This window comes from Phycodurus eques, chromosome 7 (assembly GCF_024500275.1).
Source record: "Phycodurus eques isolate BA_2022a chromosome 7, UOR_Pequ_1.1, whole genome shotgun sequence".
NCBI lineage: Eukaryota > Metazoa > Chordata > Actinopteri > Syngnathiformes > Syngnathidae > Phycodurus > Phycodurus eques.
In genome coordinates this window covers 4,812,364-4,884,452 of record NC_084531.1, presented here as the reverse complement: position 1 = coordinate 4,884,452, position 72,089 = coordinate 4,812,364, and the positions used below count along the sequence as shown (strand labels likewise).

General features: G+C 41.4%; 1 protein-coding gene across 4 annotated transcripts; it reads left to right on the top strand.

Annotated features, from left to right (window-relative positions):
- Positions 1-11,631: 11,631 nt before the first annotated feature.
- On the top strand, positions 11,632-69,053 carry LOC133405228 (endothelin-converting enzyme-like 1). Of its 4 annotated transcripts, none has more exons than XM_061682025.1 (18): positions 11,632-11,731; positions 18,712-19,891; positions 20,935-21,003; positions 21,832-21,942; positions 22,015-22,107; positions 24,103-24,227; positions 44,082-44,304; positions 46,013-46,111; positions 46,555-46,629; positions 48,031-48,134; positions 48,882-48,940; positions 57,255-57,306; positions 59,506-59,573; positions 59,796-59,920; positions 64,020-64,085; positions 67,354-67,449; positions 67,581-67,657; positions 67,779-69,053. In XM_061682025.1, the coding sequence occupies exons 2-18, from the start codon at positions 19,034-19,036 to the stop codon at positions 67,876-67,878; spliced, it is 2,400 nt and encodes a 799-aa protein (XP_061538009.1). In that variant the 5' UTR covers positions 11,632-11,731; positions 18,712-19,033; the 3' UTR covers positions 67,879-69,053. The 4 variants fall into 4 exon arrangements, 3 of the variants coding, with proteins under 3 accessions (XP_061538009.1, XP_061538008.1, XP_061538010.1); XM_061682024.1 differs by having other exon boundaries at positions 11,632-11,785; XM_061682026.1 differs by lacking the exon at positions 11,632-11,731 and adding an exon at positions 11,840-11,983.
- The last annotated feature ends 3,036 nt before the right edge of the window (positions 69,054-72,089 follow it).

The following is a 72,089-nucleotide window of genomic DNA, read 5'->3' as shown; positions in this document are numbered from 1 at the left end:
GACAGACCATGATCTCTCCGTGGAACATGATGTTCGGAGATTACATTCTGAGCTGCAGTGAACGCAGGGAGCAGTTGGAGGAACAGTTAGAAAGGTGGAGGCATGCACTGGAAAGGAGAGGAATGAAGATTAGCCCAATTAAAACAGAATATATGTGCATGAATGAGAGGGGTGGAGGGGGAAGAGTGAGAGATAGCAAGGGTGGAGGACTTTAAATACTTGGGGTCAACCGTCCAGAGCAATGGTGAGTGTTGTCAAGAAGTGAAAAAACGGGTCCGAGCAGGTTGGAACGGGTGGAGGAAGGTGTCAGGTGCCAGAAGACAGAAGGTGACAGAAGAGTCTCTGCTTGGATAAAGGGCAAAGTTTATAAAACAGTGGTGAGGCCAGCCATGATGTATGGATTAGAGACAGTGGCACTGAAGAGACTGAAGAGGTTGGATAAAATTAGAAATGAGCTCATCACAAGGTTAGATGTTTTGGAGACAAAAGACAGAGAGAGCAGACTTCGATGGTTTGAACACATTCAGAGGAGAGAGAGTTAGTATATTGGTAGGATGATGAGAATGGAGCTACCAGGCAAGAGAGCTAGAGGAAGACCAAATAGAAGGTTGATAGATGTCGTGAGGGAAGTTGATGTTTGAGAGGAGGACGCAGGAAATAGGCTTTCATGGAAAAGGATTACACGCTGTGGCGACTCCTAACGGGACAAGCCAAAAGGTAAAGAAAAAGATGAAGATAGAGCGCTGATTTCTACCCCATCAAACATCTTTGGGATGAGTGAGAATTAGAAAAGCTGCAGTCCATCTTTTGTGATAAATATGGAGACAGTAAGGACCTGTCGTCTGTACTTTTCACCAGCTGCAGCAACTGAGAATTGTGCTTAGATTGTGCACATATTGGGAGGAACTTAGAATAACAAATGTCTATAGTAGACCCAAGCATGACACTATGAAATTGAGCCAGCATTCTCTATACCAGGATGCTAAAACTCAAGCCCCTGAATGAAATTACAATTTAAACAATTTTTTTCAACTGTCATATAGTACGTATTTGAATAAATGAGACAATACAGTGTATTATTACAAATGTTCTGATATTTTGACACATTGTAAATGCTCTTGGTTAAGCAAGCATGCAGACAAACAAGGATGTGCACTAAGATGGAGACAGCTAGTAAATGGAAAATCAGCCAGCTTTTTATTGCATACTTTTTGATGCAAAAAATAAATACATAAATGCAGATAAGGAAAAATACAATTGCAGATGTTCAGACTGGAAACATGTACAATCCCAGTGTTAATCAATATAAATCAGGAGAAATATTCTGATTGTTTAAATTAATATTAGTACACTGGAACACATGATGCAAATACATTCCCGAAAATTTTAATAACCTAATAATCCACCAAAAAATAGTTACTACGAATACATATTTCCCAATAATGCAAAGTTGACTCCTTAAAAGTACAGAACAAAAACGCACATGGATCATTAACGTTGCCCCGAAGTGAGGTAATGGTGGAAGAATATGAATGGATCTTCCCATTAGTCAGTCTGAGTGGGAGAGGGTGGATGCATGGGGTGGGGTCAGGCTCACGTGGTGAGAAAAACAAAAGAAAAAAATGATGTTGTCCACCTTCCTTAGACAAGCCATATCCATCCATCATGAGTCCGCCTACACCCGCACGCAATCTGCAGGCAAGTTCATCCTGTTCTTTTTCACCCACCCATATAGAAGCTGGTCTAAATCAGTGATCGTTCTGACACATGCTCAGCAGCTACAGCATTCAGTACACCTGCACAATGTAATGAGATTAATACCAGCATGTATCAAAAAGTACAAATATTTGTTGTTGCTGGGTTATTGTTTTTGACAATGTTGAAGAGGTATACACTTATCATACTAAGATGTGTTGCTCTTGATATTGGTGTATTTTGGTTACCTTGTTTAGAGTAAACATCCAACCAAATATCAGTTTTCTACCATTTCTCTTGTTCAGGGTCATGGGTGACCTGGACCGTATCCCAGATTACTTTGGGCCATAGGTGGGGTACAAACCTGGACTAGTGGACAGTCAATCACAGGGCAGCCAGAGTACCTGAGAAAACCCACATTAAATTATTTTGACTGTGAGGCAGCCACAGTGACCACTTGTACCACTGTGGTGCAGAAACGCAATTAAAACCGCTAAATATAAACTGATAGCAAATTGGCTCTTGATAAAGTTAAAAGTGTCTCTTTCGTTCCCATGGTGACTCCAGATAATTGACTAGTGCAGACGAATGGTTAGACCCTCAAAGTAGTGAGGATCAGGGCTTAAATCTTGGCTTCAGCCTTCCTGTGTGAAGTTTGCATGTTTTCCCAGTGCTCGCGTGGGATTTCTCCAGGTACTCTGACTTCCTCCCACATTAAAAAAAATAATAATAAAATATTTTAAAAAACATGATACAACTTCCTCCCACATTAAAAAAAAATAATAATAAAACATTTAAAAAAGAATTATACAACCCCAATTCCAATGAAGTTGGGATTTTGTGTTAAACATAAATAAAAACAGAATACGATTTGCAAATCATGTTCAAACTAAATTTAACTGAATACACTACAAAGACGGTGACACGGTGGCCAACTGGTTAGAGCGTCAGCCTCACAGTTCTGAGGACTGGGGTTCAATCCCCGGCCCCGCCTGTGTGGAGTTTCTCTGGGCACTCCAGTTTCCTCCCACATCCCAAAAACATGCATGAATTGGATTGGAAACTCTAAATTGCCCGTAGGTGTGAATGTGAGTGCTAATGGTTGTTTGTTTGTATGTGCCCTGCAATTGGCTGGCAACCAGTTCAGTGTGTACCCCGCCTCCTGCCCGTTGATAGCTGGGATAGGCTTGACTATTTTCTCACGCACTTGTTCACAAAGAGCGGAACCTCGCCCCATCTTTGCTTGTGAATGATTGAGCAATTCAGGGAAGCTCCTTTTATACCCAATCATGGCACCCACCTGTTCCCAATTAGCCTGTTCACCAGTGGGATGTTCCAAACAGGTATCTGATGAGCATTCCTCAACTTTCTCAGTCTTTTTTGCCACCTGTCCCAGCTTTTTTTGGAACGTGTTGCAGCCATAAAATTCTAAGTTAATGATTATTTGCTAAAAACAATAAACTGTATCAGTTTGAACATTAAATATCTTGTCTTTGTAGTGTATTCAATGAAATATAGGTTGTAAATGATTTTCAAATCATTGTATTCTGTTTTTATTTAGGTTTAACACGTCCCAAGGCGGCACGGTGGCCGACTGGTTAGAGCGTCAGCCTCACAGTTCTGAGGACCCGGGTGTGTGGAGTTTGCATGTTCTCTCCGTGCCTGCGTGGGTTTTCTCCGGGCACTCCGGTTTCCTCCCACATCCCAAAAACATGCATTAATTGGAGACTCTAAATTGCCCGTAGGTGTGACTGTGAGTGCGAATGGTTGTTTGTTTGTATGTGTCCTGCGATTGACTGGCAACCAGTTCAGGGTGTACCCCGCCTCTCGCCCGATGACAGCTGGGATACGCCCGCGACCCTAGTGAGGAGAAGCGGCTCAGAAAATGGATGGATGGACAACGTCCCAACTTCATGGGAATTGGGGATGTACATTTATTGACTCAATGACGCGGCACAGTGGACGACTGGTTAGCACATCTGCCTCACAGTTCTGATGACCTGGGTTCAAATCTGGCCTCGCCTGTGTGGAGATTGCATGTTCTCCCCGTGCCTGCCCGGGTTTTCTGCGGGTACTCCGGTTTCCTCACACATCCCAAAAACATGCATGGGAGGTTAATTGAGGATTGTAAATTACCCGTAGGTGTGAATGTGAGTGCGAATGGTTGTTTGTTTCTATGTGCCCGGGCGGCCAGTTAAGTCCCAGCTATCTCCCGCCTTTCGCCTGGAGATAGCTGGGATGTTGGCACCATTAAACAACTGTGCAGGCAATTTGAAAGTCTCATTTTACCCGTCATAAAAAGAAGTTAACTGTTTAACTGTCAAACATTAAAAAAAAAAAAAAAATTGTGTTCTCAACCCAGCTATGATGATGACGAGTACAGACGCAGTGAGCATTCAGTTTGGATTACTGCTTGTCCTCTCATTTAAAGAGCTAAGGAATTTATTTTTGTAAAAAAAAAAAAAAAAAATTGTGGTAGTACAAAAGTATCGGATGCTAAGCATAAAAGTAAAATTTAAAACCAATTTTAAAAAAAATTAGATGCTCACTGAGCTGATCAAGACTAGATTTGCTGAGGACTGTCATGCCTTTCACGACTGCCGTTCAAATGAATGATTTTTGTGCTACGATTATCTTCAAACTCTTAATTGTATGACGTCAGGGGAATTTTACTTGGTCCTACTCTACTGGCTTGGCTTCTTCTTAACTCAGTTCCTTTCACAACTGGAGGCGGAGTTCTGGAGCGAAGCAAACGCATTGTTCCTTACAGCTGAAAGGACCTTGATCCATTCTTGATTAACCCTGATTACAAGATGACATGTTTAGAGCCCAATAAAATTAGTCTGTGTATTTGGAGAGGATTACCCAGATGTGTTTGTTTCCCCACCAGTACTCTTGTTTGTATAACCTGTGTGCATAGCAGCCAGAGATGGTGAGAGGGCTTTTTTCCCATCCCCTTGGCAGCAGGTGTGTAAATAACACTCTAATGCAAATCTGTTTGAATGAAAGTGCTGAGGGCCCCAAGCACCACTCCTCGTCACACTCCCTCGCCTTCGTTAAGTTGGACTCTAGCATTGATCCCAGCTCATCTGCTCATGATCACTGTCCCTGGTTCGACGGGTTCTTTCCCTCCCCTCTGGTCTCCTAGGGCATTCGTTATAATTCTGAGCCTGTAGGCCGCAATTGTTTTGGGATATAATTGTGCCAAGTGTTCTGCTTATGTGCAGGCTGACAGCTGAACCCAAATGAAATGCTTCACTGAGCCAGATTATAGGCCAGAGTGACTCGTTGCTCCCACTGTTACCTGTTAGTAAGATGACTTTTGGGGAAAATGCGACATACTTCTCTGTAGCTAAAGGGAAATTGTCTTAGGACGCAATGAAACAACCCCAGCAACGACATTTTTTGTCTAGGTGCATGTAGTAAATGGAAAGGTGTGCAAAACATGTTTGTGTGTGTGTGTGTGTGTGTGTGTGTGCGTGTGTGTGATCATTTGGCTCCACCTTGATCATTTACATGTATAATCGCAACTTTGAGAAGTGTAAACCTTTCCATTCCCTTCCATCGCTCCATTTTCTATACTGCTTATCTGGTTTTAGGTGACACATGGACTCGAGTCTATCTCAGCTGACCAAGGGCAAGAGGCAGGGTACAGCCTGGACTGATCATATGTCAGTCACCGGCCTGAATTGAGTCATCCTGTGTAAAGGTCGCAACTGGACTCAACCGTAAAGAGACCCACTTAAGTCATTTTCATGTTTTGTTTCTAAACTCATTAAATATGTCTGAAGATATGTGCTGAAAGCATGTGTAAAGACTGAGAACAATATCGTACTTTTTCAATCCACTACATTTCATTTGATAAGTACAGTTCAGTTGTATTTAATGTTAAAGTACAATACATTCACATTTAATCTTTTAGAACGGTTTCTTTCCATACATTTTGGTACAATCTTTATTAAACTTTCATATGTAATATTGTTTAACTGAATCCTTATTCAAGGACAGTTTTTCATTTTCCTATATTTAAGCACAGTGTTTAATGTTCAAACTGTTATGGTGGCTTACAATCCATCCATTCATTCTCAATACCGCTTATCCTGTTCAGGGTCACGGGGCGCTGGAGCCTCTCCCAGCTGACTTCGGGCGAAAGGCAGACTACACCTTGAACTGGTCGCCAGTCAGTCGCAGGGTGTGGCTTACAATAATATTAAATAAATAGGCTTCATTTGTATGAACATTTTGGCCCACTACGCTACTGTATTTTACTGTTGTCATGATGGAGGTACTTGGTGAGCCAAGTATTTTTTGAGGTGTAAAAAGTTGAAGAACCACTGCTCTAGACTTGCTTCCTACATAATTGTTCTCCATGTGACACTTAAAGTGCACCCGATTGATGCACTTACAATTTGAAAATGGGAAAAAAAAAGGAAAACAATCAGAAAAAAATCACCAGGGGGGAGGTATCCCCCAAAAAGATTTGTCCCCCACCTATCACACTAAAGTTACGCCACTGCATTCCCCTGTGTATAAATAGTCAGCGGCCCTGTTCGGATTCTCCATTTTGCTTAAAACTTTACTTTCCGATTCTATCCGAGCGAGATGAACCGGAAATACTTGGAGGACAGGTCGTTCGAATTGTACAAAATGCTTAGGAAAGGTGCCTCGATGTCCCCTTTAACCAACCTTTAGCACAGTTTACTCCTGAGCATCCTTTACACAGGGAAGGAAATGTATTACCCACAATCCTTTAGTACAGCAGCAATATTTAAAGCAACAGACCAGGACAAGGTTTACAGACTACAAGAAGACACTTGAGTGTCACGTTAGAGACTTTAAATATAATTAAATAAAACTTTTATTGTAATTTAAAAAATAGTACAGAACGGTATATATAAACAAAAATGCATCAAGGATACAGTCCTAGTAAACAATAGCAATGTGAACATAAAATTTGCCCCCATATCTGTAACTCAAATATTATATCCGTACCCAAAAAAAAGCGATAAACACAATATATTGTAAAATACAGAAACTTTCCAGTGAGAGAGAAAAAGGACAAAAGAAAAAGATAAAGACTTTTTTTCTCGAATACTTATTCAGAAAACAGAACATACAAACACAATCCCCAGGGGGTGACATACAATCAGTGGCAAACAGGCAGATGATTGTTTCACAAAAATGGCTTTCACAGTGTCTAATGGTACTAATATGTTGTTTGACTTTATTTGAGTATACCTGTGTGTATATTTTTTTAATCGTTTGTAGAAATATTTTACATGGGTAGAATCTGTGGATTATTTTAAAAGACACCTTTTACATTTTATTAAGTAAACACTGTTCAGTTAAACCTGCAAGCTCGAGACTTTACTACCATCGCACAATGACGTCAGTTATGAGTTGAGCCGAATTCATTTGGAACAGCGTTGCCCTTTCCTATGTTCGAAAGGGCCGTGGCCCAATGGTTAAGATCATCGACTGCCGTGTGTTCACTCTGATGGGTAAAATGCTGATGACAAATTCCGTGTGCATGCATGCAAGTTCATGACAGTAAAGATGATTCTTCTTCTTCTTTTTTTCATATCTCCTTGACCCAGTGGCGTATTCCCACAAAGACTGATTTCTATTTCCAAGCATCCATGCTTGTTTGTTTTTGCTTCCACTTTTGCTTTAGTTCCCACTTTTCGCTCCTAGCTTTTCCAGCTTTACTGTGATTTCTTTCTTTTTTTTTTCTTTTTTTTTTTGTTACTCCAGATATAGACTAGGTATGCTGATAGAACCTTTCCACCGTTAAATCTATGTGACTGACTGGCAAGTGGTTACACCCCCTGATGCTACTGTGTCTCCGCCGTCGCCCCCACACGGTGAACCGTAAGGGGTCTGGCGCAACGGCGTTAGGCTTACAGTTGCCGGTTGCAGGGCGAGGAGGAGAAGGAGGGTGGAAAGAAATCATCGAGGGGAACCATGGTGCACACACTGCTTGGGCTGCATTAGGTCAGAGGTGGGTAGAGTAGCCAAATATTGCACTCAAGTTAGAGAAATGTTACTCTAAAGCAATATGACTCAAGTTAAAGTAAAAAAATAGTCCTTCAAATATTTACTTGAGTAAGAGTGCGGAGGTACTCAGTGAAAAAATCAACTCAGGTAAAGAGTAAGTGATGAGTAACTTAAAAATTAGAGCATGAACTTCAAATAAAATAAAAATTAATAACTTATGGGAGTCCACACACACCGGCCACCATTTCAATTTGTAAGTGCAGAGAAACCAACACATGCATTGTTCTCGACAGAAAACGCCATCCATTTTCTACCGCTTATCCGAGGTCGGGTCGTGGGGGCAGTAGCCTTAGTAGGGGCGCCCAGACTTCCCTCTCCCCAGCCACTTCATCCAGCTCTTCCGAGGGGATCTCGAGGCATTCCCAGGCCAGCCGAAAGAAATAATCTCTCCAGCGTGTCCTGGGTCGTCCCCGATGTCCTCCCGATGAAACGTGGCCAGAACACCTCACCGGGGAGTCGTCCGGGAGGCCTCCGAATCAGATGCCCCAGCCACCTCATCTGGCTCCTCTGTGATGTATTATTTCTAGTACTGGATCTCATTCATTGGTCGAGCAGAGTGGTCATCACCCAAGAATTGTAGTAGTGGTACAGCAGTAGTAGTAGATTCCGCCCTCCTAGGTAAGCAGAGAGGTGCAAAAGCATACTGAGTTTGCATGTGAGTCCGAACATGCCGTAGTCTATAATGCAATTGTAAAGTCATAATTATTAGCAAATATTTGGCTGAAAAACACTTCTAGGCCACAAAATAAAACTATCAAATAAAACCAATGAGTATCACGTGACGAATGATGACGTATTCTTACGTCGCTGCGTAAACTAGACCGTTGTGCACCGTTTGTAACCCTGAAATGTTGAATGTTACATCGACATTACCATCTCCAACTACCCTCTAAAAGATTAACATTTTAAGAAGTAAAAATGATATATTTGCGTTTCCTCTCAACAGTGGTAATAAAATAGCCAGTTAGTCAATAAAGTGATTTGCAGTAGAACATTTTGGTTTGACTGGTTTACGACTTGTTGCTTATAAATGATTCTGTCTCTGCCTTGTGTGTGGTGGTTAGATGGCGATGATCCAGGTTGGGCTGTAGCAAAAAAAAAAAACTGTTTTTCAAATATTTTTCAAAGGGCAGAAGAGTGGTGAGCACATCTGCTTCACAGTTCTGAGGTTCAGGGTTACAATCACAGCTTTGGCCTTCCTGTGTGCAATTTGCATGTTGTCCTCGTGCGTGGGTTTTCTCCAGTTACTCTGGCTTCCTCCCACATTCCCATTCATGTGAGGTTCACAAAACGGTATGTCGATAGGGCTGTGCTTTGTTAGGAACCTCCTGATTCAATTTGATTTAGATTTTTTAGGTTGCAATTCCGTTTTATTTGATATTGATTTAATGTGCCAATATCGATTCAGTAGGAAGCGGTAATACACAAATAATTAAGAGTAAATTTTGACCATTTTTAAACATTTATTTTCGATGACATGTAAACATATGTCGGATGTCACATGTAATTTTTTTAAAGCAGTAAAACACTTGAAAATAAGCATTTGCACATACCTGACTGTATTTGCGCATGCGGAGTACAGGGGTGCCGCCAGAATTTTTTGGGTGGGGTGATTGAAATCAATCGTCGACGGAGGTTGGCATGGCCATAAAAAAATTGTCAACGGGTGGCGTTGCGGCTGGCTGGCTGTCCATTTGGAATGAAACGCATAACTGACGCTAGGATCTATGTGACTGACTGACGAGTGAGGTGGCCAAAAGGCTGTAGCCACCTCTGTGCAGCCCCTGAAAAAGTAAAACAACATGACAACTCTGTATGAACACTGACAAACTTAATGTTTATTTCCACTTAGAAATTGTAATAAAAACAAAAAATATGCACAATAATAACTGATTTGCGCATATGGGGTACAAAAGTGAACACATGATGACAGCTCTGTGTTGAAAGTGCATCTACACTTAAACAAACAAATTTCTTTTTCTATGACGGTTCGGATTACTATTATTATTTGTAGGGTTTTTAAGTAATACCTAATTAGGTAGCATGTTTGTGGCATTGTGACAATGGCTAGTACTTTCTTCGTCAAACCCCGTTCATTTATTGTCTAGCGTCTTGCGAGCAGCTCCAGCCTGCCTCAATCGTGTTCAACACACGTAAGTCCAACTTGTAGTCTTCTAAAGGTACAGATGAGTACATATTTGGGTTTAAATTAACGAGTAAAGGAACCCCCAACTATACGCATTGTCACTACACGCTCATTCCACCCTCACATCACAAGTCAGTCTCCTTTGCCAATGTTCGTCTGTCCTTTGCTTTGATTTTCTTCCTGCATTGTTTCTCTTGTAGATCCCCATGTTAGATCTCATTAAATTTTCTATAAAAATTCACTACCTGCATTAGTTATGTGTGTTTGGGTTCGAGGAAAAAACCTCTGGCTGTCTAGAACTCTTATCTAATTCATGTAGCAACCTTCAAATTACAAGATTGGTTTGTCGTCGCTTTGTCCTGAAGTTTTATACATCTAAAAAGTGACGTGGTGTCCCTTTACTCGATAAAATAGTTGATTTTAACGATTATACTTAAAATTACGCTAAACTGGAAGTAACGCAGGTCTCTCTTCCGGCTTATTCTTTTGTCCAAAATTAATTACATTTTTATTTAACTCATACGCTACACGTAGTAGTCAGTCACTCTTTCTGCAGAGTTCAACGACCCCAAAACGGCTGTCTTAGCTCTGTGTACACCATGTGACGGCAACTTCTGACGTTTTTTTGGTGTTGGTATTGCTGACGGTGGTTTAAGTGTCTTTCCTCCATTTCCTCTGTTCTGGATTCAATGAGGAATCCAACATGGGCCCAAACATCAGACGGCTGCTTGCTTTAGACATGGTTTCCTTGTTGTTGTTCGAGTGCAGCTTTGGTCCATACAACGCAAATCATAACCCGGTCTCCACTGGCCAGGAGATTCATAGGATTTGCTGAATCGATATTGAATTGCTGGGGGGAGTTTTGCAATGCATTGATGAATTCATATTTGTTCCTAACCCTAGTCTACGATATGTGCCCTGTGATTGGATGGCAACCAGTCCAGAGTGTAACCTGCCTCGCACCCAAAGTCATCTGGGATAGGCTCCAGCTCTCCCCCGACCCTGATGAGAATAAGCGGTACAGTATATGGATGGATGGAAATATTTAACTCCTGGTCCATGACCTCTCTTTCGTGATACGTGAAAGAATCCCTTCCTAAGTCGAGTTCGGTTGTATTTAACGTTTGAGTACAATACATCTTTAAAAACTGGTCATTTTGAACCATTTACTTAGGTACAGTTCTAATTTACTAGAACTGTTAAGTGCAAAACATGTTAATTAAATCATTTTCAAGTAGTTTTTTTTCCCTATATGAAAGTGCAGTGTTAATGTTTAAACTCCATCATGTTACAGTGGCTTAAAATAATCAACTGTGTACTTGTATGAATAAAACCTCTGTCTCAATTTTAATAAACACTTGAGCCTACTACGCTATTTGTATACAGCATTAATATTGGTCATGATGGTGGTACTTGAAGAACTAAGAACATTTTAAGGACCCATTAAGATGGAGAACCACTGCATTAGACAATCCAATGAAAATATTACCCTAGTCATGCTGACTTAAAAACTGTACAATAAATGTGAAATACGCACAAAAAAGAAGGGAGCAGTTATTGAAGCCTCGACATATGGACACTTGAATAATCAATGTGTGCCAAGACGGTCTCTCTCTCTCTCTCTCTCTCTCTCTCTCTCTCTCTCTCGCTCTCTCTCCCTCTGTCCTTCTCTCTCCTTTCCCCTTTGTCCCTCCCTCTCCCCCCACCCTCATACTAGTTGGGAGCTAGAGCGGCTGTAATAAGCGGTGCACATCCCGGTGTGTGCGCCAAGGGAAGCGTATCTTCTACTTGGACTTCGACTGGAGGGGATCGCAATTATCTTCCCTCACACGGGTAAGGCACTTTTAGCCTTCCACCAGCTCTTTTGATTTAGACTACTCTCCACGGGTAAGTTTCTGCTACTCCCGAGCATAGACCTCACGTATAACATACCATACTCCTGACAGGTGTTTTTTTTCTTTCTTTTTAAAAATTATTATTTTTATTTAATTTCACTTAATGACGTGCCTCAATTAGGAAGTGTAACTTTGAAGCCGAACAACCCCCAAGGTGCTGTTCATCACTTTACCCACACATGGCCCCATGGTAAGCCCTTTGAATGACAGTGATACTTTAATATAGGACGCACTCGTTAAAGTGTTTTTCGGTGGGCACTTAACAATTGAATAACGTTGTTTGTAAGTTTTTTTTTCCATAATGCTTCGCATCTTTGTCGTCTAATCAAAGACACCATCGCGTGGGTTTTTGCGCCCCCAGAAGTGGTTGCATTTTTACACACACCCGTACAGTACCCATTTGCGTCACACAAAGTTACTTCTTAAAGTATACGAAAGTTCAGGTTCAACTTACAGCTGAAATGAATATGTATTCTCCAACTCAAAGCCATCTTATAAGGTAAGACATTTTGAAGCATTCACACAGTTATTGTATTTTAATATATTCATCATCTAAATTAATATAAATCGTAAACTTCTTTGATTCAGTGTTCCCCATGTGTGTGCGCGTATGTAGGCTTATGCGGGAAGCATCAACTACATGTGTGAGGTATCGTGGTAGATTATAAATGTACAGTATGCATGTGAGGCAATTGGTAAAATTTCATGATCACTTTTTTGCATTGTTTTGTTGTTGTTGTTGTTGTCGCTGTTGTTTTTGTTTAAAAAAAAAAGCCTAAATGAATTTACTGTTACTAAAAGTCCAATGTCCAAGGCTGATGTCCAAACCTGCAGCTATAACACTCAACATTGCTCTCTAATGCAGCCTCTGGCAGCTGCTGATAAGAGTTGACTGCATGTTTTGAAACTATTTTAATCTCGGGATAGTAATTTAATACATCGAGAACTTCTAAACTAAGAAAAGATAGAAGTACAGTTTATTTTTGGTCACCACTTTAAGTTCCGAACACTGTGTTAAAGGTAAGTTATATTTTATCCATAATTGTGGTTTTAAAAGAGAGTAGCACCGGTGCATAGTTCCTCTGCTGCAGGCAGCAGTTACTTTTACAGAAATTGTTCTGAAAATCAATATAACATACTCAATGCCAAAAAACAAGCAGACAAACTGTGTGACTCGCCGGTTACGGCAGTGATGTAGAAGAGAGTAATGTTAAGGCAAAAGAAGGCTTTGTGTTCTTTAACGACACACACAATGCAATGCCTCATATTAAACAGACGTATTATACATACAGTATCTTGCTCAAAATATCCCAAGAGTTAGCGTGCACTTAACATTTTTCAGATTTTTTTTTTTTTCACAGTCTTCTTGAGAGCAGCCGGTTTTGGGGGGGGTCATCATCCCGTGTCATGCAAATGAGTCACTGCTGTACCCCCCTCCACTGCGGGGAGTGCCCGGCAGACATTACATTACCAGAGTTGTTTTGGACCCCAAATCAAAATTTTACTCATGAAGAAAAATAATTGAACCCAAACTTAAAATGGTGTTCAAACCGTAATGTCATCAACTCGTAGTTATGCCAGTTATCGCAGCATACACGGGAAGTCCGCTACCTGTTTTCCTGGTTAGGTCACGTGAAGTTCGCCACACATGCAGGAGCGCAGTTGTGATTTTCATTTTGGTCAACGGCCAAACATGGTGGCCCTCTGAGATGCGTTATTAGGACTCCCACATATTTTACAGGCAGGACACGCCCTGTTGCGACATGATTGGCTCCTGCGTCGTGGGAAGTAGATGTAACAAGATGACCATTCCAAATATGTATCACATTTGTATGAAATAAAAACAAAGAAGTTTGGTATGGTTAGGTTTAGGGCTAGGGTTGGGGGTTAAAGGTCAGAGGACAAAGATGTTAAGAATGTTCTTGATAACTCTAGAACCCCTTTATAAACCATATCTGCCATTTTGAAGTGACTATATAGCAGATATACAGCAGTTAAATCCATAAATATGATTCAGAATGCGCCTTCTGCTTTTTCCATCTAGCGCCTTCCGGTCTTCGGCTCTATCTGGCGCTGTGACGTAACACTAGCCAAACAGCCTGTTCATTTGGCATCATGTGCTATAGTTCTATGCTGTAGTTTCTGTCCTTGTATGTTTGCTGTCATATGATTTAGCGATTTCACAATGGCTTATTGTGTGGCATTTGGTTGTACAAATGGTTCAGGCAGTGGCAAGAGGTTTTTTGGGGGATTTCCAAGTGAAAAAGGAATACGTTACGAGTGAAGAGGGAAAGTTAATCGACAGGGGAAGAAACGTGGTCAGCTATGTGTGCCTAGCAAGCGTTCCAAACTCTGTGCTGATCACTTCGAACTGGCGTGTTTTGAGAAACACTTAGCAGAAAGCATTGGACACACAAGTGTAGTTAGGCAGAGGCTGAAACTAGTGCCAACTATCTGTCCTACGGCCATCGGGACCTCAACCGCCAGCAAGAGAAGTAAATCTCGCCGCCGTGGCAAAGGGGCACAGACAAGATGTGAGGATTTCCATGTATATACTTACGACTCTCTTGTGGTTATTATGCCCTGTGTAGTAGGGAAAAAAAGACTCACGCAGTACTAGAAAATATGTGGGAATCCCAATGATGCCCTTGAGATGGATGAATATTTATGAATTAATCTGTTGATATCTTATTTCACAAAAGCAATATTAATCTGAATACCGCCTTAAGACTTTTGGGGGACATACAACATATTCTTGCAAAAAAAAAAAAAAAAAAAAAAAAAAGTAGTTCCCCTTTAAGTAAGAGAGTAGTAAAGAGTGCAAGTTCAGAATGTAATTTGTACCATGCTTGAGCACATTTGACACCGATTGTTTGGTTTCTCTGAATTGTAGAAGTGCTATGTGCTGGGTTCAAGTACAGTACACTTTCCTGGCCCCTGCCCGATTGGAAGAGGTGGTCTTGGGCTCGGCACGATTGCTCATCCACTCAAGCTGGACTTTTTGTATAATCAAAGCTTGTGTAATGCAACAGAAAAGCAGCGGCACTCAATATAATACACAAAGTCTGGAAAGTTGCAATAATAAAAGTTAAAAGTGTTTCATTAAGAAATGATGGCACAGGGCAGTGGCTTATCACACTGACGTTAGGGAGTCATTACAATAGATTTGGCCAAGTGTAATTGCATGTGACAGTTCAAGTGCCTGCCTATTGATCCGACTTAGCATAAGGTAACACCCCTCTGATAAAAACCTGTCACTTTGGCTGCTTGTTGGCATTTTGGAGCGAAAAACATAAATACTGAAGGACCAACTTTATGCATATGTGGATGATGTACGTACTGTATGCAGAAGTGTGTCACATTCATTCATGAATGGCAAATCACAAGGCTGTCATTGTATGTGCTCTCATCTCTAAACATCTCCTGTCTAATGTCCTATGCAGAATGCGAGGGCATCTAATTGGGACCAGCTGGCGGGTGCTTGGAATTAAATGGAATTAGTATCACAGGTGCCAATATTCCTGCAGTTGAACAGTTTGTCATGAATTTGACGAAGAGTTTTCTGCAGAAACTTTCTTAACAGACACACTCCCATGCCCCCATAAAGTGAAGGTCCATACAGATTCCATTGTATTTTCACTCAAGGAGAAGTTACTTCGTTACCAAGCCGCCAAATTAAATTTGCCAATTAGAGTAGTAGTGTGGCACATGGCATTGCCAAACACAAATACTCTCCACTCCCATGTTGACAAATTAGCTGGTAACACTGATGGCTGACCTGAATCGGTTCTAACACTGCAGCTATGCTTATCTTTTGTTTTCAACACGATGGTGCTCCCATGTAATCCGGCACTGAACTCCGACCATCCTCAGACAGACTTGCTGCAAATACATAGGTGGGAAACTCTGTGTGGGGGCAGTTATTATGTAAATTCGATGGTATGAGATATTGCAGTTCGGCAAAATTCAGAACAGCTCGGTCACAGACACATTTTCAGAAATAGGAAGACAATCAAAGACGTACTCGGGTGTTTAATTTTGACAGGTGGTGGGTGGGCATTCACTCCAGAGACCCAGTCTAAGTAAATAATAAGCAATAAACAATAAGTAAATTTTCTTGTGGGCACTTTAAGACTTCAACATAACATTCACTAACATCAAGAACTGTTAGTATATGAGGCTCATTCAAAAGAAAATGTTCCCCCTTCAGTTGATGAGTTCCCACTTGTTTTAAGAGAATACTTTTAAAGGTGTATACAGATGTTAGTATGTACAGCTTGATTAAAGATTAAAATTGACTGGGCAAAAGTACGTCTCGTGAGATGCATGCTTTCCACATGTGTCTCGTGTCCATGCAATTGCTGTGTGTGTGTGTGTGTGCGTGTGTGTACACTTCAGCATAAGTTACCCTCAGATATCAGAGGCTGTCATGATCAGTAAATAGCCATTCATCACACATGCCATTCTCTGTGATGGAACCCACAAGAACCAATCCATTATCCTCTGGTTTTGTGTGTGTGTGTGTGTGTGTGTGTGTGTGTGTGTGTGTTTGGGTGCTTCTAGGTGAGTGTGTGTTGCCCTAATTTATTGTAATGTTTAAGGAGCTGCGGCATGAGGGAGTGAGTGCATTTCAATCGCAGATGAGAGTAGTTGCAAAGAGAGGAGGCATATATTGGAATCATGTAATCCAATAACCTGTGCATTATAATAAATAAGGTAGAGGGAATATGTGCTCATCCATTACTGTAAGTACATGAAACATGTCATAAGATATAGCCTCACAGAAATACAGTAGCAAATTTCTTATCGAGCATGTGTACCAAAGTGGAGTTTTGATAGATGAAGATTTGGGGGGACAGTGACATCTCATTGAGACACTTTATTTCCCCCAGTTCTCTACCCTTTTGGATACCCAATATGGCGGTTCTAGACTGATTTGAGTCAGGGTGCCCAGACTGGGGCCAAAGGTCTTTTTCACGGGGGCCGGACTACAGTCGGCGGTGGGGTGTAGGGGATTTGCTCATGGAAAATGTTCATGGTTGCTGCATTTGAACCATCCAAATCCATTTCGTCAGTGGAGGGCATGCTGATTGAAGGTTTTGTCAGACAGGTCCAGTCCAACTAACACTATAACAAGCAACAGAAAATCAAAGGCACTAATCACAGCAAGGTGCTTTAGTAGATGCTACAAAAAGAGAACATAAAATATTCTTCGTTTTCAACTATAACATTGGAATACATAAAATTACATTAGAGTTTTAGGAGAATACAGATGGTGGTGTAAAAGTTCAAACACCTGACTAGCGTGTGACAACTACATACGTACAGTATGTACGTGGGTTCTTTTGTGCACACGCTACAAACCAAGTTAGGCCATGTCTGAGGGCAGAGCAGCAGCATATCAGCCTCCACTTATGATTATTTTGTACCAAAAAGGCCAACACTTAGTGTTAGGTCTTCAGACTCCTGGGGGTCTGAGTAAAAATCTGGAATACATTGATGAAGGGCCGCATCATTACAAAACATGCATAACTATGTATAGCAACCAATGTATCAGCACAAGCCAGCCAAGTGAATCACTTTCATAAATTAAAAACTTTTATGATTGACAAATCAAAGAACGTAACTTAATAGCCTATGGCTGCACACAGCTTAATTACTACAAGTAAAACTGTGATGATGAAGATGAGCACTATGATGATTTTGGCAATAATTTGAATCCACACCCTTTGCTTTTTACCCATCACAGAAGTGAACACAGCAAACATACTGTTAGTCATGCGTTAGTGCCTGGGGAGTAGTTTAGGGTAAACGTCGTCTTGCTCAAGGATGCCACAGCAGTGGGTCTGTGGAATGTTGGGGTGGATGGTCCGTTGTTACACTGTCCGCACTTGCCGAATCTGAATGTTTTTTATGCCCGCATTCTTCTGCCGGTCGATGACTTGAACGGGGTTCCCCTCAGTGACAAGCGGTGATCTTAACCACTTGGCCACGGCTGCTTACAGTATGTGGTTCACAGAGGGAGTAAAATGGGAATAGAGCAACCCTCTCCAACGAGAAGGTCACATATAAAACACACTTTAGTGGCTTGAGAAAACCGTTAACATTCCTACATCTTCAAAATGTTATTCAAGCACCTTTATATGCATCGACACTGCAGCAAGCTATTCACAGATCAGGTATCACTGATGGTCTTCACAGCTCTGAGCAGGTTCACTCTGACTAACCACTGAGCCGTCAGGCACAGTCACGCCAGTACAGCATAATTTATCTGTCAGGCTCTCTCATTGCGGTGTGTGATATCACCTACAGGCAGTATGAGTAGTGGATTTGTAAGAGCAGGCAGCCCAGGACTATTTGTATGTACCTTTCCCATGTGGGTCTATGCGCTTTCACAATTGCATCCATTCTGCACCGTTGAACCTTATTGTCGGGTTTTTGTTTTTTAAGTAGAGTATATTGTGAGATTATTAAGACTGCAACTACAGATATGGAAAACCCCCTTTAACATTTCATCTGATCAAGATTTCATTTGTTGAGCTGATAGGATCCTATTACTGTTCCGTTGGATACGACATGGGTGATAGATAATAGTAATTTAGCCATTGATTCCTCAGGTGACAACGGTTTATGCCTTTGTTTACATTCACTGAGTGCACTTTATTTTTAAGCACACAATTATTGTGCCAAACCCAACCTCGACATTGCAGATTGATGCCCATCTTCTTAGTTCTTCTCTCCAATTATTCCATCCAAAGTTGTGAGTCATCCAAACTATCCTAAACCCAACACGTTTAGCTGGCACACAATATAATTAGGCAGAATGTGTGAGAAAACTGTGGCAAAAGTTTCATTTTTTTTTTTCAATATTTCTCTTATGCCTTCAAGGTCCTCCTAAATCATTTTTATTTTCAACAGCAGGTGACCTGGAACTGGTTGGAGAGGAGGAGAACAAATGGAAAGAGAGCCAGGAGAAAGAGGATGAGCGAGATAGAGAGCAAGACCCAGGAGATTCCTCATGCAGAATGGAAGTCCTCATTCTGCCGGCTTGTGATTTGAAAGGAACAAAGGCAGCGTAGCCTAAGAAGGCCGTATCGTCTGTGTTTTGCCCTGTGTGGCCTCCCTCTATTTATCTCAGTCAGAGTCATGGTCTTAATCTGAACACAAAATAAATCCCCTAATCCCTTCCCCCCCCCACAGCCGTCTGCTATTGACATCTAATTCATAACGTCCCATTGTCATGGAGAAGACGTACTCACTAACCGCGCACTATGATGAGTTCCAGGAAGTGAAATACGGCAGCCGCTACAGCAGTGACATCCTCAGTAATGGTATGACGCTGCACTTGGGTGGCAGTCTGGACCGTCACACGGCGCGCGGGCGGGGAGGCACCTGGTCAAATGGTCGCAACAAAGATGCAAGCAGCACAAGCAGCAGTGGCGGGCTCCCCCGATGGAGCAGGAGGGAGATTTGCCTCCTCTCGGCTTTAGTCTTCGCAGCGGGCATGTGTGTCATTTTGGGAAGTATGCTCGCGCTAAAATACATTTCCTTGGAGGCCCAGCAGGATCCGCAGTGCAGGCAAGACTGCCAGCGGAGACGCGTACTGTTGCGGGCAGCGCGCTTTGTGCAGGCCAATATTGACCCCACCATCCAGCCCTGCCAGGACTTTTACTCCTTCGCGTGTGGAGGCTGGCTAAGGCGTCACGCCATCCCAGAAGACAAGCTCAGCTATGGGATCATTACAGCCATAGGAGAGCACAATGAAGAGAAACTGCAGCGCATCCTTCTGGAGCCAATTCAGAGGCGTGAGCCCGCCTCGGCAGAGCGCAAGGTCAAGGAGTTTTATAGATCGTGTGTCAACATCCAGGAGATCGACAAGCTGGGCTCTAACCCCATGATCGAGGTGATAGACAGCTGCGGAGGGTGGGATCTGGCTGGGGCTCCTCCTGGTGCTGCTGGCTGGGAGAAAGAGGGCGCCCCACAAAGACCAGATTTCAATGAAATGCTTTATAGGACACAGGGCGTGTACAGCACTGCTGTGTTCTTCTCGCTCACTGTCAATGTGGATGACAAAAACTCTTCTCGGAATGCAATCAGGGTGAGAAACAGTATCCATTTCTAATCTGCGCATGTGTGTGTGTGTGTGTGTGTGTGTGTGTGTGTGTGTGTGTGTGTGTGTGTGTGTGTGTGTGTGTATCATTCTGCTCGAGGGTTAATCCTCTGTGACAACAAGCTGTGTTGTCACAGAATTTACGAATTTCAGTATGCTTAAACAAGGAACTTGATCACATCGGTATATTTTACCACATGGAGCATATCCGGGATCAAATACTGTGACTGTGTCAATATCTTTTTCTGGTTAAAAAATAAGAAAATGAAAAGGAGAGAAAACATTTAATTTAAATGTCAAAATTCATGTTATTCAACCTTAGCCTTTAGAAGACCCTCATTATAATACTGTACTGCAAATTTCAAACAGTGGCTCTGGATAATTCAATATCAGTTCAATTAAATTTTGTTTCTATAGCACCAAATCATAACTGGGGCCACTTTACACATGGAGCAAGTCTAAAACCACACTTCTCACTTATTAAAAGACCAATTGATAATAAGTTACCCCAAACTGAGTTAACATAATAAAAGGTAGTATTTATTATGTAAATTAGCCCGACTGCAGTGGGACAGTTAAGCAGAAGTGGCGAATAGCTCGCTCGCAAATTTTTCAGAAATGGGCAGATGACAAAAGATTTACTTAGTTGTTTAGCCACTCCATAGACCCAACTATGTATACACAAGCAACTCCAAAGTCATAATATGTCCCTTTAATATACTATCAACCGCCTGGCAAATGTCATGCAATATTGTAACTGCATTAAAAGACCGCACATCCATTTTGTTAAACTTTAACATAATGGACCTGCATTAGGCTCTGAAGATGACTGAAAATTATATATATATATATATATATATATATATATATATATATATACTATCTATCTAGCTATCTATCTAGCCTATCTATATAGGTATAGCTATACATATATGAATGATAACTTGATTGCAAGATGGTTTAATAGCTTGTAAATATAGGCTCGATTTGGACTATGACATTACATTACATTACGCGTGTTGTTTGTATAGATTGATCAGGAAGGACTCACACTGCCTGAGAGAAGCCTTTACTTGGGTCAGGATGAAGACAGCGTCAAGGTAGAAATCCCTACTTTTTGTTTATTGAGACCATCCGTCATTTACTTTTCACTGCCATTTTTTCCCTGCACTTTCCCTTCCCCTTCTACTTTCACCAGGGCTATGAAATGGAAAAAGTTAAATTCGGGGAACAATTAGCAAGGAGGGGGTGGGGGTCTCACACACACACGCATGCATTACATAAATGTAGAATACAACAAGTTGAAGAACTAACGTTTACTAAGTACTGTATGTAGCAAATTCATAGAAATGTGACAGTAAAATATCTGGTAATCTATAATTTGACCGCTTCGTTTTAACCAGCTGTGGGTGCCTCTTTCCGTTGATGCGATCGACCAAATGTGTTCTCCCTCCAGATCCATACTTCACATCCTGATGACACAAAGATGCAGAATACCTTCCTAGGTTCTTTAATCTTTCTAATATTTTTGTGAAGGTATTCATTTCCGACTTGTAATTGGGGGGGGGGGGGCAAATTTCCGCAATTTACATTTCTCTAGGAGGAAAATCCGTGGACTTTTCACAGTCCTGTTTTCACTCTCTACTTCACTTCATCCTATTTCCAACCCCTTTCTGATACCTTCTTGCACCCTTCACTGTCAATGAGTTCACCTGCTTGTCTTTTCCCGCTTTCTTCCCTCACTTCTCCATCCCTCCTCCATCTGTTCCATTTAGTTCTCTCACTCATTTGCATTAATCCACCTGTTATCTTTCATCTCCCACTGTGCTTTTATCATCCTTTGCACCTCGCCATATGTCAAGCCGTCACCAGCTGTTATTGATGATGCTCCTCCCCTCGATTAGTGCTGAAGTCATTGTGCCTTTCAGATCTTAGCGGCGTATAAGGCCCTGATGGAGCGCTTACTAAGCATGCTGGGAGCTCACAACGCTACACAAAAGTCCAAGGAGATTATACAGCTGGAGACTCGTCTAGCCAACGTGAGCTGTTTGTGTGTGTGCGGCTGTTTATCTGCAGGTTTATGTGTAGTGTTCAGTAAAATTTGTCTCCAGATCACCATGTCAGAATATGATGACCAAAGAAAGGACGTCAGCACGATGTATAACCGAATTACACTGAGGCAGCTACAGCGCACCGCTCCTGGTGTGAGTACTGTACACACACACACACAATCCAAGTGAATCGCAAGTGTCCGCCCTGCAGGACTTAAGAGTGAGGCTTGAATGCAAGAAGAAGGAAGGAATATAAGCGGACATTGGAGGGGGTTAGACATGATGTCGGGAGGAGGAGGAAAGGTAAATTGGATTTCGAGCGAGGAGAAGGAGGAGGATGCACTACCCTGAAGCAGTGAGCATGCTGACAGACATCCTCCAAAGATGAAATGCCTGATTTCAAATTCTCAGCCAAAAAAAAGAGATTAAATATATACATAAAAATAATTACTGTGAGAGTGAATATGTGATCATTAAAATGGAGCCAAAGATTCAGATTGGAAATTCAACTGAAACAGAAGAGGAAGAAGCACTCTGTGCTGCCGCAACCAATTTGCTCTCAATTGGATCTGGAGGATGCTGATGAATTTAGGATGCAGATTTTGTTGACATGATGCGTAATTAAGAGGCTTTATTAACTGATTCCGCAAAATGAATTTGTGGGAGGCAGCTGCTCTGAACTGCTCTTGATCTTTTTTGTGGTCTTTGGTCTTTGCTTTTAATTATTTGCATCCTGAGGCAAATCTCACACCAGACTCAGTCCTTTGTCAAACAAGTGAGCACATTCTCATCAATTTAATGGATCTTGTGTGAAAAACACTGCTATTATTATTGGAGAACTGACATATTTTTCTGACTTCTTGATCTTTTTTTATTCATTATTGTTGTTAAAATTATATGCACTACAGTCCAGCCTCCCTAATTCTAACCACTTTGAAATCATTGCTGAGTGTTGCATCGTGTTTAGTTTTTTTTTGGGGGGGTGGGGGTTGCGAGGGGCGTAGTGTAGCACAGCATTGCAGCATGCCCCCCATGTTTGTGGGGCGTGTCAAAGAGCTGACTTTTTGTAGCACATTAGACTCTTATTCTCATGTTCTCGGAAAACAGTCGAAATTTGTTTATAGAGATTTACAGTTACAAAGTTACTTCCCAAGTTTAGACATTACATTACATTACACATATATTACTAGTTACTCTAAACATAATAGGATATACTGTGTTACTATTAATATTACTGTATATTGACACACTATATTGTACTGTACTGTTGTATTGTATTGTACTATATTGTACACTGATTGTGTCGTGGTTCACTCGCTTACTCTTTTTTTCCTGCCATAGTATGGCCTTATTAGGAGTGTTCAAAGACTCCTAAATTTAATTTGAACACCACAAAAACAAGGTTTAAATATGATAATAAAGAGAGTCAGCAGAATCAGTAGTGTATAACAATTTGCAATATTGACTGTGAATATTGACTTATGAATTTTTACCTTGGTTTTCATTAAGGTAATGGTCCAGCCTACAACGGATGTATTATATTGAAGTCTGTGATTACGCCTTCTTGAGTATTCTTCGACATTATAATAGAACATCTGACTAATTGGGTTGGTTTAGAAAGTGACATTGTAGTGTTTACCAGAAGAATTTAGGTTTGGAGAGGTGAAAAGGGTTGAATATATTTACAAGCAGGAGACTCCACCATGCATTTTCTCAAAACTACGTGTGGTTTCAAAATTATTTTGCCAAATCTTTTCATTCTTAAAGCATTGTTGCTTTCTTGATACACTAATTGCGTGGTTCTGTATGCCCAATCTCCTGATTGCGGACGCCGCACCACAGATGTTCCTGTTTGTGATTATGATAAACAACACAGCAAAAGCCTCAACATTAATAAGCAGAAAGAAAAACATCATTTGAGAATGAAAATTGGATATTGGAGACATCTGACCTAATTTTAACAATCTACTGTTGTAAATAACAATCAGCATTTACTCAGTTCAGATAACATTAGCTTTCAAGAACCAAGTAAAAAAGGGGCTCATATTTTTTCATAAATTTTTTCACATTTCATAAGCGTCATACATTAAAAGGGAAATGACAATGTATACTTGCAATGCCAATTGATGACTAAATGTCTGACCACAGCTTCACTGGAAACGCCTTCTGGATAAAATCTTCCATGACAGCTTCTCTGAAGAAAAGGAGATAGTGGTGCTTGCCACAGATTACATACAAAAAGTGTCCGACATCATCAAGACGACATCAAAAAGGTAAACAATAAGTGAGTAAGCAAGTGACTGGGGAGCTTTTGAAGGGTTGGCTTTTGGGGCAAGGTGAGAGAAGGCCACTCGAAAGCTCCAAAATCGATTATATTTGATGTATACATTTTAGGTTGGTTCTTTATGAGCATGCATAAGCACTTTTTGTTTGAAATTGCTTTGTGCAGGGTGAGTGGATACTGCTGTTGCATGGTCTTTTGTTTGGAGCTGTCATATAACATGTTTTTCAGGTTCTTCTGTGCTTGCACATTTGAGTATGTTAGTGCACATCAGTTTCTGTTGAATTCGCTTCCAGGTCTATAGCAGCTGATTATTATTGATCTACCAACACTGTTCTCCCACTTGCGCACACACCACACATTGTTCTTTCCCCTTCTTGCTCTTGACAGGCTGCAGGGTTACATCACGTCAGGATGTGTGTTAGAGCCACTGACAGCTCGCTTATAGTCACCGTGCTCTATACAGCAACATTCAAGTTGCATGCATGGCTGACTGACTGGATGATTGGCAGGTGTATTACTTTCTTGTCATTAAAGGTGCAGTGTGTAGTGCTGAAACTGGGAGCAAGATTTAAATGTAGCCTCACTTCACTACTCCCTTACCCTCCCCGCTGGCCGAATCCACGCCCCTCGCAGGCGTGCACACGGAAGTCACCATCTGGCTTTACCGTCGTCACCTTGAAGAAGCAACGTTGCCATTTTCTGAATGTCTTGTTCACTGGTAAGTAAAAACAAAAACAAAAAAAATGCCATACTGTATATAAGTGGCAAACTAACTCATGACATTATAGCTAGAAAGTTATTAGCATGAACATTAAATTTAATTAATTATTAGCCCCATTTAGCAACAAGTAACTTTGATAAAAGTTATAAATATCAATACTCCACATTGTAGTATAGAGGCAATGTCTGGTGAATTTATATCCTTTGTTGTTCAGAGTTCCCAAGAGGCGAGCACAGCTACTTGGCCGAGTCCATCTTTGGGTAGCAGACGAGGAGGTACGTGATGCACTGTATAATAGTCACATGATTTGTACACACACATTTATACACAAACACGTTTTTAGAAACTGTGAATCACAGGTGCAAGCAAATTGTGTCAACTACCATGATTCTTGCTAAAAATTGTACCAAAACTTCCAAATTGTCATGTGTAAAAAATGTTGAGCTGTCTCAAAAGCATTTTCTGTTACCAAACCCCTTTTTACAGTAACTTGAAAAATAGCTGAACAAACTGTTACTTCAGCTTTCAAAGTGGGTTTTTCATCAATTTGTTGTATATGATGAGCCAATTAAACATTTAATTCCCCTCATAACGGCCATCTGAGGGAAATCGTAACTACAATGTGGCGTGTGACAAAAAATATTTTAAGACCTCTGTATGTAAATGTATGTGTACAAGAATGAAAACAGAAAAAATGGTACCATAACGTATTCATTATTTTTTGTTGATGGGATGGGTATAAGGAATTTTTTTTAAACTTGTTTACATGGCTTGTATATGTGGACATCAGAAAGAACAGATGTACAACCCCAATTCCAATGAAGTTGGGACGTTGTGTTAAACATAAATAAAAACAGAATACAATGATTTGCAAATCATGTTCAACCTATATTTAATTGAATACACTACAAAGACAAGATATTTAATGTTCAAACAGATAAACTTTATTGTTTTTAGCATATAAACATTAACTTAGAATTTTATGACTGCAACACATTCCAAAAAAGCTGCGACGGGGTCATGTTTACCACTGTGTTACATCACCTTTTCTTTTAACAACATTCAATAAACGTTTGGGAACTGAGGACATGAATTGTTGAAGCTTTGTAGGTGGAATTCTTTCCCATTCTTGCTTGATGTACAGCTTCAGCTGTTCAACAGTCCGGGGTCTCCGTTGTCATATTTTACACTTCATAATGCGCCAAACATTTTCAATGGGAGACAGGTCTGGACCTCAGGCAGGCCAGTCTAGTACCCGCAACTCTTTTACTACGAAGCCATGCTGTTGTAACACATGCAGAATGTGGTTTGGCATTATTGCTGAAATAAGCAGGGGAGTCCATGAAAAAGATGTTGCTTGGATGGCAGCATATGTTTCTACAAAAGCTGTTGTTACCTTTCAGCATTAATGGTGCCTTCACAGATGTGTAAGTTACCCATGCCATTGGCACTAACACAGTCCCGTGCCATCACAGATGCTGGCTTTTGAACTTTGCGTCCATAACAGTCCTGATGGTTATTTTCCTCTTTGGCCCGGAGGACACGATGTCCACAATTTCCTAAAACAATTTGAAATGTGAACTCGTCGGACCACAGAACACTTTTCCACTTTGCATCAGTCCATCTTAGATGAGCTTGGGCCCAGAGAAGCCGGCTGCGTTTCTGGGTGTTGTTGATAGATGGCTTTTGCTTTGCATAGTAGAGTTTCAAGTTGGACTTACGGAGGCAGCGCCGAACTGTATTTACTGACATTGGTTTTCTGAAGTGTTCCTGGGCCCATGTGGTTATATCCTTTACACATTGATGTTGGTTTTTGATGCAGTGTCGCCTGAGGGATCGAAGGTCACGGGCTTTCAATGTTGATTTTGGGCCTTGCCGCTTACATGCAGTGATTTCTCCAGATTCTCTGAACCTTTTGATGATATTATGCACCGTAGATGATGAAATCCCTAAATTCCTTGCAATTGTACATTGAGGAACATTGTCCTTAAACTGTTTGACTATTTTCTCATGCACTTGTTCACAAAGAGGTGAACCTCGCCCCATCTTTGCTTGTGAATGACTGAGCAATTCAGGGAAGCTGCTTTTATACCCAATCATGGCACCCACCTGTTCCCAATTAGCCTGTTCACCTGTGGGATGTTCCAAACAGGTGTTTGATGAGCATTCCTCAACTTTCTCAGTCTTTTTATGCCACCTGTCCCAGCTTTTTTGGAACGTGTTGCAGCCATAAAATTCTAAGTTAATGATTATTTGCTAAAACCAATCAAGTTTGTCAGTTTGAACATTAAATGTCTTGTCTTTGTAGTGTATTCAATTAAATATAGGTTGAACATGATTTGCAAATCATCGTATTCGGTTTTTATTTAGGTTTAACACAATGTCCCTACTTCATTGGAATTGGGGTTGTAATATCTGTAACAATGGAAAGCCAATTGCACAAACACAAAAGATAATCACCATTATCCCTTGCTTTACAGGAGAGAGTTGGCAGACTGAATATAGAATAAACACATATTGTGATAAAGACATTTCTGTGACGTGACGCCAGCTCCATGTTTTGACATCCTCCACGAGATATCTGGGGAAGCTCCTCCAACTCTTCAGCCCCTGATCAACGGATTGGTGTCTGCCATAACTGCAGACACATGACAAACCTCTTGGACACCTTGATCTTGGACGAGGGAGTTTTACGCAGAGCCAGACAAATATGAAATGACATCTGGCGCTCATGACCTCAATGAACCTGGAGAGAACAACAGACAATTCTGCCAATATGGACAATCCCCAAGGACATTATATAGGATTCACACAAAGCGACAACAAAATTTAATATTTTCGAAGCATTGCTCCATTAGAAATGCTGAATTACTTTTTAAATATTTGTAGATTCATTTACACCTTATTTTTAAAATTTACTTCCAGGAATATTTGCACATTTATCTCTACCATTTTGAAATTGTTCAATTGTTATGAATAAAAAACTGAAAACGAATGCTTCCTTCTCCACAATTTCCACTCAGAAATCAGAGTTACATTTCATATCGCCTTCCAGTTCATAAACATCAGTGCCCTATACAACGCTTGTTTATGGATTGTATATTTACAACAACAAATATAACACGAATCAAAAGTATTTAAAAAAAAATTATTCACAACATATACTGTATGCATGGTTCCATTACATCATTCTAAGAGAGTTGAAATGTTGTTCTTTTTTAACTACCTTTTTCCAGCACTGGCTCGTGTCACTCCAATTTTGATCGGGTAGTGCCCTTCAGACAAAATCTCAAATTTAGATAATAAATGTATTTCACACACAACCCTACATACTAATATATATATATATATATATATATATATATATATATATATATATATATAATTACATTATACTGTACATATTTGTACGTTATTGTTTCTTGAGACCTTGGCCTCTGCTGAGTTGAGTTTGCAACACTTGAGTAGATCATCAGGCCTTCGCTGTTGTAAGCTGCAACAGGCCCCTGGTGACAGAAACCCTGTAATTAAATTTTATTTTTAATTGGTCTATTGTATATGTAAAGGACAAGAACAGAGGGTACTGTACAGGTGTGTGTGTGTGTGTGTATGTATGTATATATATATATAAAATACTCACCATTGACCAGTCAGAGAGACTCTCTCCTGTAACAATTGTTGAAACAGCAGGAGGTGGAGGTCTCAGGTTTTTTTCATGGGCAATGAGCTTGATGGACCCTTGTATAACTACAAATTACACACAAAAACACTCACAGAAGGGAAAATAATCTATATATATCATGTACCGTATTTTCACGACCATAAGGCGCATCGTATTAAAAGGCGCCGTCTCAGTTACGGGGTCTATTTCTGTATTTAACACATACATAAGACGCACCGTATTAGTGGGCGCAGGCATGGTAAAACATACGATAGCTTGAAACATACGGTAGCATGCATGCACGCTAAAACAATGTTTTTAAAAAGGCAGCGGGAGCAAAACTGAGTTTGGTTGCACTTTGTTGAAGTATTTAACAATGTACTCACATTATTTTTTGATCAATCCTCATCTGTATCTAATCCACCAATCCATCAAAGTCCTCATCTGTATCCGAAATGAACAGCTGGGCAAGTTCTCCAACAAACACGGCAGGTTCCCTTTCGTCATTGTCGGAGTCCTCAGAAATGATGCCGGCCTTTACGAAAGCTCGAACAACAGTGCAAGCAGACACGTTAGCCCAAGCATCCATAATCCGTTCCCATATTGTGACTCGCCCGGCGCTGCCTCCTAGTCTTACTAAAGATGTGTTCGCCATCTGTCATCCATGGCTCCCACACCGCTCGCAACTTCACTTTGAACACCCTCTTTACACGGATGTCCAGCGGTTGGAGTTCCTTCATCAAGCCGCCTGGAATGATGGAAAGCTCCGAGTTATTGCACTCGGTCGAATGGTGACTGTAGAGACGCTTCTCCCGGCTTTTTTTTTGCTCATTAATCCATTGCCCGAGTCGGGCCACCTCGCCTTGTTTCCGCGTTTTCTTTTTCTTTTTTTTCCGCGGAAACTCAGCTTCCTCTTCTTGACTTGGCGTTACTCATTTTCCTTCTTCCGCCACTTGCAAACCATGGATTTGATGACCTTGAATTCTCTCGCTGCTGCGGCTGCTCCTCCGCGTAATTCATATCTTGCAGTTTAAACTGTGCTTCGTAAGCGTGTCTCTTCGTAGGTGCCATTTTCGGGGGTCCTTAGTCAAACCGATGCACATACCGTAACTATATACCTACTGGGGGCATGTCTTTAACGTCCTCTGTCACGCGCACCCTTTCCCCTTTACGTCCGCATGCTGTCCTCAGTCACGTCCACCTTCCTAGATATAAGCAGCGTGTCGGCAGGAAATGCTCCCAGTCAGTGAAGCGGAGCGCTCATTAAAGTCACACAACAACATTTACAGATTTTGGAACTCGGTGCACACATAGGGCGCGCAGCATTATAAGGCGCCCCATCTATTTTGGTGAAAATTTAAGACTTTTATATGCGCCTTATGGTCATGAAAATAGGGTAATATAAATGAATATGCATCCGGAAAAAATACTTGAGAATGAGCCCAAAATTGTCTCACATTGAAACTACAGATACATACAGACATTGTCAATAGAATAATATTCAGTTCGTCATGGAAGTTGTTTAATGTTTTATCCTTGAGTTGTATCCATTGTTCCCACAGCTTCCTTCTCGTATAAATGCGCGTACATGAGAAAATGATTGACACACTCCCAGCCCACGCCTCCAGTCTATACAGTGTCAAATTGGACAATTCTCTCCATCACAGAGACTTTCAAAATTAATAATGAAAGTTAAATTACAGGCATTAGATGAGGCTGGAGAGGGATGAGTTTTCAAAAGATCATTTAAAAAATGTTTGACTGTCAGAACATGCAGAGAGTTATAATATACATCTATCCATCCATTTTCTGAGCCGCTTCTCCTCACAAGGGTTGCGGGCGTGCTGGAGCCTATCCCAGCTATCATCGGGCAGGAGGCGGGGTACACCCTGAACTGGTCGCCAGCCAATCACAGGGCACATACAAACAAACAAGCATTCGCACTCACATTTACACCTATGGGCAATTTTGAGTCTCCAATGAATGCATGTTTTTGGGATGTGGGACGAAACCGGAGTGCCCGGAGAAAACCCACGCAGGCACGGGGAGAACATGCAAACTCCACACAGGCGGGACCGGGGATTGAACCCTGGTCCTTAGAACTGTGAGGCTGACGCTCTAACCAGTCGTCCACCGTGACGCCTTATAATATACAGTATATGATAAAAATTATTCCACTTTTAATGTGGAATAATGGATAGATGTCATACTTGTCATACTCCTACATGCATACATACTGTATATATACATCAGCCATCTACAGTAAACTGCAGCTCTATTAAGATTTTAGGGGACAGAAATAACCTACCTCAATAGGTATACCTCTAATGGAACACTGTAATGTTAAAACTGGGTCATTTATATGACATCCTGCTACATTAAGGCCTTTTCACACTGCACTTGCTCAGTGTGAAAGACCCCGGCGTCAAAGCGCAATGTCGACGACAACGGCCATACCATATGCGGCCATCCCATATTTGAAACTGCTGACGTAGCGCCCAATCAGGAAGTAAACAGAAAGGTTTTTCCCACTGATGAAGTAGAGTGCACCTCGTCAAAATGTCGCTGTCTTTTTTAGGCTTGATGTGAGCTACAATATTACTAAGACCGCTTGGAGAGATATTTCAGGCTCAGCAGAGATTTGGGGACAAAGAGAAACCACTTGTATTAGAGCATCCTCCATTTCCCCCCTTGTAGCGCTCAGAAATCACTCCGCCAGCCTCTCTCCCATTGGAGGAGCTTGTTGATGTAGCGGCCTCAACGGTCCAGAATATAACATTTTTTGATCCGAAGAGGCGACGCTGAGCGTTAGAGGCCAAAACGTCAAAACCACGTCAAAACGCTCTGACGCCCCCTCAGCACACACACAATGAATGGGAAAGTCAAGTGCGTCAGTGTCTTGCCAAGTGGCCTTTAGTCTGTTCCTATTCAGTCCCTCACACTTTCCGTCTGTCAACAGTTTCCAATGGATGTATCAATATCAGCGCTTGAAAAGCTGTACATGCACACTATATGGAGGACAGCTTGCATTTTCAGTCATGAACATTTTTCATGATCATAGCAACGAGTTTTAAACTTCAAATGTTCTCTTTAAGCCTGGTAGCAACATAGCTTGTCTGCACCCAAAACATCAGCAACTCTGTTCAAGATGTGAACTTGATTTTAGCTAATTAAATTACATTTCCATTCATCAATTTTCTTCGCCACTTGTCCTCAAACGGTTTCAGGTGAGCTGGAGCTTGTGCCAGTTGACTTTGTGCGAGATGCAAAGTACACTCTGGGCAGGTCGCTAGACAATTGCAGGGCACATGTAGACAAACAGGCATTCACACTGACAGTCACACCAATTAACAATTTCGAGTGTTTAATTTACCCTTCATGCATATTGTTGAAGTATGGGAGAACGCTGGACTATCCTGAGAAACCCTATTCAAGCACAGGGAGAACATGCAAACCCTGCTGAAGCTGAGATTTGAACCAAGAAACGTTTGACTTTGAGGCAAGCATTTTCCATCCACATATAGAGAAAATTGTTTTCAAGATCAATGGAAACTCGTTTATGTCTTTTAAGTACAACTATTTTTAAATGTTTGATTTGTGATGATAGGTTAAACATGTGGCGGCTTCTAAACTTCACTGCCATTAAACTGGATATGAGGTTGGAAGCAATAACATGATATATGACTATGAGATACAAAGGTTGGAGGGGTTCATGCTACAATGTTGCTTCACTTTCAAGCAGAAAAAATAAATGTCTCAGCTGTTAGAGGGGATTCATATACAATGGTTGGTTGTGGTGGCCCTTAATGTAATGTAGCATCTTTAACAAATCTGTCAAGCTGTTCCAACTGGCGAGCAAGAGTAGTCCATCGCCAAATGCACTAAAAATGCAGGGCCTTTGCATAGAAAGGTAGAAAATTAAACCGCTCATTTGATAAGCTTGCCTGTTTTATGTACCAATTATTGGAAAAAGTAATTCCAAACATGTTCTGGATGAACTGCCAGAACCATAACACCCTGGTTCACTACCCTAATGTCCAGCATAGCATCACTGCAATAATGGATTTTAGTTTCAGCTGAATGCAGACCCCCAACTCTCTCAATTATCCTTTCAGACTGAACTACCATATTGATATACGCCCGTTTTTGTTGTTGTTGTTTTGTTTTGTTTTTTTTACCTTGTAGCATTTTATTTTCTGCTTTGTCAACAGTTTACAGGTATTCAAAGTGAACTCCACAAAAGTGCCGTGCTTGTCATGAGCACCATTTTGTTCATAAATACCACTATACTGTGTCATGACTGTGACACAGGAGGGACTGTGTGTTATATAGACAGACAGATGTTGTCTTATTGCAGTGGGATCTACAGATATGGATGTGAGCATTTATACACGTGTTGGTGTGTTTACCTCTCAGCTAAGCAAACAGTCATGAGAGCTTCAGTATTGTATATTTGATGAGTTGAGGGTAATCTAAACCTTAGAACGTTGAATGTAATTATTACAGCTCACATAATTGTACTTCTAATCACCAAATGCTCTGAAAAGACAGACAATAACTCACCTGTACAAATACAGTTTTACAGTGCACACATGTCCATACACACTCCCACTGTCTTAACATCGTGGGAGTTGAGGGTCATGGTCGGTGTGATTACTTCATTGGATAACATGGTGAGGACTTGCAGCTAATGAATCATCGAAAGTCTGCTGCATTATCTATAATTCCAAGCTTGTGTCACACATACTGCAAAGTCTAAAGGTACACAATAGTAGGTACTGGCTGTCAGGTGTTCCAGTACAGCTATTAGGGTTCGAACAATAAGTTTCAACAACAGTTCGATTCGTATGAGAATTTGTGGTTGCCGATTTGATTCAAGGATGATATTTCTTCATTTAGAAAGATAGGATTAGAAACGATTCAGTAGCTTGAAATCAATTCAGTAACTTTTTAGCCAAAAATTCAACTAGTGCAGTGGTTCTTAACCTGGGTTCGATGGAACCCCAAGGGTTCAGTGAGGCAGTTGCTGGGGTTCGACGGAGGACTCGACACACACCGCATGTCCGTAAAAACCTTTTTACACTACATTTTGAATGCTTTGTTCATGCTGTTCAAAACGCAAGGGAGCGTAAATTGGCGTTTACCATTGCGGCGCCTCGAGTTGAAATGTTGTTCTTTTTTAACTACCTTTATTTAACAACATTGCAATGATACAATTGACTTGAGTAGCATTGCTGTGCTGTCAGACAGTGCATCCAATAATAATAAGAAACAGCCCAAAAAATTTACTCTTACCAATTAACCCTTTTCGCGGATTTTAACAATAACATAAAGAAAAGGAACAGACTTTGTTGTGAATTTTAACAATGAACTCCGTTCCTCTGATATGAGAGTGGCACTTACCGAGGGGAATGGCAACAGCAGAATTCACATTCACTTACAGTAAATTTTCATCAAATTGAATTTTTTGTTTGGTTTTTGTGTGAAATTCGTATTTTGTTGGTTTTGTTCTTTTAACACAGTGATTTTGTGTGCAACTGATGTGTGGTTCATTTTGTGCATGACCTGGATGACTGAGAATCTACACAGACAATAAAATATATACCTGTTTTGAATTTGAAATTTAAAAAAATATATTTTTCAAATTAGTAAGGGTTCCGTGCACTCTGTATGAAACCTGCGGGGTTGCGTCCCTCCAGCAAGGTTAAGAACCACTGAACGAAAGTGACTGTGAAATAAATATCTGCATACTGGAGAGTGCAGGTGGAATTTCCTAGAATCCAGATGTTGTTTCTTCTCAGGCAATCAGGTAAAATTTTAGGTCATTACGTATAAAGATTTTCCTGATGTACTTTGCAATAAATCAAAGGGAAAATAGCAACTTATTGTTATTTATATGATTGCATCTATGACTAACCCTTTCCCTCGAAACACTTGAACTTCCAGAGAGCCATCATATGACATTACCCCCCTATCGCTACCACAGGGCCATCACTTGGCGGGATGTTTTTAATCTAATATCCTTAATTATCTGTTAATGGTCGCATTTGTTCTGTAAATGAAGCTGGTGCTAGAATTATGAGGGGGTCCTTGGAAAAAAGATTATTCACTGTAATGTGCCACAGGACCCAAAACGTTTGAGAATCCCTGTTATTGTTAATAAAATAAACAAGTGAACAAACACTTGTAACACACTGAAGTGAGGCATGAAATCAGCGTCCAGTCATTGACGCCATCCAGTCATTGACGTCATCCCGAAGAACATTTAGGAAGTCAGAGATCACAGATGTTGGATAGGGGAGCATTTTGGTATATTGAGTGTTGAACATGGTTCAAGTCAGGGCTCTCAAGTTCTTCAACGCCACACATGCCCAACCATGCTTCGATGGACTTTTTAAGGGCATCCCCATAATTGGTTTCACATGTTCCAAAGTTGGAACATAAACATTGAACATGGCTTACAATTAAAAGCTACGACGAGAGATGTCCCGATCACATGTTTTTGCACCCGAGTCCGAGGTTTTGATTTTAAGGATCTCCCGATTTGATACATTCAACATTGCATTAAAAAAAATAGCATGCATCAAAATTTTCTCAAGTTCATATACATACATATCTGTATGTACATAGTCATACAGAGATATATGCATCATAAGTGTATATGTGTGTGTGTGTGTGTGTGTGTGTGTGTGTATCATATGGAGCATTCACACACACAATCCTTTTCTAGCTCTAAATTTGATGATAGGGTACACAAATCGTACTACTCAAAATGTGTATTGGCCCAACTCAGGCAATTTAATTACAAGTAAAATGCATAATAATTTCACAAAACGAGTGGGTTTTTAACATAATATGAGCAAATAGCCACATGACATTTATACTGGTAGAAATGTAGCTCTAAGCAAATTACAAATCGGTGTGCAGGACGCTTAATAATATTTTCATGAAATTGTATGGTGCATTTATACATTTTATTTCCTGAGGACGCAATTAGTACCAATGCAATTGAATGACATATAAAGTTCAACATGATAAGGCAGATTGGTCTGAGTGCATGCTAAACAATACATTTACATTGTTATTTATTACAACCCCAATTGCAATGAAGTTGGGACTTTGTATTAAAAATAACAGTCCGGGGTCTCCGTTATCGTATTTTATGCTTCATAATGCACCTGTCATGAACGGAACAGAGGACAGGACCCAAAATGCACGACTCCAATACAGATGGACAGTTTCAAAAAAGAGAGGTTTAATATATGAGCAGAGGTCGGTACACAGTCAGGCAATCCGAAAAGGCGCCGGTATCCAAAAAACGTGAGGCAAGGTCAAAAATCAGAACAGTCTTACCATGAGTCGGTGACCTGGACACAAGGAATGCTGGAACGTGACAACAAGGTACAACGAACTGGCGACCAGAAAGAATGAGACACGAAGTTAAATGCTTGGGGTAATTAGGGTACACGAGGCACAGGTGGGGAAGATGCTCTCAGGAGCAAGTGTGTACGAGACTGGGGGGAAACAACAACCAGTGACATTTTGCTTTGCATAGTAGAGTTTCATGTTGCACTTACGGATGTAGCGCCAAACCGTATTTACTGTCATTGGTTTTCTGAAGTGTTCCTGAGCCCATGTGGTGATATCCTTTACGCATTGATGTCGGTTTTTGATGCAGTGCTGCCTGAGGGATCGAAGGTCAAAGGGATTCAATGTTGGTTTTCGGCCTTGCCGCTTACATGCAGTGATTTCTCCAGATTCTCTGAACCTTTTGATGATATTATGGCCCGTAGATGATGAAATCCCTAAATTCCTTGCAATTGTACATTGACGAACATTGTCCTTAAACTGTTTGACTGCTTTCTCACGCACTTGTTCTCAGTCTTTTTTGCCACCTGTCCCAGCTTTTTTGGAACGTGTTGCAGCCATGAAATTCTAAGTTAATGATTCTTTGCTAAAAACAATAAAGTTTATCAGTTTGAACATTAAATATCTTGTCTTTGTAGTGTATTCAATTAAATATAGGTTGAACATGATTTGCAAATCATTGTATTCTGTTTTTATTTGTTTAACATGACGTCCCGTCATTGGAATTGGGGTTGTAGTTTAGCGTGTGTCTTTAGGCGATAATGACCATCCAGGGAGCTACATGGTTGGTGGTATACATCACGTGCGTGACTCCGCTCATCTACAAACTACACTAATGATTTATGACCTTGCTAGCGTGTCAGAAAATAATTCACACTTGTAAAACTACTATTTGAAGTCAAGTCTTTTGAATGTGTCACAATTGCTTCTGAGATTGCGTTGCAGTGAGGTGGCTTTATATTGGGCTTTGCAGACTTATTTAGGAGTACAGTGTCTTTCAGCTTGCACTGAGGGTGGGCAATCCGAGTGGTGTCTCCATATTCTTAACGAGAGTGTTGCAACTGGCCAAGGCAGACTGTGCCTGTGTGTGTCACGCACACACACACACACACACACACACACACACACAAGGGCGTGTGTGTCTCTTTCATAGACACTTATACACGTACTAAAAAAAAAAACTGAAAAGTTACATTGCGTAACATAAAATGAAGCTATTACTGCTTCATTTGACAAGCTCTTTGAACCTTTGGATTATTTTGCCACTTTGTGACATTTCAATTTGTCACAAAATGTATATTTTTCACCCAATCGTGATCATCTTAAAAATCATGGGATCGACCCAGATTTCTGACCCCGTGATCGGATCGGGACATCCCTAGCTGTGACACATGATATTGCCTTTCATATCTGGACTTCACTTGAGTTCAGTAAAGGAAGGAGAAAGAGCGGGCCTCATTCATCAAGTTTGTTTCTCAGAAGGGCCAGTAAAAGTTAATGGAGAGTTCTTAAATGTTGTACCACTTTCCTTCATTCCTGCAGCTATAGCAAATCGGTTAAGAAGAAGTCACCCTGTGACCAAAAGGATGCAAGTACAATTTGCTGGACAGGAATAGGCCCAAATACCTTAAGTGTCAATGAGCAAGGCACCTTACTTCTCACACTGTGCCCGGTGTTCTTTTTGTCATATTCATGGCATTCAGTCATATGTACAGCTACCCAAGAGCAATCACACCTCCATATCGTCCTACTCGACCAATTTACTTGCCCTCCTTTCCCTCTTTACAGCCTACTCTGTGCTGTCTCCAGCCACTGCGGTGACTGCAGCTGATCCCATTAGCCAGATGAGCAAGCCTCCAATGGAGGAGAAAGCATAATGATAACACCAGAATCTCTCACACACATTCCTCCCCTTACCACTGCTCCTGCTCCGTCTCCTCCTTCTGTTCATTGTCATTCTCAAGGGTGTGTGAGGGTGAGCTTGGCACGCCAGTGTGTGTCATTTTTAATGGTTTGCCAATTAATGGCGGTCCAAGCTTGGGGTGGGAGAGTGCTGTATGGTCTAATTTATGTTGACACTGTATTTCTGCACTTACATGTACGTTACCGTATCTGTGTCGGCCCTTTCAGCTCAGGATTCTGTGTGTTGTCCTGATTTAAAAATAGTCGAGTCATAACGTAATTTATGGTTCACCAAATGCCGAATTTTATGGTGCTTCAGCCTTCATTTTAGCACTCACGCTCACAAATGAATGTTTAGAGTGCATCTGAACTGAAAATAAGCAGTTGTGATATACAAAGGTACTTTAGATAAAAGCCCTCTTCTAAATCATACACTGTGACTCTTTCACTTCTGGCTTTGCAGTTGCATAGCGTAGATAGAGTGGTTTTCCACTTTGAAAACATGTAACGTTTTAAATGATCTCACGACAGTATACATACTTATTTTACAGTTGTAGCATTCTTTGCTATTGCAGGTTTGGAATATAGAAGGCTCTCAATCCTCACCCATTACCCTTCAGGGTCATTACCTTAGTTAATGGGAGGACAGTGTCTTTTCATCTCTCTAACTAGCCTCATTAAAATCCATTCAGCTAATGAGCCCTCACTCCTTCCCTAATTAAGACCCACTAGTTGATCTGCTGTTACTCCATTACTGCAAATGTACACACTGACACATACGCATGTCATCAGGCAGGAGGCTTGACCTTTTAGGTGGCAGTAAAGTAGGCAAAGTGGTGTGAAAAGATGTTTCATGTAAAATGTTTCATAGAGGCTGCTCTATCACTGCAGCTAGCCCCGAGTTTACAGCTTGTGCTTCTATGCTCCAGGTACTACTGCTTCCAGCAGTCCAAAACCATGTATATTAGTTTAATTGAAGAGTATAAATGGAGGTCTTTTCTCTGTGTTTGACTGGTGATCAGTCCAGCATAAAGATAAGGAGTGCGAAAAATCAATGGATGGATGTGTCATGGGGGACCTAGTGGTTAGCTCATCAGCCTCACGGTTCTGAGGTTCTGGTTTTGACTCTCCCTTGCAGCTTTCTTGTGTTGAGTTTGCATGTTCTCCCCATAGCTGTGTGGGATTTCTCTGAGTACTATGGCTTCCTCCCACTTTCCCAAAATATGCATGTCAGGTGAATTAAAGATTCTAAATTGCCCATGGGTGTGAATGATAGTGTGAATATTTGTTTGTCCGTTTGTGCCCTGTGATTGGCTGCTGACCCATTCAGGGTGTACCTTGCTTTTTGCCCAAAGTCACCTGCAACCCTAATGAGGACAAATGGTATGGAAAATGGATGGATAATTATTTTGTTCATTAACCCTTTTATGCAATGTTTTAATAATTAATAAAAATTTTGGGAAGCTAAATGAGGTCTCAAAGGTTCATGTGGCGCCTCAAAATGGTATGACTTATATTTAAAATTAAAAGGTTTTGGCAGTAGACATGACTTGTTCACCATTTCAGGATACCATACTTGTCTTTCATGTTCGGCAGGGAAGAAATAAGCCAAACAAGATCCAGATCCTTTCCTTTGGCCACCTAAATGTTTTAATTTGAATTTATGTGGTGGATTTTTTTCGCCTGTGGTTCCGAGTCGGAGGTCACCCGGGAGAACTCCGACCTCCGTCGGGCATGGGATGAATGAAGACTTCGAGACACTTGGCGTTTGGGCTAATTCAATTTATTGAACAAGCCTTAGTGTCATAACAGCTGCTTACATTGCCAGAACGACGAAAAAGCCCCCGAAAACCCCTGGATCTCTGTTTTATCAAGCTTTCCTTCCCTGGGAGTGGCTTTAGTGCCTCCCTGGGTGCACCCGGAAGGATGGTGCTCCTCATGACCATATTTGGAATCGCACTCACCTGCTGGTGCCTCTTACTCTGGTCAATCTCCCCCCTCCCTGGGGCCCTTTGCTGCGATAATGAAAAACAGTCCTCTTTGAAGACCTGGCCCCGGTTGTAAACCCCAGACAGGTTTCTGTCAGGGAGGAGCAGGAAACCCAATATACATATAACTGGTTAAAGGACATCCTTTGATGTAGAATTACAAAGAAAAGATAGTTGGTGTGAATACAGGTCTCCAACCATTTGTCCTGTGCAAAGGAACTCTGATTGTGTTACTATTAAAATATACTACACTTACAATAGAAAAAAAAGGAGGGAGGCTGTTTACCTCATCAAATCAGAATCAGAATCCTCTTTATTTGCCAAGTATGTCCAAAAACACACAAGGAATATTGGTCTCCGGTAGTTCGAGCCGCTCTAGTACAACAACAGACAGTCAATTTACAGAACACTTTGGAGACAGAAAGACATTGACCAAAAAAAAAAAACAGTCACTGAGCAGTAAAGGGTTGCTAGTTATCTGGTAATGCCGATACATTTATTTTGACAATTGTGCAAAAAGATGCATAGTCCTCTAGCACTTAGAGCAGTTCGAATGACTAATATTGCAATAGTCCGGTGCAATTACCATTGTGCAAAGGGCGCCGAGACTTCAAGGAGTGTATGCGGTTTAAAGTGACGAGTAGTGCGATAGTCTGGGACAATGTTGGTTGTGCAAATGTTGCAGATACTCCTCAATCAGTATGCAAATGGAGCAGATGCTACTCTGGCACGAGTGGGCAGTATATGCAAGTAGTGCAGCATGGCGAGACAACTACAGTGAGTGCACGAGTAATACATAATTGGCTCCACAGAAATGTGACAACAAACTCAAGTCAAAAAATTGCCAGCATGTTGTAATGAAATTGTAGGTTAGGTGTTTAAGAAGTTGATCGCAAGAGGGAAGAAGCTGTTGGAAAGTCTGCTAGTTCTAGTTTGTATTGATCGGTAGCGCCTACCTGAGGGAAGGAGCTGGAAGAGCCGGTGACAGGGGTGCGGAGGGTCCGAGAGGATTTTGCACGCTCTTGTCTTGGTTCTGGCAGCGTGCAAGTCCTCAGGAGTAATTAGGAGCAGCAGGTAGGCAATTACAATTAATAAGAAAATGGATTTACTCGCACAAGTACAAAAAAGTCTTCAGTTCATTATTTCCACTAAGAAATCTCCTTGGAACATGCTAAAGAAACATCAGTGAATTTTACACATTAAGACTCTTACTCTCAATAAAATCCTTTATTAGTTGACAAATGTATGTATTCAAGAAAACACAGTAAACTGTTATGTTGTTCAACCACTTGCCCCACATATCTGTAACAGCACGCTCTTTGACTCTTTCCTAGAAAAACATCATTGTTGAATGGTACATTCTCCTTGAAATGTAACTAGCACATAAGAACACATTTATGTGGAGGAAAACAAAATTAGTGAATGAGGCCCATTGTCCAACACTGAATGGGTCAAAGTACATTATTTCAACAATGCAAATAATGTGTGTGTATACTGTATGTACAAAATTAAATATAAATTGCAGCTGAGCAATCAAGATGTTTTAAATATATTCTAGGTATGTTGAATTTGCTCTGCAACCCATAATCTATCATTTACTAGCGTCCATCCTCCAACACCACCGTGCTTTACCTTTTGCCACCAATTACATTCACAACACAAGTACTCTATTGGCAGGGCTTTCAGGTACTGTTGCCAGCTTCTTCTGATTCCATATCTGTCATACACAGGGAAAATAAAGTCGGGGAGGAAACAATAACAACATGCCTTGAGCCTCAGATGAATCCTCACAATGGGAGTGGGATGTCTGTCCCCCACAGCACATTGAAGGAGTGCACCCAGCAGAGTAGGGCACAAGAGCATACCAGCTTTGTGTCATCTGAGGGAGAAGACTCAACTTGAATGCATAAATGAATGATCCCCTTTCTCTTTTAGTGCCTCTTCTTGCCACACTGAACTAGACTGAATCTGACCACTCTCCGTTTGTTTTAATTCTTTGTCTTGTGCTCTCAGTTTTCACTATTTACACTCTTGAGATACTTTAAGAGCAAAAAGTAAGCTTGGTCCAGATAGTCTCCATGGCATTGTTGTCAGGTTATCAACCACTTTTTGTTGACGTGTCCTATCCGTAGGCCAAGGTCCACTCAGTAACCACAACATTAGGTACATGAGAGACAATGCATGAGCAATTCTCATTCTGTGTTCTTACCCATGTCAGCGTTGCAAATGACAATCTGTTCTCAGTTACCTTACGTGGATACATAAAGATTAAATTAAAAAAAAATAATTCTCAAATTTCATTGACACTGTCAGAGAGGTATTCATTTAACAATATTTACCATTGGGGTTGAACTTTGAAATGTTGTGGAACTGCATTGCATCATATTGAGAATCGATTGTACTTGTAATACTGTGTTCTTTATTTAGTTACATGCAGAGGTGGGTAGAGTAGCCAAATATTGTACTCAAGTAAGAGTACTGTTACTTGAGAATAAAATCAATCAGGTAAAAGAAAAAAGTCGCCCTCCAAATATTAACTTAAGAATAAAAATGTACTCAGTGAAAAAAAACTATTCAATTAAAGAGTAACTTGTGAGTAACTTCAGATTTGAAAAAATAAAATAAAAATCAGAGCATGAACGTTCAAATAAAAAAAAATAATAATAAAAACATATATGGGAGTCCACACACCTGCCACCATTTCAATTTTTAAATGCCCAAAAAACAATAACATGAATAGGGGCCTACAGAAACAATATTTGCTTTATTCACTTAAATGACTGAATGAAAAAGCAGTATTTTTTTGTGTGTGTGTGTGTGTGTGTGTGTGTGTGTGTGTGTTTGTGTGTGTGTGAGAGAGAGAGAGACCATAAGATAGGGCTAATGTTGCCAGATGCACTGCCAAAACAACAATAAAAACAACTGCAGCTTATAACAGTGTTTTCTCAAGTTAGAAGTGGGTTGAAATATCCAGGTTTGGGTAGTCACAATATAAGAGCTGAATGACAAAGCTGTTGTATTTTGGAGTCTGTAAAGTAAATACTCGCACGGCAGGTTTTTTCCCCCCCCCAAAATGAGTCACTTTGATTGGCCCGCGAAGGCTTTGTGTGAGGTCATATGACTGCTTTGTGCTGTCTGATTGGTGAATTGGAGTGATCACATTGAATTGGCACAACGCTGCCCTATGCGGAAGTCGAAGTTGGAGTCTAAAAAATAGATCGCGCACGCAGTAATTGAATTTAAAGCAAAATAAGAAAAAAAAAAGTAGTGAGTGGCATGTAGATGACTGTAAAAGTATAAGTAAGAGTAAAAGTATCGATTCTTCTTCACATAAATACTCGAGTAAAAAGTATGGTGTATTTAAACTACTCTGACAAGTACAATTTATCCAAAATGTTACTTGTGTAGATGTAACAGAGTAAATGTAACGCGTTACTACCCACCCCTGGCTACATGAGAGGGTAAAATATTAGCGGCACCTCTAAACAGCAGTACAGGCCTAAGTTTGGATTTCAGTTGATTGTTTGAGTCTTAAGATATTTAAAAATACAGTGCATTGGCTTTGTTGATTGATTACCATTCTCACAGCAGTCATTTTGACAGAATAAAACAACAGCATAAAACTATTCAAAGTATACTCGCTCTAAACTGGAATTATTAATAATATTAATATTATAATTGCTGCAATTAAAAAACGAATAATGGCAAGCATATACTGTACAGTAGTACTGTCAGGATCAATGTTTTCGCAGCTCGATTGTTTCTCAGTCCCCCATGAGTGACTGGAGCTTCGTGTCAGCAACGGTGGCAGTTGCTTGGTAGGCCGGAGCCAGGTGGCGCCAAGCGGGGAGGGAAAGGGAAGCGGGGACAAAGCTTCAACCACCCCTGAACCTTATCGTTGCGATCCAACAGAAATGTGTCATGCATTGCCGTGCATATGGTCCAACAATGTTTTTTCTTAATTTTTCTCAAGCTGCCATGTCTTCCCTGAATTGCTGTGGTAGTCTCCAGGGGAGATGTGAGTCAAAAAACATTGATATAAAAAGCAAAATAATACTCTTGTATGTAGTGGGATCAAGTATCGCTTAGAAAGGCAATGATGGAATTTTAACAGGTCTTGAAAACAGAGATACTTTTTCAATGATTTGTATGCTTTATCTAATAATAATCTCCTTTGTGGGCTTCCTGTATCTTCTACCTTAGGGTTCTCCATAACTACATGCTGTGGCGCATTGTGGCAGCGCTAAGTGAACATCTGTCAACCGCCTTCCGAAGCACCATCCATGAGTTTTCTCGGGAGATTGATGGCACCGAGCAGCAGCTGGAGCTGGGCAGACTGTGCCTCACGCAGGCCAACAAGCACTTTGGCATGGCCCTGGGAGCACTCTTCGTCCAGCAGCACTTCTCCTCACAGAGCAAGGCCAAGGTAAGAATGCAAGCTAGGGAGTGAATGAATGGAACAATGAATGTATACCTTTCATTGTGTGTAGTTTGTTCAATTAACAATGCATAAAATGAGCTAGTCTCCAGTGATTGTTTGTAAAGGAGGGCTTTTGGCTTTGAGAGGAATCTGAACAGTGTGAAACCGTTACAGCTTTCCAAGGCAATAAGAGAAAATCTCAAACCTGACCTTGGCCTCAAATGTGTTTTTGAAGTTCATTTCAGAAAACACATTTGTTCAAATGCTCATTCTACACTTGTATCCAAACAAAACAAAAAAAAACCTTTAACATGAATTTATATATCATGTGTTTCTTTCTTACATTTTATTTCTGGCTTCTGACACAATCAGATGATTCTGATGGATTGCTGAGCTCCAATCTGGAAATTCTATCCATGGCCATGATAATGCTCTCTGAGCCAGTTCTCACTAATCCCACACCTCTGGCCCTCTATCACCTATCGTCCGTCTTTCTCTCACCTTGATTCTCACACATTGTTTTTCTTATCGCAGTCTCTTGGCCATTCTAGGACACGGGGATATAGTTCCCAATGACATCTGCGACCCCATAGTCTCGTAACTAGCCTGTCAACTCAGCATTTATGGTGAACCACTAATTGCAAACTTATTTCATAAAAAGCCAGAAGCTGGACACATAATCATTGTGCACATTGTTTGGAAAATATAACCTCACCGACCATTGTTTTAATATCTCACGTGGTAAATCATCATTGGAATAGTTGGAAATTGCAGTTTAATAAAAATATAACCCCTTATGATTTACTAAAGATTACAAAAGGCTAAGAAAGTGTTTCATATGAGACGTTTAAAGCATCTGATGCCCACATAGTTCGGTAAAGCTGCCAGTTGTGATGTGCAGCTTTGACAGATGACACTTACCAGAGCCTAAAGTAGAATAACAAAGCCTCGGGAGCTTGAGCTGATAAACAAGAGGCAGCTTTCAAGACGAGTGTTTTGTCATCCCGAGTACCCAACATGGGGGGGGGATACATGATGTGATGGAGCAACTGACATTCCTCACAACAAAAGTGATCATCATTAACATTAAAATTACCTTTTTACAAGTGAGGAAGTGCAAACGCAAGACGTTTTGATTGCTTTCTTTTTTTTGGTTTGTTGTATTTACAGGAGTATGGAAAACCTACATACCTGTTTTTCATGTGCGGAAGGGTGACAAGACACTATTAAATTTCAGCACAAATCTGGATAAAAATGCAGATCGGGAAATGTCATTTCTTAAAATGTTGTGATTTGACATTTTAAAGCTCTGGGAGTGTCGTGGAGAGATCCCCGTCTTTTGCATTTGTGTGTGGGATCACAATATTTCTTTATTCTTGTCAGCACAGGACGTGGATGGCAGAACCTCACCACAATGTAGTCCAGATATAAACACAAATAGAGAGATCTGCACTTTTGTTTCCCCTTTTGTCTCAGTGGTCTTTGCTCTACTGAGTGACACTCTAGTTCTTGTTAAGCATGCCTATTACATCCTTTATGCATCCAAAAAGTAAGATGGATGATCACCAGTGGTTTAATGTCAAAGAACCATAACTGCGTCAACATCTGCTAAAAATATTATGTTCCTGTGGTAAGCCTACTCCTTTACAGGAAAGAAGTTGAGTGAGAAAATATGTTTTAAGGGGACCTAAAATGTAATGTGATCCCCCTCCAGGTGCAGGAGTTGGTGGAGGATATAAAGCATTCCCTGGACCTGCGACTGGAGGAGCTCGACTGGATGGATGAAGCCACCAAGGAGGCAGCCAGAGCAAAGGTTTTAAAGTTTACTTCTCCAACTCACACATAAAAGTTCCTGTCAGAGCCAGTGTAGGATTTGGATTTGGGTTTTTTTTCTCTTTCTTTTCCTTATGGGGATTTGACCGATTGCCTGGGTAGATGAAACCAAGTGATAGAATATGACAAGGACTTGACTTTGAGAATAGGGATCTCTCTGTGGTGATGATTTAGGGTCTGCACAGCAAGATATCCCTTCTAATACATTTACAATGTGCAGTTATAATCCCTTTATAGGGTCGTGCCGAATATAAAGAGCTTCCCTGTAATCCTATTTCACTTGGTTTGCTTGATTAGGTGACGTGTGTGCTTGCACAGACGTGTGTGCCCGACTCCAGACACAAATGTCAATTGACGTTCTTTTTTCTACTCACTTTCCACTGATACTTCACCCCTCATCATCCTCCTACTCTTCTCTCTCAGCTGAAGTACATGATGGTCATGACAGGATACCCAGACTTCCTGGTCAAACCTGAACTCATAGATCGAGAATACGGGGTGAGTCATAAGCTCTCACTTCCTCAACATTGCTTTCTACTTAATTTTTTTTTCCCCATCAGGCATTCCCATGAATCCTGGGAGACATTTTAAATGGAGAGAGCATACATAGTACACATTTAAAAAACAAAAATGTTAAAAATTAGCTCTTCAAATTCAGTATGCTGATTCAAGCAGGAATAACATTTAAGATCAATGTCTGTACACTACACTAGGTTACGCTCAGAACGGGTTACTGGTTAGCTACCAAAGGGAATGGGAGAAGCCATAAATTCTACAGAAAAGATTCCCATAATAGAGGTTGGGTATCTGTGATACGAAAAGAAAATATTCAGAAATGTGATATTGAGGTAATCTGCTAACACAAATTTGAAACAGTCCAGATAACAGAGGCACATGTGGCCGGGTGAGACCCAGGAAGATAAAAGGCACATGGAAGCAAGGTCAGAGCGAGGAATAGAAGCTTTAGAAAAGCAAGTTATATTAGGGAGTCAATAATGGCTGTATTTGTTTGCAAAAATATGGACTTTATCCAGCTGTTGTTGATGAGATTTTTTAGCTTTTTACCAGATCCACAACAATATTTGGTGTTTCTGTGCTTAACAGGCAGATACCGTTTGTTTCCACCATGATATTGGATTATGATGCTGCACCTTTACTTTACTTGACTACGAATATATCCTACGCTACAAAAAAAAAAAAAAAAAACCCACTGAGAACCTATTTAAATTTTGGCATGGTATTGCGGGATTCAGTATCCTTGCTAATGGACACTTCGATAACGCCATGGGCGACAACCAACTCTGCCACCTTTTCTGTCTATCAACTGTCACACGAATATGACCAACAGAGTCAGTAGTAACTAACTACTATTTGACAAATTGCTGAAGAGTCCATCTTAAAACAGGTGCATTTTATGAGACCCTTTGAATAAATGCTGAGATATTTAATGAAACATTGTGTACCTAACTGAAGGTAAAAAAAATAAAAAATAAAAAAACAAGCAGCATATTCCACTATTGACTTTGCTAAAAATATATCCATACATCTTCCATGCGGCTTTTACTCATTGGGATCACATGGGAGCTGGAGGCTACTTTGTCCCAGCTGACTTTTGGCGAGTACCAGGGTGTCTCTTGGACTGGCGGTCAGCCACAGTCAAAGGACACATACCGTACAGACAAATGGGCAATTTTTATTCTTTTAACCTCGTAATAGCATAGAAATGTTTTTAATCTGGGCACAAGCATGGGGATAACAAGCAAACTCTGCAGGTGGACTGGAGTCAATATCTTGTGGTTTTCAAATGAAAGGTGTTTTTTTACAAACTGTATATTAAGAACTAACTGCCAGTTACTGTATACTAACCAATTGGTGTCATCATATCTTATGGTTTTGCAGTTTGATGTGGATGAGAAAACCTACTTCAAGAACATTCTCAACACCATCAAATTTAACATTAAGCTGTCGGTCAAGAAGATTCATGAAGAAGTGGACAAGACAGTGTGAGTTTCCCCTCTTGGCGATTGCCTCTGTGATGTCCTTTTTAGTTTGACACCTTAGTGGTTGCACCATTGTGACAAAACAAACAGATTTAAAATTGACACACACAGCTGGAGAAGATCCATTGAGTTACTTATCTACAGCAGCCAGACATAGGAACGTGCTGTGAAACATGAAGCTCATTTCTGTAAAATATAGCAGCCTGCTACTCCTGGATTGAGTGATTCTCTGCACTGACAAACATTATTATTCCAAGATGCCCGGAACAACTGCTCCATTAGCCCACGCTCAATACCCTAAAGAGTTGAATCACGCACTCCTCCTTTATCACCAAAAAGTGCACTTTTCATTGCTCGCTCGCTCTGTCTTGTCACTGAGAAATAAATAAATTCTCCTCCGTCTTGTGTTTCGCTCCCATTCAACGCTGCACAGCCCACGCAGAGCCATCAGTCTTTCCTTCCAGGAACAAGGGCATCGCTTACTCTAAGAGTTAGTCATTTGGGGAATTTGGTGGCAATCGATTGGTCTGGCGTCAAGTGGATTAGCATAGAGGAACTGTCCTTGTTTTCAAGTGCAGAGAGCTGTGACTGTAGGATCACAAGCACTGAATGCTTCTCACCAGGGGGTTTTACAGAGATGAGAGAGAGAATGTTCCGGTATTCTATTCAGTACTTCTGTGTGTGTGTGTGTGTGTGTCTGTCTGTCTGCCTGCCTGTGTGTGGGGGGTTGTTTATTTGATATCTCCACAGGTGGATTCTCCCCCCACAGGCCCTAAATGCCTACTATCTTCCAAACAAGAACCAAATGGGTGAGTGATTGCTCAAATTCTATGAACAGAAATATTGGTCTGTATGGCCTAAAAATTCAAGACTGTTTTGTTTCCCCTATTTGTGGGAGACCTTCTACAATATTTTGGATTATGTCTGTGGGCTTTTTTGAGTTCAAGGCTGGTGGCACGGCAGGTGGTTACCACAGCTGCCTCACAGTTCAGAGGTTGAGTGTTTGAATCCAGCCTCCAGATTTTGCATGTACACGCTTGCGTGGATTTCTCTAGTTACCTCGGCTCCCTCCCAAATTCCCAAAATCCACAAAAAAATCGAAATTGTCCTTAGGTGCGAATGTGAGTGGGGATAGTTGCTTGTCTATGTGTGCCCTGCGATTGACTGCCGCTCAGCCTAAGGTGTATCCCAGCTCTTGCACAAAGTCAGCTGGGATAGGGCTCCAGCTCACCCACAACACCAATGAGGATAAGTGGCACAGAAAATGAATTGATGAATGTAGTTCAGGTATCTGCACAGTGATGCTGGCTGCAACTGAAAAGAGGTTTCTCTAAACCATTCCCATAAAGCTGGAACCATACAGTTGTCAAACATGTCTCGGTAAGCCTAATCATTAAATAATATTGTACAGACAGTAGTACCTCAACCTATCCATCCATTTTTACAGCTTATCCTGTTGAGTTGTTCCTGAGACTCTCCCAGCTGACTTTCTTTGAAAGGCAGACTACAACCTGGATTGATCGACTGTTAATCACAGGGCATATGAGCCTCTGGTACACAGAGATACCCCCTACATTGGCACATCAGAGCTGTAACAGAATAGCCAGCATTTATCCAACTTTTCTTGAATCCATTGAAGGTGGGATATAGTTGCACAGCAACTTGGCATCCTGAAACACCATTACGTGTGATGACATCAGCAGCAACGTTTAGTACGACTATTTGAAATACAGTGATGGGAGTGATGGCATTATAAACAAATGGTGTTACTGACTGCGTTACTATTTTCAGTGTGTAATCTAATTAATTATTTTTGTAAATCATGATAACGGCGTTACCATTCTTGCAAAAAAAAAAAAAAAAAAAAAAAAAAAACAAGGTGTTACTTTAATTAATAGATAACAGAAGCTGAAGTTTCCATCAGGCCAGCGAGACCTCTAAACCAAGAGGCAGGTTTTCTTTTTTTGGTTGTTCTCCATGACAGGGAACAAGACAATTGCACAAGTGACGATGACTGGCTGGTGTAGAGTAAAATGTTACTAAAAGCCAATCAGAGGTAAAAATGGTGGTGGGGGTACGCAACTGAAAGCAAGGATGGTTGCCCAGACAATCACGCAATGAGTCTACACTAGTGCGTTTTGGGGACCGGATTAAAACTACATCTGAAGTAAGTTCTTTACCTGAAAGTATTGACATTACTTTTCTTTCCTAAAACAAAATTCAAGAAAATGATGTAGACAATATTGATTTAGCCTTAATGTCAGCTCACAATTCAGATGAAACCGTTTACACTTTTAACTTAAACATTAACAGACTTGGGCATCTCGGAATTATAAAAAAAAAACATTAGAATTGAAGAAAAATTTGCAATGTGCTGCAACACCTCGTCCTGAGGTTTCGTCGGCGGCCCTCTGCGCTCAGCCTCAGGAGCATGGACACCGGCACGTTCCTCTATAATGAGGAAAACTCTGGGCAATCGTTCTCATATTATCATACGGTGAAGTGGGCCTAAGTAAAGATGTCCACATAAATTTTGATAATTGTTTGGAGTTTTCTGACAGTAAGCAACATTAAGCTTATTCTCTATAGTGAGTGTATGGAGAGGAGTCTCAAAAAGTTTTCTGATGAAATCGAACATATTCGATTTCACTGCAACTCCCTGGCAACCCTATCCCTATAGTGGCCATAGCGCCGAAGGAGATGAGGACCATGCAAACAGAACTAAGAAGAAGAAAGTGTGTTTGTAGAAGAAAAAAAATGAAGAAGTTCAGCTTATCTGGTAACTACATTGCATTTGCGAACTCTACTCAATGTAATTTTACTGTGGTGAATGACTTGGAAGACAAGTTACACAAACACCTGAACACAAGGTGCCTGCAACAGCGCTAAGTTCAGGTCACATCCGAATTGGCGATTGTTCCGTTTCAAATCACAATCACAGAGTCTGTGGCTCAGCCGAACTTGATGTTGACCACACAAATAAGGATTTGTGATTGTAGATATTGAACAGGTTTAACATTTTTGATCGTCGACTAGGGAGGAATAATGAGTCTTAACACACCCACCGCACACTGCACACAGACATCCAATAATCGGGTTTTGCTGACTTTGATCAGAAGAGGGAAAAATACTCGTTGGCATTTGTGTACCTCGCTTTAGGGACCAACAAGCAATAACTCTGAGCAAAGAACAAATAACCTCGCTCCTTCACCCCTTCCTTACTCTTGTCGCTCATAAGGAGGCTACACCTTCTTTGCTGTCTGCCAGCTGTCTCCTCCTGGTTTAAATCCCACACTGAAAAAAAAAATCAATGGTTTTCTCGTAAGCTGATGTAGAGGGCAGGCGGGGTCAAACTAGCCCTGTCCCACACATAATTTCTCTCACTACAAATACAGCCGCTTCAACCAATTTAATTTTCTACTCTTTTAGTTAGCAACAATTAGACCTACTGCGCGGCACGGTGGGCGACTGGTTAGAGCGTCTGCCTCCCAAAAACATGCATGGTAGGTTAATTGAAGAGTCTAAATTGCCCGTAGGTGTGAATGTGAGTGCGAATGGTTGTTTGTTTATATGTGACCTCCGATTGGCTGGCAACCAGTTTAGAGTGTACCCTGCCTCCTGCCGATGATAGCTGGGATAGACTCCAGCACTCCCGCGACCCTTGTGAGGATAAGCGGCTCAGAAAATGGATGGATGGATAGACCTACTGCTGCTGCTTCTCTACTTTTTGTCACAATATAAATATTTACAAGTTTTAAAACCTGGTGATGGGCTGCATGGTGGCCGAATTGCCTCAGAGTTCTAAGGTTTGTGGTTCGAAACTTCCTGTGTGGAGTTTGCATGTTCTCTTTGTACTCATGTGGGGTTTCTCTGCACTCCTCATTCCAAAAAGATGCATGGGAGTTTAATTGAACACTCTGTCTCTTTTGCCCATCAGTGTGAATGTGAGCGTGAATGGTTGTTTGTCTACAGTTTGTGTCTTGCCCAAAGTCAGTTTGATTAGGGTCCACCTTACCCTCTACCCCATTGATGACAAGCGGTATAGAAAATGGATGGATGGAAAACTGTGCCACCATATCAGCCATTTTGAAGCAATAATACAATATAGAGGGTACAGTACTCAGGCTACATGCCGAAGCATCTATCCCAGTTAAATTAAAGCATGACTTGTGTTGTTGAGTGTTGCGCTGCCACCAATAATCTGTGCTGTATGTGAAAAGCTGAGTGTAACACTAAAATGAAAACAGTGGGAAATGAATTGTACATTTATTTAGTACGGTTAACTTTTACTAACTTGTTTTAAGATATTCCATCCATCCATCCATTTTCTGAGCCGCTTCTCCTCACTCGGGTCGCGGGCGAGCTGGAGCCTATACCAGCTATCATCGGGCAGGAGGCGGGGTACACTCTGAACTGGTTGCCAGCCAATTGCAGGGCACATACAAACAAACAACGATTCGCACTCACATTCACACCTACGGGCAATTTACAGTTGTCAATGAACCTACCATGCATGTTTTTGGGATGTGGGAGGAAGCCAGAGTGCCCGGAGAAAACCAACGCAGGCACGGGGAGAACATGCAAACTCCACACAGGCGGGGCCGGGGATTGAACCCCAGTCCTCAGAACTGTGAGGCAGATGCTCCAACCAGTCGTCCACCGTGCAAGATTGTAAGCTATTATTCACTCAAAAAATATATTCAAGTAAAAAAAAAAAGGAATAAACTCTTTAGAACCCTCTTTAGAACTAATTATAATCTAATGTAATTATCTACATCTAAAAATCTAATAGACAATCATGCTAGAAATCAGCTGACAAAAGAAAGCTGACAAAAGAAATTAATATCGCAAAGAGAAATTATGCAGAAAAGCGCTAAAAAACATTTACTCCCAACGACTCTAAGTCAGTCTGGTGAAGACGAAAATTGCTAACCAACTACAATCCCCAATTCCAATGAAGTTGGGACGTTGTGTTAAACCTAAATAAAAACAGAATCCAATGATTTGCAAATCATGTTCAACCTATATTTAATTGAATACACTACAAAGACAATATATTTAATGTTCAAACTGATAAACGTTATTGTTTTTAGCAAATAATCATTGAAGTTAATGATTATTAATTTTATGGCTGCAACACGTTCCAAAAAAGCTGGGACAGGTGGTAAAAAAAGACTGAGAAAGTTGAGGAATGCTCATCAAACACCTGTTTGGAACATCCCACAGGTGAACAGGCTAATTGGGAACAGGTAGGTATAATAGGAGCTTCCCTGAATTGCTCAGTCATTCACAAGCAAAGATGGGGTGAGGTTCACCTCTTTGTGAACACGTGTGAGAAAATAGTCTAAAAGATTAAGGACAATATTCCTCAACATACAATTACAAGGAATTTAGGGATTTCATCATCTACGGTCCATAATATCATTAAAAGGTTCAGAGAATTTGGAGAAATCACTGCATGTAAGCGACAAAGCCTAGAACCAACATTGAATGCCCGTGACCTTCGAGCCCGCAGGCGGCACTGCATCAAAAACCGACATCAATGTGTAAAGGATATCACCACATGAGCTCAGTAACACTTCAGAAAACCAATGTCAGTAAATATAGTTCGGCGCTACATCCCCAAGTGCAACTTGAAACTCTACTATGCAAAGCAAAAGCAATTTATCAACAACACCCAGAAATGCCACCGGGTTCTCTGGGCCCGAGCTCATCTAAGATGGACTTATGCAAAGTGGAAAAGTGTTCTGTGGTCCGACGAGTCCACATTTCAAATTGTTTTCGGAAATTGTAGACGTCGTGTCCTCCGGGCCAAAGAGGAAAAGAACCATCCGGACTGTTATTGATGCAAAGTTCAAAAGCCAGCATCTATGACGGCACGGGGCTGTGTTAGTGCCAATGGCATGGGTAACTTACACATCTGTGAAGGCACCATTAATGCTGAAAGGTATATACAGGTTTTGGAGAAACATATGCTGCCATCCAAGCAATGTCTTTTTCATGGACTCCCCTGCTTATTTCAGCAAGACAACACCAAACCACATTCTGCACGTTACAACAGCGTGGTTTTGTCGTAAAAGAGTGCGGGTACTAGACTGGCCTGCCTGCAGTCCAGACCTGTCTCCCATTGAAGATGTGTGGCACATTATGAAGCATAAAATACGACAACGGAGAACCCGGACTGTTGAACAGTTGAAGCTGTACAGCAAGCGAGAATGGGAAAGAATTCCACCAACAAAGCTTCAACAATTAGTGTAGTGTAGTTTGAACATTAAATATCTTGTTTTTGAAGTGGATTCAATTAAATTTAGGTTGAACATGATTTGCAAATCATTGTATTCTCTTTTTATTTATGTTTAACACAACGTCCCAACTTCATTTGAATTGGGGTTGTACAAGCGAACATCCCCTCAAGCGGAGAACAAAAGACGCATAGCTGACGATTTGAACAGCCCACATCCACCCAGCCGTACCACCGAACATCATCGCACCTCTGACTTCTGCGTTGACCATTCATGAACAGGAAACTTCTTCAAACTACAAAAGATCACCAAAACGGCGAGCCCAGACCTTGTGTCACCATCCTGCCTCAAAGTCTGCTGGACCCCCTGCAATTTGCCTACCGAGCAAACAGGTCTGTGGAAACGCAGTCAACATGGGAGTGCACTTCATCCTAGAACATCACAGGGACCAATATGAGGATCCTGTTCGTGGACTTCAGCTCTGCATTCACCATCATCATCACCAAACCCAAGCTTCTCCAACTCAGCATCTCGCCTGCCATCTGCCAGTGGATTCACAGTTTCATGACGGGCAGGACACAACAGGTAAGGCTGGGGAACAACAGGTAAGGCTGATGGTGCATGTGGATGAGATCATCCACATGCACCATCAGCACCGGGGCACCCCAAGGATGTGTCCTCTCTCCACAGCTCTTCTCTCTTTTCATGAAAGACCACACCTCAACGCACCCAGCTGTCAAAAGGCCTGATGTTTTGCAGACGACACCACAGTCATCGGCCTCATCAAAGCTGAGTCTGCGTATCGACAGGAGGTGGAGCAGCTTGAGCTTTGGTGCAGCCGACACAACCTGGAGCTGAACACGCTCAAGACTGTAGAGATTATCGTGGCCTTCAGAAAGCATCCTTCGGCACAGCTGCCCCTCACGCTGTTCAACTGCCCTGTGTCAACTGTCAAAACTTTCAAATTCCTGGGAATTACAGTCTCTCAGGATCTAAAGTGGGAGACCAACATCAACTCCATCCTCAAAAAGGCCCAGTAGAGGATGTACGTCCGATGGCTTCTGAGAAAGCACGGCCTGCCACAGGAGCTGTTGAGGCAGTTCTACACAGCAATCTTTGAATCAGTCCTGTGTTCATCCATCACAGTCTGGTTTGGTGCTTTCACAAAAAAGGACAAACTCCGACTGCAACGGACAATCTGTCATGAACGGATGGAGACTGGGCCTAAGAGCAGGCGGAGGCTGAGAGGTTGTGATGAACAGTTTATTGAAAATGGAAATATAGATGGTCCTTGAGATGTGCTGGTGGGTTGTTGAGGCAGAGAATCCGTGCCAGGCAGTGATGAAGGCAGGCAGATGGATTGGCGGCGTGGTGGACTCCCTCGCCACTTGGCGAGGGGACCCGGAGGAAACACTGAGGACAAGGAAAAACACGGTGGTCAGAACGAGGACTAGGGTTTGCGTAGCTTACGTGGAGACTGGAGAGCCGTTGTACCACTGGGGAAGCTTCAATACTTTGGCGAGAGTTTCCGGGATCTGGCAGGCTTTTACGCAGGTGGTAACGTGGGCTGATTGGTGACAGGTGTGGCAGAGGAAGGTACTGGAAAGAGAGAGGGGAGGGGAGAGAGAGAGGGCGAGATGGCGCAAAGCGCCACTCAGGCTCCAACCATAGTACTGTAGGGTGGCTCATGACACAATCAGGACTGCCAGAAAAATCGTTGGTCCCCGCTTACCCACCCTAGAGGACTTGCAAGCTGCCAGAACTAAGACAATAGCATGCAAAATCCTCTTGGACCCTCCACATCATGGTCACCCCCACTTCCAGTTCCTTTCCTCAGGTAGGCACTATCGATCAATGCAAACTAAAACGAGCAGAGATTAACAGTTTCTTCCCTCTTGCCATTAAATTGCTAGAGGCTAAGTGACTCTCCGTAGTTGTATGTCTCAAAAGTATTTATTGTCAAAATGGCTGTCTATTGTCATACTAGAGCGGCTCCAAATACAGGAGACAAATTCCTTTTGTGTTCTTGACATACATGGCAAATAAAAAGGATTCTGATAATTCAGTTGGGCTTTGTCTCTAATTAATATTGAACATTCTTATTTCAATAATCATGCAAATAATACAACATTCTGACAAAAAAGGAGTTTGAAGGCACTTGAGTTTTTACAATGCATATAAACTTGTCACAAACCACTTATTTCATGTGGTGTTTATTCTATGGGGAATTTAAGAATGATTATCTGTTGAATTGTTGACTCATTGTACATGAATTAAATTAATGCACCCCTATCACTTTACTAAATTTTGGACTCACTCTTTGCAGTCAGAATGAGTATATAGTGACCATCTGAGCTTATTTTCTTCAACCAGCAATCGAGTTACGTTTCCAATAAGAATCTGCTCAGTGCAGAAGTACAGTGTTAACTTTGGTTTGCACTAATTGATTTGCTTTGCCACAAGGGGGCAGTGCAAACATCCTCATCTATACTTTTTTATATATACGAATGTCATACACATGGATATGTACTGTATATTGTTTTTTCTTTTCTTAATTTAAAATATATTTCCCCCCCCCCCCCCCTCTACAGGAATCTGCAATCTAAAAGGACAGTGTCCTGTGCAGATTGAAAAATTTTAAATTTTATATTGTATAGAGCTGAAGTGAACAGACTCTTGTTAAACTACTGTAAACCCCATGAGGGAAAATGTATTACGGCCTTATGAAACCAATTTTAAACATTTTGGGACATAATTCCAACTGTTTGTTTGGCAAAGGAAAACTTGAGTGTTTTAACAGTTTGTGTTCACTTTCTACATCTACCAGGAGACCTTGTTGAGATAGTGGCTTTAATCATGTTGTGTCTGTATTCTTTTTCAGTTTTCCCAGCTGGCATCCTTCAGCCCACTTTGTACAACCCTGAATTCCCACAGTAAGTGTCTGTCCCGTCTTACATCCCACAGGTATTCTGGCAAGCCTCTCCTTCCCAAAAAGCCCAGCACCCCTGATTTAATCAATTTAACGAGCCACAAAGAGCTCAATTAGTGAACAAGGTGTCGCTAATGGAACAGGTTTCATTGCGAGGTCGCCTCCTTGACTTGGAGTGAAATAATTGGACGGAACTTGACAGAAGAGGGGACTCCTCTTTTGTCAGTGTCTCATCTATTCCTCTCTCTTGTTGCTCATCTTGTGCTTTCAGAAGAGCTCCCATGAATGAGAAGTACAGTATGAACCAGGCCGAGCTAACTTTACATCTAGGTTTAACTCGTGAATACGTTTAAATTAAAACACACAGTTTACTATCCAACCGACTTCCTTGGCGATATGAGATATTTCATAGTTTTACTATCAAACTTGTTTAGTTTATTGTCAATCAATGTTTTATATGCTGTTTTCCAAAGTTTGAGCACAATTAATGAATTAAATACGACTATTGTTTAAATAATTGCATAACATCCAACAACATGATAACCCAATAATAAACTAATCTCTTTGGAGTGAATCAAAATTTAACTTTAATATCACTTCAAGGGTATAATCTTTGATATAACCTATTTGGGTATTTGTGCAGGTGTACTTGATGCAACAAAATTGGTCAAAACTAACCACTGATAGAGGAAGAAGTAGTGCAATTTATCTGTTAAATGTATTGTTAAGTATATTTACAATAAAATCTCTTTGGTGTCACTTAAAAACACTGAAACCTAACGTGTTTTTCTTTTCGGGTATAAAGTCTCTGTCATTTACCTGCGCTCGTCTCTATGCTGCCTTTGTGTTCCATTCATTTAGTTCAAGTACAGACTAAAAATCCATTTGGAACTTCATTGAGCAGTAAGGCATTACAAATTAAAGAAACCCAGAGCAGAGACTGCAGCTGAAATGACATGAAATTAGGACAATTAATTGTCTGTCATGCACTTTGCATCTTCATCAAGCTACAACTTCATTGTCAAACCATTCTGGTATGAATTCCAGTCAAAAAGCTCGTTTTGGTGCACTGTTTGGTTTAGAAAAGTGATCTAAACAAATGCATTGGAGACTATTTGATAGCACAAATACAGAGCATTTCTAATATTAAACCCCTTTGTAATCTGACTGCTGCTCAAAATGATTCTAATGCAAGTGGAACTATTTAAAAATGAGTCCAAATTGCTGCACTCTATTTATATAAATCACACACTCACAAATGAGATCATTAGCGCAAACAGTTTGTGTGCTAAACATTAGCATACACTTTTATGTCTTCATTAGTGGAGATCACCACTAATTCCACTACCTGCTGCCATGCATGCTGATAAATATTAATTAGGTTGTGGATGGACTTGTCCCCCTTTCAGGAGCCCAAAACTCCCACAAGTGCGCGCGCGCACACACACACACACACACACACACACACACACACACACCTCACTATCGCCTCCAGTAATTGAAGCTTCAATCAGCCAGTTAGTTTTAGCGAGGGAGTCCGGCCCATTGCGAGGCAGCGTATCGACTAGCTGTCAGAAAGTCATTTTCAGACGTAGCCATGTGAATAGCCTCGCCTCTGCCCTCGAATTGGACTCGCACCTTTGCATGAGCTGCAGACAGCTGGCTTCCGGTGAGGGTCAGCAGGGGGGCAGGGGTGTGTGTGTGTGTGTGTGTGTGTGTGTGTGTGTATATGTGAGGTGTTGAATTTCTCTGGGAGAATGACATTCCCAGCTCTCATCTTACATCTTTGTAAAACAGACAACACAATGTTCAGCACTATATTGCATAAAAACGTATGACTTTGCCCAGTCCATTAGCGTGTGTACCTGCATGAGTGGGCTCAGTCCGCAGTCCCATTAAATGGCAGACAAGCGTGTGCTAGGGTTTGCCTCCACCCAGAAATACAGTTAAATCGATGGATTTCTACTGGGTGGAATCTATGAAAAGTTATACAGAATAATAACTTGGTGGAATGGAATACAAGTAACCTAAATTATTTGCAACTAAATACAGTACTGTCTTATTCATTTTCAGGCTATCAGTTCCAACACACCTCCTCTCCCTAAAATATTAAAAATAATGCTGCCTTCCAAGTTGTTTTTCTGATCCAGATTTAAATATTTGGACGGTCTTTTGTAACAATTTTGTCTTTACTCCTGCTTAGGTCTTTGAACTATGGGGGAATAGGAGCAATCATTGGCCACGAACTAACCCATGGATATGATGACTGGGGTAAGAATACTTCGACACATGCAATATCCCTGGTTTATCTGTACCAAACATTAACCGAAAACATTTACAGTATATTATGTTAAAATAACACAATGCTATCTTTACCATACACAGTCAAACCTGAGCTCTTATCTGTACAGAAATGTCCATTTAATGTTTGAATAATGTTGCATGAATATCCTCATTCTTGCATGCCTTTTCAACAATGATCCCCATACCAAGGGGGACAGTATGATCGGCACGGCAACCTCCAACAGTGGTGGACTGAGGACAGTTACAGAAAGTTCCAGAAGAAGGCTGAATGTATTGTTAAACTCTACGATAATTTCACAGTTTACAATCAGAGGGTGAGTCTCTACTTCCTTGTCCTGTAGGTTTTCAAATGCATGTTCACTTGGCAGAGAAAATTCTACACACCATTCAGCCACATTTTGTCTTTTACATACAATCGAGGTCTTTTGGTAAAAGTCCACTCAAAGTTAGGACAAAATGAAAATGAAACAAAAACATGGATACTAGTTAAATCAAACCTCCTATCCCAAGTTGAACATTCCCATGTCCAAGACACAGTTGAAGACATGGGCATGACTGCTCATGCACAAGCACTGGTACCCGAAACTTTACTTGTTGTATAATCATTGTGAATGTTTGCAAAATTAAATAGAACAACCTGAAACTAGTGAGGAAAGTTGCAGTAAAAGTGTTGCGTCATAATGTGATGACACATTAACATGGAGCCACGATTTAAGTGCGGGCCTGGTCGAGCAGTAAAAGTCAGGTGTTATTACATCATATACTGTATGTATGCTTTTCATCAGATACTTGAAAGTTTGAAAATTCGATTTTAAATTTACTTTAAAATGCTAATTAATAGATAATGAATATCATTGTCCATGAGGCCCCACTCTCTCCAAGTCCTATTACTGTCTTTCCCAATTTTTTACTCATCTGTCTTCAAACTAAGTGCTTTTTATTTCTACTCCACTTTATCTTCCACGGGGGGGGGAAACTAACATTATAATTGCCCAATGAGAGGAATGTATCATTTGCCAGGTAAAATCAAAGTTAACACGCAATGGGTGGCTTATATCTGACGATGTAGACTTTCTTTTTTTTTTTATGTCAAGGAAAGTATCAAAATGTGCAAATACAGTAGAACAGTTTGTACACAATTCAGAGGGTGTCAAACTCATTTTTGTCGCAGGCCACATTGTAGTTATGATTTCCCTCAGAGGGCCGCTACAACTGTGGTTAATCGCTCATATGATTGCATATACACAACAAATAGATGAATAACCAATTCTGAAATCAGACGTCAAGGATACTAGGGTGTTCACTTACTGTAAAAACAAAATAAGGGGGATTGGTAACAAAAAATGCTTGCAGTAATTTAACATTATTACAGTTTAAATTAAATTTTGGTACAGATTTTAGCGAGAATCACAGGAATTGAGGCACATGATTTGCTTTCGCGGGCCACATAGAATGATGTGGCGGGCCGGATCTGGCCTTGAGTTTGACATCTGTGGTATAGAGTATAATGTAAAGAAAATAATGCATTGTCACAGGTTATACCTGATGGCATCATAAAACATTTTACTGCCCAGGCAATGAAGGAATATTTAAATGTTCTTGGGAAAATCAACATTCAATCGTTATTTAAAAAAATATTATTAGTGGGATTACAGACTCTCGCCAAACCATCTGAACCCCTGTGTTGATAGATTGTTTCAGACCGCAAGCAATTTGACACAGAATCAACAGTGGCTCTGCATGTTGCAGCCAAGTAGTGCACACCATTTTGCCTAATTTTCTTCAAAGATACAATTAATTTGGCTTCAAACTAGTGACATCACAACAGTTCCTGTGAGGACTAGAGCAGTCCTCTTTTGTAGAGGAAAGTCGACCACCCTAAACTATGGCAGGGAGCGCCTAGTATCACCATGGCAAACTGAGTAGGTACTGTCAGATTTGTGCAGGTTGGAGGCAAGAAGGTGGTGGACCCAAGTGCAGGAATTACAAAAAAAAAAATATTTACAAAAAAACAGGCAACCAAGGTACATGGAACAATCTAACTAAACAACATACCAAAATCAATAATCAAAGTTACAAAGACACACTACGAAACAAAGCACTCACCAGAGCAGGAAATATGACAAAACTAGATATGTGACATATAGCAACAGACTACAAATGACAATGGTCCGACCAGGACCGAAAGAAACCAGGAAACTAAATACAAGCAAACTGACGAGACAACGAGGAACACCTGGATATGACACAAGTGGCTGGAAGGAGATGATAGGTTGACGCAAGGTAGCAGGCTGATGAGAACAGGTGGAGACCATAACGATCTGAGCATAAGGCATGAACATGTGACCGGAAAACTAGAACGCATGAGACAAACTAAATCTAATCAAAACAAAAACACGGATCATGACAGGTACAGTCGGTGTTGCCACAGTTACCTTGAAAAAGTAACTTAGTTACTTTACTGATTACTGGAGCTTAAAAGTAACTTAGTATACAGTAAGTTCCTAAACGTAAACAAGCACACCATCCTCAGTACACTGCCGACTGTGGTCCATGAAAGCAACTGTGTGAGTGTGCGGGCCTTTGTGTGTTCGTGTACGTAAACGTGAAAGTGAGTGACACACACACACCATTGCTCCCACCACAGTAATTTTGATGCGAAGAGCGAGAAAACTTTTTTTCTTGCTACATGATGTCAGCCATGCAGCGCGTTCAATCACCCCTTCGACCAAGTTGAGAGTTCTCACTTTTCATTGTAAATATTATTTAAGCTAAGTATTGTAAGTCCTTCGGCGAGTCAGTCATTACCCTCCATGACCGATTTATGACCCTGCACATCGGTGAGAAAGAAGCACAGTTGTGCGCTTTTCTGGCTGCACACATTCTCCATGCATTTACGCACCCTCATGCCAGGTACGCACTCTGGTTAGAGCAACACTAAAATGTTGTTCTTCCCTGTTCAATCTGGCACTACGCGCATGCTGCGAGCATTCTCCTGTGGACTTGAGCATTTTTCCTATTCCACACTCCAGAGGTCTGGTGCCCCATGAAGGTGAAATATCAATAACGTTTTGATTTAGTGAACGGCCCGGCAACGGAACCGCGACGGCTGACGGTGCAGAACACACCTGGCCCAGATCGCTCACCTACGCTCATCAACTGCCCAATGGCCGTAATGTCCCTCTGACATTATGCCGACAGCCGAACGTTACTCGACATATTTCTCATATTTACTGGTGAAAATTATCGGTGCCAACTGACGATGTTGCTTTTTTTGAGGGGAGTAATGTGCAGGGCTTCCACAATGACAAAACCCATCAGTCATCCTAATGGTGCAATGGTGAGTTAGATATTGCATCATTTGTTTTTTATTTGCTTCTATGTCAGTCGCCTAATCTGTGACTCGCCTGGTCTGTGGCGCAAGGAAGGTTGGGCACAGCCGATCTATAGACTGGCAGGCACACCTCCTTTTTTATTGATTGACCTCCAATCATGCATTCAGTGTTAAGTGCAGTATTCTGATTAAATTACTTTTAATCAGATTTATTTCATCTATCCATTCATTTTCTGTACCGCTTTATCCTCACAAGGGTCGCGGGCGTGCTGGAGCCTATCCCATCTATCTTCGGGCGAGAGGTGGGGTACACCCTGAACTGGTCGCCAGCCAAACGCAGGACACATAGAAGCAAACAACCATTCGTGCACACATTCACACCTACGGGCAATTTGGAGTCTTCAATCAACCGACCACGCATGTTTTGGGGATGTGGGAGGAAACCAGCGTGCCCGAAGAAAACCCACGCAGGCACGGGGAGAACATGCAAACACCACGCAGGCGGGGCCGGGATTTGAACCCCGGTCATCAGAAATGTGAGGCAGATGTGCTAACCAGTCGCCCACCGTTCCACCAGATTTATTTCATACAGAAGAAAAAACACACATCTAACACACATACAAGGTGTAGTGTGTTAGACGTCCCACTGGCGACGACACATCCGCTACGTAAGATATTTTCATATTGAAAGTGTGCTATGTTTTTCTAATTGATTTCTAGGATATTCACAAGTTTCAGGAAAACCCAATGCTCCATGATTTACAACCAACGTCAGATGTGTCACGTCTCTTTGGTGGTTGCATACAAATTCCAAGGTTAAGCATGGTGATGTGTCGGGACTCGGAAGTCTGGACGGGAGAATGTGCGTAGATGAAAGGTGCACACGCCAGGTGCAAGTCTTTTTTACGACTTACACGTGAACGGAGGAATATGGCCCTGTGTGAATGAGCAGTTCACTCCCTTTTCATTACCATTGTATGCACTAGACATCATTGGGAACAAAACATTTTATTGCAGCCCTTTTAAGTATTTTGAGTTAAGATTTTAGAATGCAATATGAATGTGTTTTCCGTATCTAGGTTAATGGTCGCTTGACACTGGGAGAGAACATAGCAGACATGGGAGGACTCAAGCTGTCATACTATGTGAGTACAGCCTCAGAATCTGATCATATAAACTGCAGAATAACTGAGAATATGCATTAATATCATTTTTACAGGTCATAAAATGCAGAATAATTGAGGATTATTCTGGTTATGAAATCTGATTCGAGTCTTGGGTTTGAGTTTTTTAAGATTTTAAATTGGGCCCTATCACTCTAAGTATGGAAATGACTGGGGTTGTGTTAAATTTAAAGCATGTCAGAAAATAGGCAAAAATCTTCATCAGTCCAAGGGGATGTCCATGATTGTTTTGATTCATTTAAAACTCAAAGACAGTTTGTTTGCTTTCATGGAGGTTATTCACATTTGAGAAGCTGAGTTTTTAGACTTTTATAAGTATTATTTTAAAAAATGGTTCAAAACCATTTCATTTACTTTCCATCCCATTGCAACATGCTGCCAATTTTTTTGTCTGAGTTTGTTGTCACATTTCTGTCGGGCCAATTATATACTACTCGTGCACTCAATGTAGTAGTCTCGCCACGCTGCACTATTTGCATATCTGTTGTTGACCAATACTGGCCACTCATAGAGTAGCATCTGCCCCATTTGCACACTGACTGAGGAGTATGTGCAACATTTGCACAATCAACATTGTCCCAGATTATCGCACCACTCGTCACTTTAAACCGCATACGCTCCTTGAATCTCGGCGCCCTTTGCACAATGGTCATTGCACCGGACTATTGCAAATTAGTCATTCGAACTGCTCTCAGTGCTAGAGGACTCTGCATCTTTTTGCACAATTGTCAAAAAAAATTGTACCGGCATTACCAGATAATTAGCAACCCTTTATTGCTCAGTGACTGTTTTTCTCAATGTCTTTATGTCTCAAAAGTGTTCTCTGTCAATTGACTGTCTGTTGTCGTACTAGAGTGGCTCCAACTACCGGAGACAAATTCCTTGTGTGTTTTTTGGACATACTTGGTAAATAAAGATGATTCTGATTCTGAATAGGTTTACTCAAATTTTGTGTTCAGTGTAGCCATTTGACATTTAATTATCTGGCTAGTGGCTTCTTATGCTTTACTGTAATTGTGTTTTACCTCAACCAGAGTTTGACAGTTTTGTTTTTTAGTTCTTTAGCCACTACAGAGAAGAGCAGTTGAATGCGAGACGATGATGATTTGTTTATAAAAGCTGGCTTACTCTTGAACAATTTGTCCCCCTGAGTTCGGAAATGATGGCTACGCCCCTGATAATCACTCCACACCGAGATGACAGGATCAGCTAGGCTGGACGAAGTGCCAGAGTGAAAGAACCACCCTGTCAGGTCAAAGCACTATCATGTCAAAGGCAAAAGGAACACAAAGCTACAGTATAAGCACAGCGATCTAAGAGATCACACCCCAGATAATGTTGCACTTGGCGGTTCTCCCCATATCAGAAACTGGCCTTGGTGGAGTCGATACATTCTAACCAGATAGTCGTGCTAGCCTTGACACACAGCTTGAGCTCGGGTACCAGTCCTCCTGAAAGCAGATGGACTCTCTTTCATGCTGGAGTAGCCAAGAGTGAGAGGCACTGAGCAGATGTGGGCATACTTATTGACACCCGGCTCGGTGCCTGTATGAGGGTAGCCTCCCGCTGCCTTCTATTATATATATCTAATATATAGGTCCTTGTGTCCCTCATTGCGTGAGAAGGAGGAACGACCTCTCAGACCAGTACCCGAGGTTCTGTTATTGGATTTCTTCCTTTGTCAGGGATTGTTCATAACGAATGCCATGTTCAAACACACGGGCACTTGGTACTAGGACACCCTAAGCTGCAGTTCGATGATTGACTTTGTGGCAGTGTCATCAGACTTGAGGGTACATGTCTTGGTCAGGTGGGTGAAGAGAAGGGCTGAGCTTTCACCCGATGACCAATTTGTGTGTGTTGTCTCCGATGACTGCCGGTCCAACCTGATGGACCCAAACATACACACATTCACGGGTGAGGGAAGAAGGGAACGGGAGATCGACAGGCAGTTTGTTGCAGTGATGCAAACTTTGTATTGGTCTGTCGTGGTAAAAAAAAAAAAGGAGCTGACCCGAAAGACAAATCTCATGATTTACAGAGCGAGCTACGTTCCTACCCTCACCTATGGTCACGAGCTGTGGGTTGTGACCGAAAGAACAAGATCACGGATACAAGCGCCCGAAATTGGTTTCCTCCACAGGGTTTCCAGGCTTACCCTTAGAGATAGGGTGAGACGCTCTGTCATCCAGGAGGGGCTTAGAGTGGAGTTGCTGTCTCTCTGCATCAGAATGCTCAGGTAGCTGGTTAGGATGCCCCTGAACGCCTCCCTAGTGAGGTTTTGCAGGCATGTCTCACTGGGCGGAAGCCCCAGGGTTGACCCAGGACACGCTGGAAAGACTATGTCTCCCGGCTGAGCCTGAGAACACCTCAGGATACCCCCCCCCCCCCGCCCCCCCTCCAGATGAGCTGCACGAAGTGGCTGGGGAAAAGGAGTCTGGGCGTCCCTGCTTACGCTGCTTCACCAACAACCGGACCCCAAAATGAGGAATTATATGGATGGATGGATGGATGGATGGATGGATGGATGGATGGATGGAGATTTTTCCGATGTAAAATATGTGCCTTAGTACTAATGAACATTGGAAAAAAATGAATTACATGACTGGTGACAGGTGAGTAGCAGACAGCGACTACCAGATGATTGGGTAGCCCAATGTCTTACGAAAGTATTGCAATTTATTGCTAATTCAAAGTTCATAGATATATATATATATATATATATATATATATATATATATATATATATAATTATTATTTTTGATTATTCTACTATTTCATAATCTACTTTGTACCGTGATCATTTTCAGGTGGCTTTTGTACTAGTTACAGAAAAGCCATCTATCTGATGAAGAGGTGCCATTTGGAAACACAAAACGCTCAATGTGCCTATGTGATTTACCACAAGTACGAATTCTGAATGTTCTTTTGGAGAGACAGACTTGTTCAGTAGATGTCCAGAAAAACAAACTTACTGTCATTATTGATTGAAAATGCCCAACTACAGTATACAGTTCCATTCACCTATCCATTTGGTCTATGCCACTTGTTGGGTCACGGGTGAGCCTATTGGGGTACTCCTTGGACTGGGCACCAGCCAATCGCAGGGCATACAGTGTAGACAAACAACCACTGACACTCACACCTATTGACAATTTAGATTATTCAATTTTCTGTAAATGTCTGTCTTATTTTTAATCATATTCCCTGTCACACTCACTCTGTCTAGGCATATCAGAAGTGGGTGAGAGAACATGGCCCAGAGAGGCCCCTACCAGGGCTCAAATATACACATGAACAACTGTTCTTCATTGCCTTCGCACAGGTACCAAGGCCTAACATTAATTGTCATGAACCAAAGATGCATCATTTGTTTTAAATTTAGGCATCAAGTTCCCGTTTGTATACTTGCAGTTGTAGTGCAACCTATTTAATTATTCCCTTTCTTTATTTCAGAACTGGTGTATGAAAAGAAGATCTCAGTCAATCTACTTGCAGTTGTTAACGGATAAACATGCACCAGAACACTACAGGTAAATTGAACACACTAAATACACACATGTGGGGGAACAACTGCATAACATCAGATCATGTTGCATTTGTGTACATAGCTTTCCCAATGTACTAATATATTATGCATTTCTCATCTTTCAGAGTGATTGGCAGCGTTTCCCAATTCAATGAGTTTTCCCGCGTTTTCGATTGTCCGAAGGGTACCCCCATGAACCCTGTTGACAAATGTTCTGTATGGTGACGTCATTGGAAATGCTTCTGATGGCCGTAATTTGAAGACCCCAATACATATTCACACGTTACCACTAACTCATCACAAGCAATCTGACCGCATTCATTCTACTTGAGGATAAAAGTTAATCTTCAATGCAAACGTAACGAATTAGTGATGCTCGTACTGTCATCAGCAGAAGAAAGCATTGTCTACTAACCAAGCTAGTCTCATCACTCATGCACATTACACATCATTTATATATATTTTTATATATCTATATTTTTTTTCAAATCATCTATTTTTGTATTACAGAAAATATGAGGTCCATTGTGTATTTCATACAAAAGCTGGTTTGTTTTTTTTACTTTTTATTTTTAACTTTCAAACTTTTTGACTAGTTTATCCTCTTATGCATCAACTAGAACATTCTCAGCATAGTACAGGAGGTAGAAGGGCGATTTCAGTGCAGACTGGAGCAGATTTCTTAACTGCAATGACAGCATTGTTTTGCGTCGCTAAATGTTGTCTCTCTCTTAGTTCCATACTGTATTCACGCTGGTTGTTGCTCTTGTGGTTTAGAGGGCAAAGCTAACCGTCATGACTGTTGTATCGTTTGCCTGCATTGTTCTCTTGTTACAGTATTTGTACCTTTTCAAGCGCAGTCAAGTGGGTTTTTTTTGTACAAGGTGGATTCATTATTGACGTTTCTTCTCAGGAAATGTAGCATAAAGTCAGTATAACGTTCACCTCATCAGCAAATTAAGGAGCTGGCATTGGTAAATAAAAGGTTCCTGAGTGGCCTTTTAAATTGGACATTCTAGACAAACTGATTTAATTATATGAGCCTCAGTAACCAAGAGAGAGGCAGTGCATTCGATCACTTTATGGTCAAATCAGAACATAACAAAATACAGCACTGTATATGCAGTGTGCACTAAAACAATTTTCCCGTGGTTGACTAATGTATTTGTACAGTGTTGTTTTCAAGAAAATGCTTTTGAATACCAAATGTGAGTCAGCTGTTATTGTTGTATGGTTGATTTGACAAAGAGCATGTTCAGTCTCTTTGACACTTAACACCACCAAGCTCAAACAGACATACGTGGATCACTCATCCAAAACATGACTGCAACTGCTAGTTCACGTGATTGCTATCGCTTCCTCTCTATGGTTGCTGTTCAGTGTTTGAATAAATACATACAAATTCCTGTGTCGTGTTGTGTGTGGTTTTGGGTCATTATCAGTGTGTTATCAGTGTGTGTGCTCACAGGCTTGATCCTATCTCTATCGTATAGCTGATGGTGGACTTCTCTTTATCAGGTACAACTGGATTGACACGGTGAATCTCCTGGAATATATGCATGTATATTCATGAGCTCAAATCTCATATGGGTTTTGACTGAATGATAGTGGTGGTAGTACGAGGAGGAGGAGGAGCAGCAGCAGCAGCAGCAGCAGCGGTAGTAATTCAGGTGCTCACAAAATGTTTCAAAACACCAAAATAAAAACATACATTTTGTTTGGTGGTGTGCCGTGACTGCAATTGGCTGGCAAGCAGTTCAGGGTGTACCCCGCCTCTCGCCCAAAGATGGCAGGGATAGGCTCCAACAGGCCCGCAACCCTAGTGAGGATAAGCGGCACGGAAAATGGATGGATGGATTGAATGTGTGCCGTGACATTTTGTAAAATGTGTATGCCTCTGCTCAGAAAAGTTTGGGAAACACTGGCTTACAGTAGAAGATGAACAGAGAAGTTTTGATTTGCCAACAATGGTTCATCCTGGAAGCCCACGGTGAGAGGCGCCGAGCAGGTGTGGGTATACTTATTGCCCCCCGTCTCAGCGCCTGTACGTTGGGGTTCACCCCAGTGGATGAGAGGGTAGCATCCCTCCACCTTCGGTGGGAGGACGGGTCCTGACTGTTGTTTATGCTTATGCACCAAACAGCAGTTCAGAGTACCCACCCTTTTTAGAGTCCTTAGGGGGGGTGTTGGAGAGCGCTCCCGCTGCGGAAGCCATCGTTCTGCTTCAATGCTCACATGGGCAATGACAGTGAGACCCCGGGGACGACCCAGGACACGCTGGAGAGACTATGTCTCCCAGTTGGCCTCGGAGCACCTCGGGATACCCCCGGAAGAGCTGGATGAGGTGGCTGGGGAGAGGGAAGTCTGGGCATCCTTGCTAAAGCAAAACCCCCGCGACCCGACCTCAGATAAGCAGTAGAAAATGGATGGATGGATGGATGGTCCATTAAGTATTACTCGAAAAAATGAAGACAGTTATTACAATAAGAATCATCTTTTTTTGCCAAGTATGTCAAAAACACACAAGGAATTTGTCTCTGGTAGTTGGAGCCGCTCCAGTACAAAAGACAGCCATTTGACAGAAAGTACGTCTGAGACATAAAAACACAGCACGGAAACTCACTGAGCAATGAAAGGTTATCGGTAATGTAGTAATGCTGATACTTTTTTTTTTTTTACTATATTGCACAAATGATGCAAAGTCCCCTAGCAATTTAGAGCAGTTTCAAATAACGGATAGAGCAATAATCTGGAACAGTATCAATTGTGCAAATGGCGCAGGTACTTCACAAGCACATGAGAGGCCAGTATTGGTCAACAACAGATATGCAAGTAGTGCAGGGTGGCGAGATTTACGACAGTGAGTGCACAAGTAATGTATAATTGGCCCGACAGAGATGTGACAACAATCTCAAGACAAAATTGGCAGCATGTTACAATGGAATTGTAAGTTAACTGTTTAAGAAGTTAATGGCAATAGGGAAGAAACTGTTGGAATGTCAACTAGTTTTAGTTTGCATTGTTCTACCTGAGGGAAGGAACTGGAAGAGGTGGTGACCAGGATGTAGAGGGTCCAAGAGGATTTTGCATGCACATCTTAGTTCTGGCAGTGTGCAAGTTCTCAAGGTTGGGTAGTGGGGTACCGACAATTTTTTTAGCAGTTTTGATTGTCTGTTGCAGTCGGAGTTTGTCCTTTTTTGTGGCAGCACCAAACCGGACTGTGATGGATGAACACAGGACTGATTCAATAACAGCTGTGTTGAACTGCCTCAACAGCTCCTGTGGCAGGCCGTGCCACAGGAGCTGGGCCAAAGAACATATTCACCCCAATTTAAGCAGTGTCCCTCAACGCGTCTCGCACACTCACGCAGCTGCAAAATGCCTGCCTAATGTCAACTCGTGGTGAGGGTGGTACTACATACAGTGGGTACGGAAAGTATTCAGACCCCCTTAAATGTTTCACTCTTTGTTATATCGCAGCCATTTGCTAAAATCAAGTTTATTATTTTCCTCATTAATGTACACACAGCAACCCATATTAATAGAAAAAAATGGGATTGTTGAAATATCTGCAGATTAAAAAAGAAAAACTGAAATATCACACAGCCCTAAGTATTCAGACCCTTTGCTCAGTATTTAGTAGAAGCACCCTTTTGAGCTAATAAAGCCATGAGTATTTTTAGGAATGATGCAGTTTTTCACACCTGGATTTGGGGAACTTCTGCCATTCCTCCTTGCAGATCCTCTCCAGTTCTGTCAGGTTGGATAGTGAATGTTGGTGGACAGCCATTTTCAGGTCTCTCCAGAGATGCTCAATTGGGTTTTCGTCAGAGCTCTGGCTGGGCCATTCAACAACAGTCACGGAGTTGTTCAGAAGCCACTCCTTCGTTATTTTAGCTGTGTGCTTAGGGTCATTGTCTTGTTGGAAGGTGAGCCTTCGGCGCAGTCTGAGGTTCTGAGCACTCTGGAGAAGGTTTTCGTCCAGGATATCCCTGTACTTGGCTGCATTCATCTTTCCTTCGATTGCAATCATTCGTCCTGTCCCTGCAGCTGGAAAACACCTCTACAGCATGATGCTGCCACCACCATGCTTCACTGTTGGGACTGTATTGGACAGGTGATGTGCAGTGCCTGGTTTTCTCCACACATATAGCTTAGAATTAAGGCCAAAAAGTTCTATCTTGGTCTCATCAGACCAGAGAATCTTATTTTTCACCATCTTGGAGTCCTTCAGGTGTTTTTTTAGCAAACTCCATGTGGGCTTTCATGTGTCTTGCACTGAGGAGAGGCTTCCGTCAGGACACTCTGCCATAAAGCCCCGACTTGTGGAGGGCTGCAGTGATGGTTGACTTTCTAAAACTTTCTCCCACCTCCCGACTGCATCTCTGGAGCTTACCCACAGCAATCTTTGTGTTCTTCTTTACCTCTCTCATCAA

Excerpts from the sequence above, each read along its gene's own strand:
- LOC133405228 (XM_061682025.1), top strand. The coding sequence starts at position 19,034 with ATGGAGAAGACGTACTCACTAACCGCGCACTATGATGAGTTCCAGGAA. Across the intron at positions 22,108-24,102 it reads TACAGCGCACCGCTCCTGGT|CTTCACTGGAAACGCCTTCT; the intron begins GTGAGTACTGTA and ends GTCTGACCACAG. Across the intron at positions 48,135-48,881 it reads GAAGAAGTGGACAAGACAGT|GTGGATTCTCCCCCCACAGG; the intron begins GTGAGTTTCCCC and ends ATATCTCCACAG.